General features: G+C 53.9%; 1 protein-coding gene across 1 annotated transcript; it reads left to right on the forward strand.

Annotated features, from left to right (window-relative positions):
- The first annotated feature begins 16,454 nt into the window (after positions 1–16,454).
- RUNX3 (RUNX family transcription factor 3) lies at positions 16,455–54,321 on the forward strand. The gene is made up of 5 exons (XM_086479470.1): positions 16,455–16,715; positions 17,745–17,901; positions 22,799–22,903; positions 41,361–41,525; positions 53,798–54,321. The coding sequence occupies exons 1-5, from the start codon at positions 16,455–16,457 to the stop codon at positions 54,319–54,321; spliced, it is 1,212 nt and encodes a 403-aa protein (XP_086335596.1).
- The last annotated feature ends 15,508 nt before the right edge of the window (positions 54,322–69,829 follow it).

A 69,829-nucleotide genomic window follows, 5' to 3' on the forward strand; every position in this document is an offset into this window, starting at 1 on the left:
TGTTCTATTGCTTGTTTTGCCTCTTTCTCCATCATATTCTTGTCCTCGTGGACACCTGCCCTCGCCCCACCGCCTTCCCCAGGTGGATTCAAGCCCTTGCGTGGGAGGCAAAGGGCACCAAGCCTCAGTCCCGGCATCCAAGGAGTGAATTTTAATGTTTATTTTGCAAATGCATGCAAGTAAAGAGGCTCTCAGCCCTGTTTGGCCACAATGCAGGGCTCAGGGCTGCTCTGAAAGAACTGGGACTGATCCTGGGGTTTAGTCCCTGCTTTGGCACTCCTCCTGGGCTCTTCGGGTCCTCACCTCCAGTTGATCTTGGCAAGTTTCCTCCTGTCTCTGCACCTTCTTCTCCACTTTGTTAAAGGGACCGGGTGGTCCATGCAGGCGTGGTGAGCCTGGGGGTCCCTGCTGACCCTTCACAGCTTCGTCAGCCTAACGAACAGGCAGGGTTCTGCCTAAAGCAGGGAGCGTGGGGGCTTGGACGGTCCCTGTGGAGCTGCTCTGCCCCCAAGAGAAGGCAGTGGGGTTGTGGCCCTGCACAAGGCAGCCTTGCCAGGGGGGATCCGAAATCCCCCTGAGAACATCATCTGCCCCATAGGGGAAGAAATGAGCCATGATCCCATAGAGAACCCATCCCATCCCCCAAATGTGGCAGTTTGGATGGACAAACTGATTTTTGCTGGACCTGGACCTGCCCCAGCAGATGCAGGAGGAGGAGCAGGAGGAAACCATGCAGTGGTGGAGCCAGGGCCGGTCGCCTTTGGCTTCTGAAAGTGGGTGATGCCGACTGCCCTGGTGCGGTGGGCAGCCGTCATTTCTTCTCTGGAAGGTCGCTGCATCCATGCCTTTCCCCTGTCTGCTACAGATTAGTCAGTTTTGCAATCGCTGCGTTGGGGACTGTGACCTTGGGCTGCTCCTGCGCGCCAGGGCTGGCACATCCTGGGGCAGGGGGAAGCTGTCCTGGTGTTCTGGCCATGCCTCGGCACGGTGCCTTTCCTCGCCTGCCAGGGTGGAGGTGATGGCCCCAGCTCACCCCAAGCAGAGGTTTCTTTTTCCACCCTTCCCGTAACTGTCCACCGCAGGATTCCCGCTCGGCAAACTTCCTTTTAATGGATTTCTGTATTTCTTCCTAACCACAGAAAACTGTAGCCCTGACAGTGTTTCGAGTCTTTTTTTCTCCTCCTCCTGCCACGCCGTGATCTGGGCAATGCCTCCGGTGGAGGCTGGGTCAGCGGGCACTGGGTAACACCACGCACGTGTAATGCTGTCCCTGAGCTTTGCCATCGTGTTTCCCTAAGGCAGGTCTTTTGTCTCACCCTCTGCCACCCAAGGTGATTATCTATCTTTTTTTTTTTTTTTTTACCTATGGATGACTAAGCTCCTCACCAGCACGACAGCCGTGCATCGCACCGGGGGTCTGCGGTGATCGGGTGCTGGGGTGGGAGACACGGGCACGGGGACCATCCCTGCCCGCAGCCGGGTACGTTGGCTGTGTTGGCGGGTGGGAGAAGCAAGGCAGAGCCTGCGTGCTGGGGAGAGCAGGGACGCCCCCGGGGGTGTCTGCAGGCCCATGGGCATCGCAGCCTCCGTGAACGTTTGCACGCCTGTGAGCTTTGCACTACCTGTGGCCACTTGCACACCCGTGAGCGCTGCAATACCCACAGCTGTTTGCACGCCTGTGGGCATTGCAATCCCTGCAGGCATTTGCATGCCTGTGAACATTGCAGTCCCCGTGCACACCTGCAGGCCCATGAGCATTGCAATACCCACGGATGTTTGCACGCCCAGGAGAGCTGCACACCCAGGAGCTCTCCTATGGTCAAGGCTCAGCCAGCACTTGCTCTCACCCAGCACCCCAGGTCCATGCACCCCCTTACCCCTGGGCAAGCCCTCCCTCTGCCCCCCCCAGCTCCCCAGGGGTGGAGGGCACAGGGAGCCCCAGTGCTGCCCCAGCCCCGTGCACACGTGCTCGCCCACGTGCTGGGGGCTGGCGTGCAGCACCACGTGGCCACGAAATCTGGTTTGCCTCCATTCATCCTCCCCTCCCAGGGAACGCTTGTGCACTCGGAGCTTGTCGGCTCCTGATTGACTGTCAGTGGCTTTGCCTTTTCCAAGGGAACCCTGCTGACTGGTGGCATGTCTTTTTTTTTTTCTTTTTCTTTTTTTTTCTTTTTAAAAATATGTTTGTGTGTGTATGTGTGTGTGGGAACGAGTATAAATCCATTGTCTCTCATCACCTTGTTATGATCTAATAGGAGTAGAGAGGCAGTGGCGTTCCTCTTTGCTGAGCACTTTAATTCATGATGATTTTTTAGACTTGATCTCCTCCGATATGTCGTCAGTGTTTGTGGTCCACTGTTTTGGCCGCGTACGGTTTGGGAAACAAAGAATGAGTTGTATGTTTGCAGGCTCAGATCCACACATGGTCGGCATTAGGAGCAAGAATGCGACTTCCCATCCGAAGCGACGAGCCCGAGCCACGGGCCACGCCGTAAATACTCCTCGAATGAGGGTGAGCAACGGAGGGGAGAACATTGAAAAACCTGCCAGAGGGTCTCCAGCGGCATTGGGGCGCTGGCGAGGGGGGCTCAGGGCCCAGCCCTGAGGATGCACATCCCCTCACCCTCCCACTGCAGGGTGCATTTGCACCCCATTTTTCTCCTGGGTAGGTCCAGGGTGGGAAGAAAATGTCGCTGTGGGGGTGATGCCCATTAGCTGTGCAATTGATGCAGGATCCGGAGGGCTGAACTCTCCCCTAGGGCTTCCCATCGCACTTTCGTTTTCCTTGGCTCCGGTGCTTCATCCCTGATGTTCCAGGGACGAAGTCTGGGGCTGAATCTGCGCTCCCAACCCTTTCATCCCCGAGATCCTGGCACCGTTTAACTTCAATTCTTGGCCAAAAAACCTTACCCTTGCCCTGTCGCTGGTGTAACCGGTGACCCGTGGTGAGCAGCCGTGGGGTCTCTGCGTCCTCCCCAGTGAGCGTAGGCGAGGTGAGACCCCACACTGGTCGCCGACTTCTGCTGACATCACTCCAAAACTGAGGCCGAGCGTCTTCCTGAACGGGGATTTGTGATGCACGGCTGCAGGGGAAGCTGGAGGGAGTGGGGAGGTGAAGGAAGAGCTTGGGGGGGGAGTGCCCTGTGCTATAAGGGGTGTTGGGGTGCACCAAGCTGGCGGGTGCCGACGGCAGCACCCTGGGACGGCGGCGCTGGGTGGGAAGGAAAAATGAGTAAAGACCTGCTGCAGACCTGGTACGGTCTCCCCGGTTATACGCAGGCTATCGACGTTCACTGCAGCACAGGGAAGCATCGCCGGTGTTGGTGCTGGCTGAAACCACGGATGCTTCAGCCCTTTTGGTTGCAAACACGAATCCTCCTCCACCATCCAGACCTGCTGCTGCTCCGTGCCTTGTCTGGAAAAGCTTCTCTCTGTTTCCACCCGTTTCTGCCTCTTCCCTTCTGCCGTGCTGGTGGTGAATGGGGTTTCCCAGCCCATGGGGATGATAAGGCCCTTTGCAGAAGCATCCGTGGGGGGGAAAGCTCCCTCCTGGGCAGCCCCCAGCAGGGAAGGGCTCATGGGAAAGGGGGACGGACCGCACCCACCTCCCAGGCAGGGCACTGGCATCCCGCCTTGGCCGCTTCCGAAGGGGCAGGATACGGGCCCAGTGCACTGGGTGCTGTATGGACCATCGTGATGCCATGAGGCACTGACAGCCTAAGCAACACCCAAGCTGGGCATGACAGTGGTCTGCAGGGTGCCAGGCACAGCCTTCAACCTCAGCATGATCCTCCTCCTCCTCAGCTCTTGTCTTTCTAAAAATGCTTTAACTATTTTTTTTTTTTTTTCAAGAAAGTGGGACAGCCGACGCGTCTGCAATCTGGGGGTATTTTCCATAACATAAACATATTAAAAAGAAAAAGAAAAGGGAAAATAAAAAGAAACAATGATTTTCCATTCCCACTGGAAGCAGCGAGTGTGTTTGGAACATGAGGAACGTATTACTCAAGCTATTGTAAAATAAAATATAAAACCAACCAAAATAGGAGGAGAAGGGAGAGTCTCAAAAAAAAAAAAAAAAAAGGCCTCAGTTGGGATGGGAGATGCTTTTTTTTCAACAACCTCTGTCATGCAGGAGGGCTCCACAGAGACCTGACCTTTGCCTATGCGATGGCCAGATCCTGGATGGAGGGGTAAGAGGCTCCTGGGTTTGTATTTCTGCTTAGGGAGATGCAGCCCTCCCCGTGGTGGCTGGGAACGGACCTCCTGTCGCCCTGGATGGTCCCGGCACCCCAGCGAGGAGCGTCCCATGAGGGATCCATGTCAAGGTGCCACCAGTTTCACGGCCATGATTCAGGGCAGCAGGTGGCAAGGAATGTGCTAGCAGTGCCCCAAACACCGCCAGCACCGGCCACACATCCCCCAAAGCCCACCCTGCTGGGGTCCGGGGCACCGACCTGAGGTTTCAGCGATGTCTTTGGCATCGTGATGGGGTTCGACCTCATAAGTATGAGGAAGCCGTGTGCCCATGGGGAGTCCGGGTGGTAGGAGGCACCTTCCAAGGGTCTTTTATCCTGGTAATGATGGGATTTAGAGCTCCAGGACTGGGGTTTTTTTATTTTTTTGCCTTTTTTTTTTTATTATTTCTCTCACTCTGTGTGTGTGTGTGTTTGTGGCAGCTATATTGGGATGTGATTTCACAAGGCAGCATGGTTTTTGTTAAAATAGCTTCTAAAAAAATCAAAACAAAATGGTAGGAATGATGTTAGCGGCACAACCCTGGCCCAAAGTCTGCCCCGGCTTCTTGCACCCTCTGTGCCTCCTGGGCCCCGGCCAGGGCTCAGTCTGGCACGGGGACAGACAGACAGACAAAGGGTGTCGCAAACTCTCCGCGTGCTGACGGAGAGCGCGCCGGTGCCGGTGGTTGCGGGACAGGGTGAGCTGGTCGTTAAAAGACCCTCATTGTGTTAACGAACCTTGGTCGGGGCTTTGCAAGAGGTTTCCCGTGTGGCTCCAGGGGCAGCACCGGCATCCCAGGATGGAGCCGACAGCACGGCTGTGTGTCCATTAGATGAGTGTTGGTTAAATAGTGCTCTTGCAGCTGGAGGGGAGTTTTCGTGGAGGAAAAAAATCCCTCAGCCAGCAACTGGAGCTGTTGCTTTCTGATCTCTGGAGCGAGCGCGTGGGTTATTCCCGGGAGCGGCACGTTTCCTAACCAGCAACGCAGCCCACGCACACCTCCCGTCCAGCCGCTGCCGCTAGCGGGGCTGTTGCAGGAATATCCTCAGTTGCAGCTCCATTTTTCTCCCGAGAAGCCAAAAAGCCGCAGAAGAAGCTACACTCAGTTACAAATACTAAAAACTCCCGCGAAAATTGCCTATTTCCATTGCTGTCCCTATGGCTTACGAAATATTTAAAGGAATATTGTTCCTTGCATCCCGTGCTCAGCAATGGTGGGTGCAAGCAGCAAGAAGATGCTCGAGCTGGGAGCGGGGCCGCGCATCGATGGGGCGCACGGAGAAGCTGGGGAGGCTGTGTCCCCACAGCCTGGCAGACATTAAATGCCAGACACGGGCTGCGCCGTTTCCCTTTAAACTGGAAGCATATGCATGGAGATAATTTAAGGACAGAGAGTGGTGCTGTGATTTCAGTGACTTGAAGTCAGGAATAAACTACTTAGTGGGGATTTGTGAAAGGCTGTGCCATTTTCCCTCATTAGGAGAAAGAAAGTGCTGGCCAGAGAAACTAAAGACTAAATCAGATGTGCTGTTCCAAAATTAAGCCCTTGTTCTGCAGCTCCTTTGCACCGCATTGCATTTTACTGGCCACTTTTGTGCCCAATTACCTTGAACCCTGTAATTAAACACCTTTTTTTATTAGCCCTGGGTCAGTTTGGAAAAATCTCGCTGAACGAGCAAGCCTATCTTTTTTTTTTTTTTTTTTCCATAAAACTCAGCAAAACTGCCAAGCTGGGAAGGAGCAGCTCCAGCCCTGACTCCTTGTCCCTGAGCAGGGTGGTGGGACACCCACCTGTGTCTCGGCCCTGTTCCCATGGGGGCTGGATCCCACACACATGCTTTAAACCTTCCCTACCTCTGTAGCTAATAGGGACCTCTAAGTGGCAAAGCCTTTTTATGATCCGAATTTACTCCACATTAGTGTCATGTGTTTGCTTTTGTGCCTGGAGCTGAGCACAGAGCTTCACTTCACTTGTTTTTTCCAAAAATACCACATTCCTGCTCCCTGTTAGCTCTGCTTTCACCAAGCGTAGCAGCCCTGTGATCACAAGCAGGGGCTTGACCCGCTCTTCCAAGCCTGGGGGCCGCTGAAATCCATCACCACTTTCTTTCTCTTGGCGATTTGGGGACTTGTGGCCCGTGGTAGAAAGGGCTGAGTTTCGACCAGGATTATGGAGATGTTTCGTGATGGAGCGAGTGCTGGTGGGACCTCGATGTGCGTCAGGGCGTTGCTGGGAGCTGGAGCTGGGCAGTTCAGTCCTGAGTAGTCCATCCTGCAGCTCTCCCCACCACTTTCCTCCCTCAGAGGGAGGTCAGTGGGATAATAAATGCAAATGAGATAGTTCCTGATCAGCCCCTGCTTTGGTTAACTCTTTCGAGCCTGAACTGTGCTAGCTGGCACCACCAACACACATTTTTCTCCTGTCATTTGGCAGGGCTCATTCCTGCTGTGATGCCAGGGTTCATCTTCATTTACTCTGAGACAACAGTATAGGATATTATTAAAATGCAATAACATTGTTCAGATTTACTTGAAATAAGCCCCTAGCCCCCCTCCAGGGCTTGTTTCGCCCAGGTAGCCCTGGCCAGAGGGGATGTTATCCTTGAGAAACGTGGCTCTACATTCTATGGTAGGATCTGGCTGGGAGGAAGGCAAACGGGGTTGGTTAACGGTGATGAAGGTAGCCCACAAAAAAAGTTGAATCTGTGATGGTGGGAGGGATTCAGACCCACAAAGTCAAAGCTTTGGGTCCATGGTGGGACAAGCAGGTCGCCTACGGTGCTGGCTTAGAGCAAAGCTGACCCTCGCTGCTGGGAGAGAGCGAGACCCTGGTCCTGCCAAAATCCAGCCTGCTTGAATCCCACCGACAGCAATGGAAGTGGGGAGAGCTCGCTGGCGTCAGGATGGGCTCGTCCCTGGTGCGTCTTGAAATGCCAAGAACGCGAGCGCGAGCCTGCTGGGGCTCGTGGGGCTTTCCTCAGGCTAACGTCGCGTCGAGGGGGGCGCTGGTTGAAATCAGGGGCTCCTCGCTGCTGGAGCTGGGATGTGTACATGGTGCCAGGACCACGTTGTGTGACAGGGTCTGGGTTTGCTGTGGCCGAAGGAGACAGGGAACCGAAGCACTTGCTAGGGAGCCCCCAAGCAGCGCGTCTGGGGTCCTTGGGGAAGGCTGTGGTGGAGCTGTGGATTGAACCCAGACACTTTGCTTCCCCCACAAATGCCTTCTCCCAGACCCCACGCTTCCTGCCAGTGAGGGCCCGCTGCTCGGTTGGAGGAGAAAACGTAAAAACATTCTCAAAACCCACCAGTTTTGGAAGGGCGGGCAGGCACGGATTGGCTCAGACCCCAGGACACGGCTGAGGTTGCGTTTTGCAGATAAATCCCCTCTCTCCCCACAGAGCTGGCTGCTCGTGGGAGACCGAAAGCCACTACCATTTTGTCTGGGCAAGTTCTCCATTTCTCTTGTCTCCAGCCCCAACCTGCTGCTGAACCGCTCCAACTTCCCAGGCTGCTGTCTGGGCCGGGGCGAGGAGCCTGCTCGTGGTGTCAGCCAGCTGACCCGGGCAGACAGGCACCTCCTGCTCGCATATGAACTTTTATAAGAAACTTCTGCAAAAAAACAAATGAGCTCATGCTGATGAGCCTGGGGCCAGGGGTTTGGTGGAGGCGAGCAAGCACGGTTCCCTTTCCAAGTTGCTGGAGATGGATGAGGAGCAACCAGTGACTTAACAGTGGTCCCTAAATAACGTCACGTTTGATTTGTCTGAGTTCATAGCCAGAAACCAGAAAAGTACCTTCTGCATTGTTTTTAGCCTGTGACTAATTCCTCCAAGTAGGGGATTTGTTCTGTGCCTAAAGGGACGCGTAAGTCTGGGTGAATTCGCAGGCTGAACCCCCTCGAGGTCTTGTTTTCTGGAGCTACTCTACAACAACCAGGCTTATTGGTGGGGGATGCTGGGCAAACTCACATCCATGAGAGTCTTTGTGGAAGGGCAAATACGAAAGCATATGTTTGCACCGGAAAAAATAATCCAAGGAAGGAGCAGAAGCAACGCAACCCAGAGCCCATCTAGTCAAAGTGACCCGACCGCAGCCCTGCTGCGAAATAGCATTGCCTGGAGTTACTCATAGAACTGAAAGTAGTGAATAATTGCAAAAAGCAAAAGAACCTGGAAAAAATGGTGCAGGAAAATTTGCAACTGGAACCAGGGTCTGGTTTTCTTAGAATTACTTTGCTGTAGGCGGGTCGTTGATGGCAGAGTTTGAGGTTGCTCCATGTCACTGCTGGGGGATCTTTGCTGTTTCTCCTGTGGGTTACCCTAAAGTCTGGCGGAGATGGCAGAAATCAGGGATTGATCACAGAGGGATGATAAACACCTCACACGGGAAGAGCTGGTCCTTGCCCAGGACCTTATTTTTTGTGGAAAATGGCTGATGCATTGCATTGACAGACATGTTTGGGGTGCTATCCCGGCACTGGCATTGCAAAAGGGCTGCCAGCCCACCCGAGCCTCATCTGTATCTTCTGCCTTGAGCCATAAGGCAGAGTTAATGAGCCTGGTGGGCCGGTGATTTCGTGGGCAAGCTGCTTGAGGAGCAACCCGAGGGAGGTGGACCTGGGGTGACAACTGAATGGGGAGAGGCAGGATCTGCCCACGGGGCTGAACAGGCAGCTGCCCGCAGGTGACCTGCGCACTGCCTGCTCCTTGCTCGTGCTCCACACCAAGCAGCATTGCGATGGGCTGGAGAAATGCGCTGCCAGCCTCCCGTTTGCATTTCTCCAGCTGCATGCAATGCTGCTTGGTGCAGGCTTTGCAGCTGCATTGGGCTCCATTGCTGCGAACTGTCCCGGTCTTCTGTCCCTCACCTCTGCCTTTAGATAACAGTTTTGGGGGCTTTTCCAAGCCATTCTCTTGCTGGAGAACCACTATCAGTCCCCTCTGCGCTGGCACTGCTCTGCAAAGCTCATCTGCCTGCAGACCGGTGGGGAAAACCCTTGCATGGATGAAAGCTGGTGGATTAGGCACATTTATAAACCACGCATTTCTAAAGCGTCTCCTGTGATCTGCCTCCCTCCCAACCCGCCGGCTCTGCCTCGGAAAGGGCTCAGCCCAGGCAAGAGAAATGGGGTAACCACCTCGGATGGGGAAAGCATTGGGGCTGAGGCAGAAGGGGAGGAGATGCCCGTGCTGGTGTCACCGCCAGCCACCACGGTGTGCTGGTGGCTGTCCCAGCGAGTCATCACCGGCTGAGGTTTGGAGGGAGAAACTCTCCACCTCCAGCAAGAGAATATTCCAGGAAAGGCTTTGGAAATTTAGCAAAGCTGCCACAAAGCGTCTCTGCTGCCCTGCGGTCAGCCGGTGCGAGATGGCACGACCCCATCATCCTCTCCAGAACAAAATGCCAACGGCGCATGAGGCCACCGTGGAAAGCACATCCGTGGGCCGCCTGGTTAAAGGGACGTCTGGGGCTCTTGAATCAGCAGGGTGCCCTCAGGGTGACCAGGCTGGGTTCCCTTTGCAATGCTGGTGTCCCACAGGGAAGTTAAACAGATACAGTGCGTTTGCACTTGCCTGCAAAGCTGCTTTTGCTGAGACGTGACCCTAAGATGCTCTATCAGACCTGAACCAAAAGGGAAATTGGAGTTCCCTGTCTGTCACCAGTGCCTGTCGCAGGCAGCTTCCAGCCCCCTCTTGCCCTCCTGGGTGGGACGAACACCCATTTCTGCCCCCACATCCGAGAAGTATTTGCAGATGTTGAAGCCCTGAAGCAGCTTAACATTCGGCCGAGGTTTCCCAACAACCGTGTGCCCCTCACAGGGAGACAGTGAGCGTGCAGGAACGTGAGGGGTTCCCAGGGTTCACTTTCTCCCTCTTCACATTTGACTTCCCCAAAGGGATGGCTGGGCAGCCGGAGCCCAGCTCAGCCTCGCTCAGGACAGCCCCACCAGGGCTCAAGCATATATCCCTGCTGTTGTTTCGGTGGATGTGAGACCCTTCCCCGAGGGGCCCTGCAGGCTCCCTGCTGCCCTGCAAACCTCAGCGTAGCACAGGAGCACTGACCACTCGTTTGATACCCAGCATCACCCCACCATTTTGGGCCAGGCTGTAGGGAACAGCAGTGAAAAACGCTCTTTAGGAAACCCTGTTGAGCATTCAGCTGCTGTACTGGGACAGAAGGTTGGTTTTCCCACCCCACCAGGGCTGGGGGCGAGTGATGGGGCAGTTTTGCCAGTGCACGGCTATTTTTGAAGACAAGAAACCACCTTCTGCAGTCTCTTGGTGTTGCAAGAGTGCTTTGCTGGGCACGTGCAGGAGGATTTCCCTGCGCCCCAGCCCTTGGTGCTCTGCCCGGGAGCCGTTCCGTGACAGGAACTCCTCTGACCGCCTCTCCTCGAAATTAGAAACCCTATCGTGTCTTTCTGCATCCACCCCGTCGTACTTTTCTCGTCATCATGTGCCTTTCGGTTCCTCTTTCTACCATCCAGACGTTTCCCCTTTTTCTTTCCTTTGGAATTTTTTTTTATTTCTCCCCCTGTCGCGTTTTGGGTTTTGAAGGGCTCAGCACCACCCTGGGCTCTGGCGGCACAGCCGTGGGACAGGCACTGCTCGAGGCCCCAGCACTCTGTCCCTTCCCTCAGGGGTTTGGCTGTGCTGGGCTCCAGGTGCTCTGGGGAAGGTGTGTCCAGGGGTCCCAGGAGCCCTACGAAACGCTCACCACAACTTCAACCATCTGCCTTCCAACGCAGGGAACGCACATTGGAGATGTCTTCATGCAAGAAGAGCTCTTATTCCCCATAGGTCTGGCAGGAGGCATCGCACCCCTCTAAAACTCCTCCAAAACCCCCGAAGAGAGAGAAACTCCCATGAACATGAATAGCTCTGAACAAAGCCCAATGTTTTGAGTTGTGCTATCCACCTTTGGGCATTTTTGGAGGAGATGGGATGTCCTTAGGTGCTCCATAACCTTTGCATGAGTAGTTCCTTTTCTCTGCATAAGCACATTCTTAAAGAAGCGTTGGGCTTTCATTCTCCACTTACTTCAACCGTCGTACTTCTCTGTTCACTTGTTTAAATCAAGCATAAAGCTCTAACTGTTCTTTGAATATTTATGACTAGTTTTTATCTCATGCCATGCATACAAAACATACTTGATTTCTTTCCTAAAAGTTTTTTCAAGTGCAAAGTTTTAAAAACATGTGGCTTTTATTGCAGGCAGGAATGAATAACAGCATTCCACCAGTAACCACATTAAATGGAACAGTAATATTCATATGCGTAAGGGCAAAAGCTGCCTTGTTTCCTATTTGCAGTTGAACTCTGAAATTAATTAAGAACTAAAAGGATCTGACAGTCATTAGGATCTTTTAAAAAGGAGTGGAAGTGGCAGATGGGACCCACGCTCCAAAAAGCTCGGCCATGCTATCAATAGCACAGAGGATGTGAGCCCTGAACATGCTCCTCATTGTCGGGCCGTTGTGGGCAGAGGAGAATCGCGGTCCCGAACAATGAAGAATGGCACTTTCGTGACTTCAGAACCGCGGGATTCACGTCAATCGCACTCGTGCTCCTAAGTCACTTCACAGCTCTTGAAAACCCCATCTCAGCCCGCCGGCGCTGCACACGCTCGAGCATTTGTGCTGCGCCCGGAGCGCAGGGCGCCTGCCAAAGGTTGGTGCCGTGGGAGCAGTGGGTCCTGGCTCCCCTCGTGCACCGTTTCGAGAGACGCTGAACCCCCCGACGGCAGCGGCATCGCTCCTGATTCACCCCGGTGCGTGCGCTTGGGGCTCACCGCTCTGGTCCCCGAGTGGCCAAGGATGTGTGTGGGGGTGCATGGGTGTGGGGAGGGTCTCCCTGGGGATGCTGATTGGCATGAGGACTGGTAATAAAGTGCACCGGTATAAAATGGGGAGAACTGGGAGCATGGGCAAGCCCCGAAGCTGTAAGAAGGATCAACAATCACTTCTCTGGCTGTGCCCTTTCTAGTCATCCAAATGACGGTGAATGAAACCTGGGCCCAGGTGGGAATATCATATTGATTTTCCCTGGGGCCATCATTTCATGCCAGGATCCAAAACTCTTGCTAGAGCCTTCCTCCTCCTGCTGCTGCCCCAAGCAAGGACCCTGGACGCCAGGCGCCAGGTCTGCATAGGCAGAGAGCAAGGTGGATTTGGGCAGCCGTGGCTCCCATGGGGTTAAGGGATGTCCCGGCTCAGGATCTGATGTCAAGCTGCAGCCCTGGCCCTGGAAGCGGGTGCTGAGAAGGGTTTCCCCCACTGCGGGTATCGCCCAACCCCGGGGCGCAGCGGCCGCCGAGCAGAGCCCGGTGCAGCCCTGCTGGAGTCGTCAACAGGCTCTCACAGCCGGTCCCTTGCCCAAGCACAGGCTTCGCCCTGATTTATGTCTGGGGCAGCCACTGCCTTTTCTCCCCCTCCCAGTTTTCCCTTATTTCTTCCCCCGAGCCCCGCAGCTTCCTCCCGCAGGAACCTCTGCCTGCAGCGCCCGTCATTGCCCCGTGGGAGCCCGTTTTAGCGGTGACACGCAGGGGTTAAAAATTGTCACCATTGTGCACCTCATTGGACCCAGCATCTGTTGTTTGATTTATGAATGAATAGCACGCTCCCTCCCTGCATGCTGCTCTCAGATCCCCTTCCCTTAACTACAAAATAGATCCAGACACCCGCATGGCCCTACTGAGCGCCGTGCTCCTGAGAGCTCTGAGGCAGAGTTTGCGATGAATTTTTAATAGAAAGCTTCCTATAAGCCTCTGCGCTCACTTCCTTGCCGTCGAAACGAGTGGCTCTGCTGCTAAATAGCAGCTCAAATGAATTACAAACTACAGAGGAGCCTGTAAGGGAAGTAATCCCAGCGAGTAATGATTTAAAGAGCCGCTGACCTCCCTGCGATGTGAACAGTAGCTTTTAAGTATTTGAAAAGAGGCCCCTGCAAATCCTGGGTCTTATACTCTATTAACCTCCTCTGGAGCGCAGGGAGGGTGGTGGAGGAATAATCCCCACGTGTCGATGTCTCCCGGTTTGCGGAGGATGAGAGCAGTGGGAGGTTTGCCCCCTGTTTGAGACTCTGAATCCTGCTGTGCTGAAAAGGATCATTTAAATGAAAGAGAATGCCCATGAGGGCACGGTGCCGTGGGTCCTCGTGGCTCTGGGACGGCTTTGCTCACTCGCACACCTCTTTGCAGAAATGGCTGCTGGGTTGCTTCACTGGGCGCCGCACCTCGGGGGGTCGCCAGCCAATTTGGAGGTGAGGGGAGCCTGGTTTGCCACTGCCCTGTGTTTTGGGTCTCATTCTATGCTGCTGCAAGTTGGTGACTAGCTCTGCACCCATGCAGTGGAGAAGTGCAGGGCCATGCAACGGGCTATGGGGGTGAGTCTGCAATCCTCTCATCCTGAAGTCAAGAACAAGTCAGGGTGGGCGAGAAGAGGGTGCTGGAAAGAGTGGCTTTTGGGGAGGGAGCAGGGCATGGCACCCTGCACACCTGGGAATACGTCAATGACTGACTCAGGGTACTTTGGGGAGGCATTTGTACGTTGCTTTGCGGACACCGACGTGATGGAACAAGGTGCCCTTTCCAACAGGTTGCTCCCAGTATAAAAAGGGATTAGAGAAATGTGCGGCTGGCAGGGCTGGGAGGGGACACTGGATGGATAAAGCCACCCAAGCAGGAAAGGCAGGAGATGTAAAACGAGCATCGTGCTGCTGGGGGGCACGGAGCCCAAAATCACCCCATGGGGCCTCGTAGGACGGGGCGGGCAGCCACAGCGAGCGGGGACACCCACCCTGCGCGGCTCCAGGGCTGCAGCTCCCGGACGGGGCGGAGGGAGACACGGGACGGTGACCGGGGTGACACTCCCAGGGCTGCGCAGGGGGCGGCTGGGGCAAAGGCGGGGTAGCCCCGGGGGTCGGCTCAGCAGAGGGAAGAGGCAGGACAGACGCCTGCTTGTAGAGGGCCGGGCCGGGCCGGGCCGGGGACGGGGGGGGTCAGCGGGCCGGGCCGCCCCGTCGCGCCCGCCCCGTCGCGGAGCCGCCACGGCGGAGCCTCGGCGCCAACTAGCGGCCGCGCCGCCGCACTGCAGCGCAGGCGCGGTGTGTCGTGTCTTCCCCCCCCCCCATCCCCTCCGTGCCTCCCCTCCAGCCCCGGGGTGAGGGTACCGGTGCGGGGGGGGGTACCGGGACGGGGACGTGCCGACCCCCCGGTAAATCCCGGCGTGGGGCCGCTGCAGCCCGGTTCGGCGGGTCCCCCGTGCTCCGGGTTCTGCGTGGGTCCCCCTGAACGGGGCGGAGGGGTGGGGGGTGGGGGGGGAGAGAGAGAAATAGAGCTAAACCCGGCGGCTGCTTTCACCTAAAAAGGACAGAATTTCAGCGCCGGTAACTGCGGGAGATGGTCTGACACGCAGAACTGGCGGCCGCCCCCCCCGGGACCCGCCGCCCCCGGGGCCGGTTGGGCTCGGAGCTGCCCCCGGCACCGGTTCGACGGACGCGGCTCGCCCGGTGCGGCTGCCCGGGGGGGGCCGGCGCAGCCACCCGGTTGCTAACGGGAGGGAACCTCCGCTCCTCCTAGTCAAAAAAAAAAAAAAAAAAATCGATTTTTTTTTTTTTTTTTTTTTTTTGCTTTTCGCCAAACACGGGGGTTTTCTGAGTCTTGCGAGCGGCGGGATGCGGAGCCCAACCCGGGCTCGCCCCTCCGGGCACTGCGGCTTGCGGAGGAAAATATTTCATTAGTTTGTGAAGGATGCTCAGGAAAAGGAGAATTTTTTTTTTTTTTTTTTTTTTTTTTTTTTTTGGTGCTGAGGTTTATTTTTGTTTGTTTTAAGGAAAATTGCGTTTCACACCGCGCAGCGCGGAGCCGGGAGCGCTGCGGCCCGGCCGGCTCCGCTCCGAGGGACGGTGCCCGTCCCCAAACACCAAGGGCAGCGCTCGGGGGGAGCTCAGCCCCACCGGGAAACAACCGGGCAGCGCCGGCAAAGAAACCCCCGCCTCGCTCCCCGCTTCTGCCCCCCGCCCGCCCCGCGGTTCGCCGTTTCCGCGGCCGGGACACCGCGGGCAGCCGCGGAGCGGAGCGAACCGCCGCCTTCGTTGTGTTCCCGCAGAACCGGTGGCTTCGCCACGAATTTTCTCACCAACGATTCCGGCCGGAGCCGCCGGCCTTGCCCGCACCCGCAGCCCCGGGGGAGCTACCGGGGGCGCCGGGCGCTGCGGGAGCCCCGGCACCGCCGGAGATCGAGGCGGTTTTCATTTTTTGGAAGAGGGGGCGGGGGAAGGCAGAAGGTGGAGGCTGAGGAGCAGCGGTTTTCAGCGCAGGCCGTGGGGCGAGGCCGCCCCCCCGTCTGGGACGCGGGTGCCGGTGGTCCCCAGCCGCTGCCCCGCGGCGGCCGCTCCCCGCCCCCGTCCCGCCACGGCCGAGCCACAGCGGGGGGAGCGCTTCGCGGCGGGGAGGAGCCCGGGGACGTGTCGTATTCCCAGGCGCTCTGCACGGCGGCGGCTCCGGCCCCAAATCGGCCCCATCGCGCCTCAAAACCCTCCGGCGGCGGCGGCGGCGAGAAGCCACCGGGGCCTCGACGTGAGCCCGCCCCGCCGGGGCCAGCCCAGCGGGGGGGGGGGGCGTGGCGTGGCTCCCCTAGACCACGCCTATTTGAGGTGAGACCACGCCTCTTTCTGATGCGGTCACGCCCCTTCGCCCCGCAGGAGCCGGGTGGTGGGCGGGGAGAAGGACACCCCCCCCTCCGCGAGCCCCCCCCATTGGCGCGGCGCCCCGTCCGTCAGGGCGCGGCCCGCCCCCCCCTGGGGCCGGCAGTAAATACGGTACCGAGCGGCGCGGCTGACACTTGGGAGCTGGTTTCGGGGCCGCCCGGCGGAGGGGACCCGCCTGCAGCCGAGGGCGCCCGGCCGCGACGTGGCTCTGCCGGGGCTCCGCGCCGCCTTTTCCCGGGCGGGGCGGACGGGACCGCAGCGAAACCACCAGTGAACGAACCCCGGAGCCGGGCGGGAGCGAACACCCCGCACCCTTCATCCCCCGCGCCGCCCCGCTGAGGACGGCGATCTGCCGGGACGGAGCGAGGCAGCGCGGGGCCCGGCCGCCGCCGCCCTCGCCGCATCCCGCCACCGAGCCCCGCCGCAGCCGAGCGCTGGGCGCCGGGCCCCGCCGGGTCCCTCCTCGTACCCCCGGGCCGCGGCGGCTCCCTGACGCCCGCCGTTGTGATGCGTATTCCCGTAGACCCGAGCACCAGCAGGCGCTTCACACCCCCCTCCACGGCCTTCCCCTGCGGTAAGATGGGAGAGAACAGCGGGGCGCTGGGGGCCCCCGCACCGGGTGCCCGGGCTCGACCCGAGGTCCGCTCCGTCGTGGATGTACTGGCCGACCACGCCGGCGAGCTGGTGCGCACCGACAGCCCCAACTTCTTGTGCTCGGTGCTACCGTCCCACTGGAGGTGCAACAAGACGCTGCCCGTCGCCTTCAAGGTAAGCCGGGAGCTGCGGGGAAGGGCTGCGGCCGGGCAGGTAGCCCCGGTGGTACGGAGGGACCGGCTCGGCTCCGGGCTCGCCCTCCGCCCCGACCCGCTCGCTTCCTTCCCTCCGCCCCTTTCCCTCTAACTCGCTCCTGACATCACCTTTCAAGGGAGCCCGGTTTATTATTTTTAATCAAGTCTCCGCATTGCCCCGCGGTCACAGCATCTTAGATATTCCGTACAGTTAGGAGCTCTCAGGCAACTTTGAAGTTTAATGAGAGCGGAGGTTAATTACGTTCCTGGGAGAGAGCGAGAGAAGCAGAGAAGGGAGATCTAATCTGCAAAAAGAAAGCGAAGAGCTCAAGCACCGGCACCGGGCTGCGCTGCCCGGGCTCCGCTCCCGCGGAACGGGGCTACCCGACGGGGCACCCCCGGGCCGGGCATCCCCGCTGCTCCCCCGGGGCTTGGGGAACCGGGGCTGAGGCGAGGAAAAGCCAAAAAAAAAAAAAAAAAAAAAAAAAAAAAATCAACGGGTGGCAGCCGAGCGGGGCTGGGGGGAGGTTTGCAAACCGGGTTGTCCCGGCACTGGGAGATCGGGGCGCTGCTCACCGGGAAGGGGGGGCTTTCTCCGCCAGCCGCCACCCTCCGCGGCCGCGCAGCGCCACCGGCCCCCCGCGCTTCCCCCGGGCCGGTCGCGGAGCTCCGGGGCCCCCATCGCGACCGACCCGCGCTCGGCAGCGCTTTTTTTTTTTTTTTTTTCCTTTCCCTTCCCCGAATCAAACAAAATAAAAGCACAAATCCCCCCCAGATAGGGCCGAGGGCAGGCTGCGCTCCCCGCGGAAGCCCTTCTCTCCTTTTAACCCTTTTTTAGCTCATTTTCCCCTTTCCCATCCAATTTTCAAGCCTTCCACGGGGGCTCGGGTTGCTTTTGGTTTTGCTTCAGTTTGTGTGGGTTTTTTTTGGGGGGGTGCGGGGGTATCGTAGGGCAGGTTAGCTCTGACCGCGGTTAATTTTAGCCTAAAATCCTCTCGTCCTGCCCTAGGTCGTAGCCCTGGGAGATGTGCCCGATGGGACGGTGGTCACGGTGATGGCAGGGAACGACGAAAACTACTCGGCCGAGCTCCGCAACGCCTCTGCCGTGATGAAAAACCAAGTAGCGAGATTTAACGACCTCAGATTTGTTGGGAGAAGCGGCAGGGGTAGGTACCGGCCGGGAAATGGTTGTCCTTTTTATTTGGCTTTTTAGGAAGAGGGGAAAAAAAAAAAAAGAAAAAAAAGAAAAAAAGAAGTTTAGTTTTATTTTATTTTAACGGCGTATTTCTCGCGGGCCGGTGGTTTCGTTGCTGCGGGCTGAGCTTGTCGCGCAGGGGAGAACCCTCCCAGCCCCGGAGCGGTTCCCGAGCGGACGATGGGGAGGGATGCGGGAAGGACGCAGGAGCAGCCCCGACCGCCCCCCGCAGCGAAGCGGCTCAGCCCCGCTCGTCCCGGGGCTTTTCCCTTTGCCGAGGTGTCGGGAAAGAACGGTGCAGGGAAAAAATACCTCCGGGGGGGGGGGGGAAGGCAGCCCCGCTCAGGTGCAGGGGCTGGCAGGCAGCCCCAGCCCGAATCCTCCTGAATTTCTCCCATTAGGGAGATAAAAGGAGGCAGCGGTATTTGCGCGGTGCGTCCCCTCCGCAGGTGAATGCGCTCGGGGGCAACAACCCACCTGGCAGCTCGTTTTTTAAAGGGTGGAAAAGCAAGTAGTTAAAGCAAAATAATACTCCGGGGCTTGGGATGGGGGGAATGCGGCGGGCAGGGGTACAGAAGGTCTCGTTTCAAACGGGAGCTGTGGGTGGGTTTTTTTTAGGAGGGTAAGGTTCGCTCATTTTCTCCGCTGTTTTTGCACGGAAGAGCGGGAACGAAATGGTACTTTCTGGCCGTAGAGGTTGGCTTTATCATTTAGCCTTAAACGCGGCGCGCCGCTGGCTTTTCCAAAACCAAAAGGCAAAAACCAGGCTGCGCCATCCCAGGGGAGTGAAATAAATCCCCCGAAAATACTGAAAGCCAGCGGGTGGCAGGGGCAGAGCCCTGCCTGCCCTTTCCTCCCCCCGCATCCCTCGCAGCCGTATTGCACCTGAATTGCAAAGAGTATAAATAGAATTTCGGCATTTCATCACCAATAAACGCTGCAGACCGAAGCACTTAAAAAATAAGAATACTATATTTTAATGGTCATGTGGCAGCGTTCTCTCAAAGGCTCCGAATGTATATACACAATGTCAGATATATTTTGCCTTCTCTGCATTAATTAAAAGCAGCGATGTTACGATTTATTTGCATGTAATAACTGTTTACTTGTTCCTCTTTATGAAACTTGAATAGTTTACATTCTTTCATACATTTCCTTTTTCCTGTTGGCTCCTTCTCCTTGTTGCAGTTTCTTTAAAACTCTCCACTTAACTGGTTGCAGGTTGATGGATGGAAAATGTTTTTCTTTTATGAATTAAGCTTTCATTTCTGTAATCAATTATTCTCTTAGGCTCTTTTCTCTCTGGATTTTTTTTTCATCCTCCTTACACAAATTTCCAAGCTGAATGCAACCCAATCTCAGCTTGACTCTTGAATTCATTATTAACTTTCTTCCTCTACAGTCCTAAGCTCTGAATTAACAGTAGTTTACAGTCTCAGAAAGCACTTGAGTGAACAGTCTCCTTCCTCGGGCAGAGTCCTGGCAAGTACTCATTATAGCAGTGAAAACACCTTCGCTGCCTCTAACAGGCTTTGGGGCGAGCAGTGTAACTTAAGTGCTAATTTATATATATATATTTTGTTGTGGGATGAGGCTTTGTAATATTTTCAGAGAAGTAACCCCGTCGGGGCTCCCTGGGGCTGGTGTGAAGGCAGCACAGTGGGGTTTTCTCGCAGCGTGAAGCGTGTGCTTAGCTCCCCATGCACGGCCGTGCTTTCCCGGCCAGGGGCTCTTTCAGAGCTATTTAGTGTGAAAAATCGTTTCTATTGCCTTTTTATTCTGGGTGTCACACTTGCTTTCCCTTGTTTAGCTTAATGTCTGAAAGCCCAGTGCTGGTTTCGTTTATTCTGGCAGAAATTTGGATTCGCTGTAAAATATGTTACTGGAGCAGAGCTCTGTGTGTGCGTATAAATGGGTTTGTAAATCCGATGTGTGGATGTGTGCATCTGTAAACACGCACAGTGTGTCCCCGTGAACGTGTGCCGGAGCTGCAGGAGCCTTGTAAAGTCGGAAGCAGCCTGGCTCTCGCTTCGAGAACACGACTTGAAATGGTTCAGAATTGGGCATTTTTAGTATTAACGCTGCTGGGATCGTTCCCAGCACTGTGAGCTGGGAAGAGAAGGTCCTTATCCGCACACCCACCCCTACCCCTCCAAAAATTACCATCTCCATGTGAAAGACAAAGGGAGGGGGGAAGGACCAGTTTCCCTCTATGCTTCGCTTTTAAAAATTAAAAAACAAAACAAAACCCCCACAAACCAAAACAAACCCAAAAAAACCCACCCCAAAAAACAATCCAACCCAACCCTTTTTTGCTCACTGAATAAAATGAAAGCCAAGGCCGGGGGGTGCTGCGATGCCCTTTGCACCCCACCGCCTGCTCTCCCAGCCGGGATATCCCCCGCGGAGCATCCCGTGGAGCCGCGGGTGCTCCCAAACCCACCCAGGAGCTGGGATCCAGCCCCACAGAGCCAGTGAAGTGGAGCTGGGGTGCGATGGGAATGAGTAACCTTAGCTCGGCTTCCTCAGAAGGCGGGAAGTGAGTAAAAATGATGCTGAGTAATAATTGTCATTTTCGATTCATGGGAGGATTTTTGAGAGCTGTTAAGAGACGCAAAAATGGCCTGGCCGGCTCCGTGCCGCGGCCGTCCTCCCTGGAGAGGTGTCGATGTCTGCGGCGAGCAGGGGAGGGGGGGGGGGGGGGGAACAGAAATGCAGGGAAGTTATTTCACATGGAGAATAAAAAATTAAATTATTTCTTTTTTAAAATTAAAAATCAGATGCAGTAGTAAGCAGGGGAGCTGGGCACGGAGCTGCTGGGCTCCGCTCCTGGGGCGTGCGGGAGGGTTGTGTGTCTCACAAGCCGGACTTGCCTGCGCGCTCTGTGCGAACCAAGGGGCTGCCTCTCCTCCCGCGGAATTTCCTAAATAATCGCTCCTAATAATCCTCATCCCTGCGCTCTGGTTCTGCAGACGGTTTGCCGACAAATACTCGGTGTTGGTTGGTTTTTACGTGGCCGGGCAGGCACCCCGGAGCCTTCATGCTCCGCAGGCTGCGGCGGCACGGCTCTTCCGTGCAGGTTCTCAGCGCCACCGTTTCACCGAGGATTAAAATAGTATTTGGGAGGGTAAAAAAAAAAAAAAAAAAAAAAAATTTCCTTTTTGTGTAGAAAATGAGCTGAAGGTTTGTGCAGTGTTTAGTCCTGTTTTGGAAGCTGAGGTAGGGCACGGATTGATGCTTGCTGTCTGCTTTAAAGCCAGAATCCCCCCCCCCCCCCCTCCCGCCCCCCGCCTCCCAATGCTCCCGTAGAGAAACTCTCCCACCTGGGATAATTGCAGGATGTTCTCCGGAGGAGATAATTTAATTTTTCCTTTTATTCTTTTTTTTTTTTTTTTCCTTCTAGCTGTATAAATACTGTTTTGTTTTGCTATGGATTTTCTCGAGTCCAACTCTGTAGATAGATGATAGTCGGGAACTGAAAACCCCTAATCCCTTTAGGGGAAAAGGGAAAGGAGGTGGTTTCTTACTGCATTTATTTGTGAAATAGAGGCTGGAGGAGCTATGTATTGTATGGGCAATTCCAGCCTGATTCCTGTTAGGGTTTATACCTCTGAAATACTTGATATCTTTGAAATCCCATGGTGATTGCTCTTGGGGGGTTGGTTAGAGCGGTTTGCTCCCTCGCGTGTGCAACCTCTCTCCTCTACCTGAGGGAATCCGGCTGTGCACCAGCCTCTGCTGGAAGGGCCTCCGCTCTCCGCAGCCTCCCCATCGGCTGGGCATCGAGTGGGTGATGGCAGCCGAGATCGGGCAAGGAGAGGGCAGAGGGTCTGGGATGGGGATGCCAAGGCTGCAGGAGGTGAATGGGTTTGGGGTTGGGGTGGGTGCTGGGAGGGGAGAGCGGGGTGGCATATGGGTGCAGGGGTGATAACACCCTCTGTGATGCCAAAAGTGTTTTCAGGCTGTGGGTGGAAACCTGTTCTACCGAGGCATGGGGTCACTCTTGTTTTCTTGCAAAACTGGGTTCCCAAGAGCTTCTCACTGCTTTATTCCCTTTATTCCCTTTTTTTTTTTTTTTTTTTTTTTAAATGGTGACAAGCTTCGTGCTTCAAAAGAATCTCTGAAAGCCCCCATGATGGTTCCTAGCAGCAGGTTCCTGCTCTCTGGTCAGGGCTGGGAGAGGGGGACAGTCCCCACAGCTGTCTGTCTGGTGGCCAAAGCTGGCCGGATTCAGTTCCCAGTTTGTAGTTTCCAATTTCTGGCGCTGGCCCCCGTACGTGGGCTGTGGTGCCCACACGGCTGAGGGCCCGGCGCAGCTCCCCTCCAAACGGTCCCATGTGGGTGCATCTGCGGGGCCAAAGCCACCGGGATTCCCCTGCAAATGCCTGCAGATTGATGCCATCTCACCCGCTCGCTCCTGCAGGAACATCCAGTGGGTGCCAGGACCCAAATTTGTCGCTTGCAGAGGGGGTCCTGCACCTGATGCCGTGTTTCAGGGCTGGATTCAGGAAAAAGGGAAGCATCTGAGCGGGAAGGCACCAGGAAGCTGCTGTGGGTGGAGGGGTCGATATGGGGACAGAGCAGAGGAGGAGTGGGGGGACAAGTGACTTTTCCATCCAGGAAGGTCCTGACTCCTGCTCTGAACTGGATCCAAGCCTCACTTTGCTGCAGTCAGCTGAACCCCAGCGGGAGCCGGCCGAGCTTTGTGTCTCGGCAATAATGTCTCATAAAATTAAATGATGTGTGTGTTGGAGTACGGTGGATGGGGATATTTGCGTCTGAGCTTGCTCCAGCAGGAGCCTTTTGCTCCCACAAGAGCTGAACCCACGTGGATATCTTCATTTCTCTTGTTTTGTTCCCCTCCTTAGGAAAAAGCTTTACCCTGACGATCACCGTGTTCACCAACCCCACCCAAGTCGCTACCTATCACCGAGCCATTAAAGTGACTGTGGACGGACCCCGGGAGCCACGAAGTGAGTGATGTGTTTTATTTGGCAGCCGCTGAGAAGCGAGCGGGGGGGATGGTGGCCAAAGGACGCAGGGTGCCTCTGCGGCCGGGCAAAGCCAGCCGGGGCAGGCACCGTTTGCAGCGTGCGGCGCTAGCGAGAGGGTTGTCACGGCCGAGCGAGCCCCGAGAGCCCACGCTGCGGTGGGCACGTCTTGGCTGCTTTTATTTTCTCTTGCACAACGGGGCACGGTGTCTGTCCGTGCGGTGTCTGTCCGTGCCCGCTGCTTGCTCTCGCCGCGCTCTGTATCCCATCGTGGAGAGATGGTTTTATCGCTCCAGTCCTCGTGGTGGCTGGGACGTGGAGAAAATGCTTTGGGCTTTGACAGCAAAAATATGAAGGACTCAAACGTGGCGATACACAGGGCATTTCGTGGGGGGGTTACGAAGCCAGCGTTGCTGTGCCCAGCTTCGGAGGTTGACTTGCTGGTTATTAAACTAAAAAGGTTTGCAGGTTTCCTCCACACCGTGCTTGTATTTGCCTGTCTGTCCGCATGGGCCCAGGAGAGCTTGGCGAGCACCTTCCCCTTTTGGTTAGCGGTGGTTTCGCTTTCGGGTTGTCAAAGGCTCCGGCTGGCAGAGCCCGCGGCCGGGGGCTGCGTTGCTTGAGAAAACCAAAGAGACGATTCAACCGCAGAAACGTCGCTCTGTTTTGATCGAGTAGGCTCTCCTGGGTGCAGGATGGTGCCTCTTGGTTGAGGGTGGCTCTTTGCAAAGGCGGCTGCGAATCGCCCTGGCTGGGTTGGTTTTAGGCGTCGGGCTGGTTTGAGCTCACCTTGGCACCTCCCGTGATCTGAGGAGCGCAGGGAAAAGCTCCAGCGCCGTTGGCTGGAGGATTTTCCCTTTTCCATGGGTATTATTTGCTCTGTGGGACTCCCTGCGCGGTGGGACCTTGTCCCTGGAGCCTCTGTCTCCGGCTTTTTGCTCTGGCTTCACCTTCCTGCTCACTCAGCACCACCCCAGGGACTATAAAGCAGAGTTTGTTCCCTTCGCGTGTAAAGCTGTTGGTGCCCAAATTGAAGGGAAACGGTTTGATCCTTTTAAATATGCTTTAGAAAATATTTTCTGTTGATGCTGTCGTTGGGCCATTGGTGCCCCTTGATGTCAGGCCAGGTGGAGGCTGTTACCTCAGCAAGGGGGTTTTATTTGCGTTGGGATTGTTTGGCTTTTCTTCCCCCTTGATTTTTATTTTGGAGCACTAGAGGCTTTACAGGAGCCTGTTGAGCTGCCGGGCTGGATTGGCAAAGCCAGCATCCAGGCGATGAAACGCTGTTGGTTTTTCGTTTAAGCCAGAAACACAAGGCAGGTCCCAGTTGTGGGGCTGCGGTGGTGAGCAAACGTGGGTCGCGGTGGGTGCTGCAGCCACCGGGACCGGGCTGAGCCCAGGGCTGGGAGGGGAAGGCAGGCAGGGGTTGGGCAGGGAATTTCACAACTCTTCCAGGTCAGGAATAGAAACCAGGTCTCCTGACTCCTGGCTCAGCCCCTTATCCGCTGCATCAGATCGCCTTTCTAATAATAATAATAATCAGGAATACATAAATAATAATACAAGGTGAGATAGTTACTACTCTTAGCGTTTGGTTTGCTCTGACTTCACCGATAGCCAGCGCTCACCAAACCCCCGCTGAATCATACCCGCTCCTCCTGAATTGCAACATCTCTCGCCCATCGCTCCCGATCTTTAATTTAAATTTTCTGATACGGAGGCGAAGGCTCCTCCGTAGCCAGGCGGGGAGCTTCGGGGCTGAGCCGTGGGCACGCTCGCCCTGCGCTGTTTGGGCTGGGGCTGTGCCTTTGTTTGGCATAAGCAGGGAAAAGCGGAGGACGGAGGCGGCTTGCCCTGGCTCTGGCTTGGTGTGCCCGAGGGATGCCCTCCCTGGGACGCTGTCCCAGGCTGCAAGGTCAGCAGTTTTCTGCCCTTTTTTTTTTTTCTTTTTTTTTTTTTTCCTGATTTGTGAACATGAAAATGTTTGTGCTGGAGGTGTAGGCTGCGTGGTGTTTATTTGCTGGTTGTTCCCTTGCCTTGTGTGGACACCAAAGGTCAATCTCTCCCCCATCCCTGCACCCCCACAGCCCATAAATTGCTAATCAAAGGAGTTTAGACCCAAGTTGTGATGATGGGTTTTTTTTTTTTTTTTTTAAATTTTTCAGATGATCGTAAATTTGTTGGCAGTAAAGGTCACATTTTGGTTCCCGGTTTGACCCCGGGGCTTAATTCACGATTGACGAAAATCCAGTGTCTTGCACTGGAAGAAAAAGAATTTAAAAACCTCTTTTTTTTGCCACACTTTGGTTTGTTTCTAATGAACATGAAATTTTTTTTAAAAAATAATTAAATAATGACCTTTGCCCTTCCCTTCCTGCCGTCCTCTGCAGAAACCCTTGGTGTGGAAATACCAGCTGCAAAATAATCCGGGCTCGCTCGTGGAAAGCCAACGTGGTTTTCCTGGTTAACCTGCCACTGGGTGGCTCTCCGGCATAGCACCCCTCGGTGCGCCGGCACCCGCAGGGCTCTCTGGCCGGAGATTGGAGCCAGTAGAGCCCCAGTAATAACCACCTTTGGCCAAACATGATGGCTCACGCTGCCTTCACCTGCTTGGCTTTGGGAGGTGAGAGCTGCCAGCAGGAACTGCAATTTTTGTGTGTGTGTATGTATATTATATATACTTTTTAGCATATATAGATGTAAATACATATGTGTGTGTATGTGTACATATATACGTGTGTGTGCATAAAAATATATGGATTTTCCTCCCCTTCTTGGCTGCAGTGTTGCAAATGAGTGGGACACGGTGTGTGTTGGCCCCTGTTGTGCAGGATTGGTGCTGGCCGGGGCTGGAGGCTGGATGTGGGGCTGGTATAAGCGGGCAGAAAAGCACCCTTAATGTGGGAAGAATTGGCCATTTGTCTTGGTATCCTGGGAAAGCCCTGGGCATCGTCTTCTCAGATGCAGCGAAATTCCTCCAGCAAATGTTCTTGTGGGGTTTTTGGGCCAGTAAGGCGGCTGGGCTCCACACCCCACCTCTGAGCATCCCATTCATCTTCCACCCCTGTCCCATCGCTTCATCTCAGCCCTTGAGCAAGTCTTTTAACTAAAGCTGTGCCCAGAAAAAACTTCTGAGGAGTTTGAAAGAGAGTCGAGATGGGTGAGAAATTGTAGGGAAGCGGGTGACAGCCAGAGCCCCTCGCGTGGCCGGGGGATGAAGGGCTGGGGCAACCCAGAGAGCTGGACCGCAGTGTTGAAGACACCCAAGCGTCCTTCTTTGAAGGACCCACAGCCGCACGAGGAGCAGCGCCAGGGTGTGTATGGGGCTGATAACGGTGGTGGCTTTGGCCAAGCCACTGTCTCAGCTGCTCTGCGGCGGTCCCCGAGCATCTCCTGCAAGCCATCCCGCAGGCTCCCTCCAAGTGACTCGCTCGCTCAGAGATTTTTTTTTTTTTTTTTTCCTTGTGCTCAAGCTCTTTCTGGGTTAGATCTGGAGTGAAAAAGGACATTTTTTCAAGTTGACACCTTAGCTCTAAACAAATGGCGCAGCGGGTGCCAAGTGTTGACATACTTTGTACAAACAGGAAGTAATAAAATATTTGAACTTCCTGTGGAATTTCCTTCTTTTTTTCCCCCCCTTCTCTGCAGCTCTTTATTTAGCAAGAGCCCGACTCGGCTGAGCTGCAACCCTGGTGCAGAGCCCTCTCGCATCCACAGCTGCTTGCAAAATAATCCACAAGAGGCAGAACATGGTGAAATGAATAGCTGGAAGCTATACAGGGATGTTTAGTCTGTTCCTGGGTAAATGGGAGCATCTCCAGGGCCTCCCCCATCACACCCACCTGCTGGCTGCCTTCCCTTTCCCTTCCCTTTCCCTTTCCTTTCCCTTCCCACTGCTCTCACCTCCTTGCTGCTGTCGCTTTTGATCTCCTCCCAGCTCCCCCTTGCAGCACCAGCCCCTTTCTGCACATCTCCTGGGAACTCTTGTGCAAAGTCTTTTTATTTTCCTTTAAATGCCTTTTCCCCCCTCTCTCTGACTCTTTTTTCCTTGCTGCCGTTCAGTCTTCCTTAACTTCTCTCCTCCCTTTCATTTCCTTGGCCCTTAACCCCTTGTTTCTGATTTCCACCCCACCCCAGCTGTCCTGGCCACCGTGTGGAGGAGGAAAGGGAGACCAAGAGGACTTGATCACTCACCATAAACCTTGTGGGGAAGCACATCTATACCCAGAAGTGCTCACCTGGGGTAAAAACCATCCTTCCAGCTGTGAGCGTGCACAGAGCCTCGTGTGCCAGTGCTGGGGAGGTGGGAAGGGGTGCAAGGCAGCCACACCAAGATGTGTGGAGCTCTCTCCACTTGCATGGCGAGGGCTTGGACCGCTTTGAGTGTAAAATTGCTTTCTGAGGTTTAATGCTGCATAAATTTGGGTGAACAGAGCTGTTTTTCTCCCCCTCCCCAAAAAAGAAGGCAAGTAGAGGAGGGAGCACTAGGGGCTGCAGCAGCATGGACCTCCCTGCTCTTTCATTGCAGTTTAATTTTCTCCTGGGCTGAATGATTAAATGGGTGGTGAGGTTGAGGAAAGGTGGTAGCTTGGTTTTCCACACCTGAAGAGTGAGAGGCAGTGGGGTCCCTGCCCCCCCTTTTTGGCCACAGCAGCGGTGCGGATGCTCGCAGAGGTGCTGGTGCTGGTGGTTGGTGTCTCCCGCCCTGCTCGTTTTGGGTGTGTGCAGCAGAGATTTGGTGCTTTCAGTTGTGTCCCTGCTTGGTGTGACCACTGTAAGTGCCAGGAGCGTGTCCCCATCCTGCAGCGTCTGCTGGGCTCAGACTGGGAGGAGGAGGAGGAGAAGGGGTCTTGTGGCTGCACTGCCCCTGGCCAGGCAAGAGCATTTCATATCCCCTCTCCATCTTGTCCCTGCAGGGTATTTCTGGCTGGGCCCCATCCTGCATAGGCACAAATCCCCTCTGTGGCCACTTTCTCCTCCCCAAAAGGCTTCTTCCCCACGGTGTCCCTGGGGAGAGAGCAAATGGGGCCATGCCAGGAGCGGTGCCACCCCACAGGGGACGGCCCAGCGGCCACCGCTCTGGCTCGCCCTGAGAACCCGCTCCTGCCTTGTGCTGCACGTAGCCGGTGGGTGGAAAGGCTTCTCACCTCCCACGGCTCTGAGTCGTTTCCAAGAACTGCCACATTTTGCTTTCGTATTTTCGAGAGCCTCAGCTGATTGAGGGTTTCCCTCCCCGCCTGCCCCCCGCGTGCGACGTCAACCCCGGCCACAGTCCGGTCCTGCACTCTTGGCTGGGAAATGAAGAGTTTTGGATCTGCAGAGAGTAGAAACCTCCTTGTCTGTGCCTGTGCAAGGTGTTAGTGGCATCTGTGGCCCCAGGGGTGCTGGCGGTCGGTGGGCGCAAGGCTGCGGCTTGGGTGCTGGCTGCCCTTGAGCACCCCGTGCATTGGGGGCCCCTTGGCTTCAAGTATGGAGCAAAAAAGCAAAAAACTGGGAGAAAGATTGACTGTAAAGGGGAAAATCCTGTCTGTAAACCCAGCTCAAGAAGGCTTTGCCGCTGTTAATATTGGGGAGCTGGGGTGGCTGCGGGAGGACGGTGCCTGGGTGCCCCCAGCCCCGCTGGGAGGGCATTTCTTCCAGCAGCGCTTGCCCTGCCCAGGTAGCAGCCGGGGAGGAGAAAGGGTTGTATCAGCACTTACCGGGGATGACACATACCTCACTGTGGCTTCTCTATCCATCTTGAAGCCGTGCTGATAAAAGCAGCACCCTGAACCACCCCGTCCTGCCTCGGACCCGCCAGCCTGGACACACCTCAGCACTGCTGCCCACACCCCCGTATCTCACCACCTCCATCTCAGTTCTCATCCCACGCCCAGCGCCTCGCTGGCCCCGGCTTCCCGAACCCCGGCGCGTCTGCAAACCACCCTGAAAAAGCCTTTCTCACTTTTTTTTTTTTTAATTTGAGGTGTGTCTGAATCCATTTTTCTTGAGTTCAGAGGAGTCTGTGCTGTGTTGGGATTTTTTTTCTTTTTATTCCTAGTGGATGCTCCAGTTTGAGGGCAGGGAGAAAAAGGATGCGCAGGACCATGCTAGCAAAGCAAGTGATCCCACCTGCTGCTTTCCCCGTCCCTCATGGCTGCGTATGAGTCTGAGATTTATGACCAGAAATAGCAAAACTGAAACCTGTTTTACTCAGGGAAAGGAAAAGAGGTGCAATATTCCACCCTGTTAATCAGAATAAGCCCTGGAGAGACCCCAATATGATGGTAACAACCCGAAAACACCAGGCATCTCCTATAAGACGGTGCTGCTCTAATTCAAGCCTCCCATCCTTCCCAATTTGACCCACAGATTTTGGGCAGGGAATGCGAGGCTGAGCACTCTGGTTTTGCATTTGCTGTGGGCCGCGTGGGGAAGCTTCAATGCTTTAAATGGGACGGTTGCATGCGCGGAGTTGGACCGTGGAGTTGGTCCGTGGGTGTCCCCGCAGTGTGCAGTCCCTCCCCACCACCGTCTCTGCTCAGCACCAGGCTGGATCCCCAAACCAGCTCCGCTCCCCCGCAGCCCCCGAGTGCGGCAGGGACGTGTTTATTTGAAGGCAAAGGCAGCTTGCCCAGAGCCGAGGCCATGCCGTGGCTGGGTGAGGCCGAAGAGCTGAGTCAGCCCTTCCGTGGTCGCTGGTGGCAGCGCTCAGATTTGGGGGGGTTCGGTGGTGGGGGCTTCCCCATGGGGCAACCTTGTTTTTCCTGGGGTACGGCAGCCCTGTGCAACCTTGATTCCTTTAGCAGTACCGTATTTTCGTGCCTTAATGGCTTAAATGCCACCAGAAGTACCAAATGATGTGTTTAATGCATTGCAGGTTGGTTATTTCCTTGCTAACTTTTGGGTTGTAATGTCTTTAAAAGCATTGATGGTTTCTGGCGAGGTTTCTGACTCCTTGGTAATTGCTTGTAATAAAGAGCATCTCTTTAGGGCTTCCCTTGTTTGCGCCATTTTGGGGGGGGGGGAAGAGAGAAATATGAAGCAGAAATGTTCTAGTTACCTTTGAGAAAAGTGACTGATCCATGAATTCACCCTGCCAGACATTGTGCTTCGTGGAAGGGAAATTGCTGGCATTTCTGGGAAAGGCAGAGCCGCTCTTGTGGAGCCGGGCTGATGCTGGGAACCCCACAGCAAATCTCCCCCAGCCTGGTGGGGATTTTGGCCAGCGCGGCTCAGGATGCTTTGTCACGCAGACCTGGGCTGCAGGGGCACTTGTGTAAATCTCCACCGTGCTGCTTCCACATGGGGGAAAAAAACAGGTTGTCTCATGGTTTTGGTATGATTTGAAGCAACTTTGAGAGAAGGCAGGGACCTGGAAGAGCGCCGCAGGGCTTGGATGTGCTGCGAGGAGGCTCGGGGTGATGCATCGTGGCTCTCCGGGATGCCAGCTCTGTGAATCTGGATGGTGAAATAAAATCTGTAGCTCTCCCATTCCTGGGACATAGGGGAACTGGGATCTACTGAGTGTCAGACACGGGTGCGGATCAGCAAGGGGCAGCCTAAAACAGCTGAGGATGAAGAAGAGAGAGTGGGGCTGTCAGATGGGGTTATGGGATGGGAGCCAAAGAGGAGCAAGGGCAAAATGATCCCCTACTGCCCTATTCCTATGGGCAATTTTGGGACACTGTGGTCTGCAGCGTGCCCGGGGTGGTGACACCCTGTGTTTGCTGTGCCTTTTACCCTCAGAGATTTGATAGGGCTTTGGCAAGTGCTTGGAGGAGAGGTAATAAATTATTAGAGGGTCTTGTGCTTCTCAGAAGCTCGAATGGAAACCCAGGACGGGGGCTGCATCATGCCAGTATTGTACGATTTCAGATCTTTATCTTGGCAAAAAGGCTTCCTTGTGGGGGTGCATAAAGCTTGAACTTGAGATGTTTCTGTAATTAAAAGCAGGCTCAGTGCTGAAGTGCTCCCGTGGGGTGATAGTTTTGGGTATTATTAGGGTCTTTTGTTTTATTCCCCTGCTTGTCCTTAGCTAGATATAAATACACAGACATTTCCCAGTTTGTCCGGGAATTACAAACACACCAAAAAAAAAAAAAAAAAAAAAAAAAAAGAAAGGAAATGGCAAAGAAAAAGGAAAAATAAGGAGGAAAAAAAAGACTACTAAATCAATCAAACCAACAAGATCATTTAAATAAATAAATGACCTTGCTGCTTCCTGGATAGTTATTTTTTGATGTAAAACAGATATAATTTGTTCTAGTTTCAAATGCAGAGCTTAAAATACGCTGATTTCCCACTTCTTGAGATCTGTCCCCTTCCCTGGGGAGGAAAAGGAGGAAATCCTGAGTGACACTTTCTCACTGCCCTATTAAATCTCTGCTCTGGACACGCTGCAGCCATTTGAGATGGATTGCTAAAGAAATTTTGTGGGCTCTGTATGACTGCCCGGGGGCTTCAGCATCGCTCTTGCTGGTGGGGGACCCACCACGGTGCTCCCTGCAGTGGCCCTTGGGCACGGGGGGAATGATGCTGCGTGGGGACATCAAGCTAATCCCAGTTGTGCTCCAGTCTCTGGGTTTGCCGGTCGGGGCCCGTGCAGAGCTGGTGGGTCTCTGCTTCTCCTTACACTGATCCAGCCCCGTGGAGGGCCCTACCTGGAGGAGCAAAAGGGCTTTGGACGGGGGGTAGGCTTTTTGGGGTGTCCTGAAACAAGGCAGGCATGGGAAATCCTCAGCAGGAACACAAGGTATTTTGATATTATTGTTTTATCGGTGTTTTCTCTGCCGTCCCTCCAGCTGCTGTTGGGGTGGTTGGTGCCTGGGACGGGGCACTCACATGGACGGTGCCCAAGAGCCCCAGCCACCCCGTGTCTCCTGCATGGAGACCATTCAGCTCCATCCCACCCTTCCCTGTCCCATTTGCTCTTTGGATGGAGACAAAAGAAAAGCAGATGCTGGCTGGGGCAAGGGGCTGGGAGGACGGCACAGCATCGGTGCCATCGCTGCACGCCCCACCGGGCAGCTCGAGTGGGGCACGACGCACTGCCTGCTCACCCTCCACCTGCCAGATCCCTTAAATTCCCCCCAACACCCCATTAACCAGGGCCTTCGCAGCGAGCGGCCGGGCAGGAGGCAAAGGACGAGGTTGAACCCACATCTCTCGGAGCATGGAGGAGGCCCCACGGGTGGTGGGGCAGCAGCTGGCCCTGGGGTGGGGAGGGATGAGGAGACGTCGGCGCGAGGCTCGGGGCTCCCGAGTTCATGCAGGAGCCCTTGCAAATCGGTACTTGCTGCAGAGGAGGGTTTTTTCTCTCTGTTTGTATTCTCATCGCTAATGTGTTTTGATCCCAGCGGGGAAATTTGCACCCTTTGGTATCTGCCGAGACCGTCCAGGGCATTGTTTTCTTGCAGAGGCAGTTCAGACCGCTGTTGATACATGCATCGCAAGCAATTATGTTAAACTACCTCCTCCTCTAATTTCTTATAGGCACTGCTATCCAGTTAACCCCTTCGGGGTCCAATCCTGCAAAGTCCAGGCAAGGGGGAGGCAGGGCTCAGCTCTGGGCACGGTGGGTGGATAAAAATCGCTCGGGGAGAAAAGCAGCCCAGCACTGGGTTTCTGTGGGTTGGGCCGTGCAAGACCCCCAGCCCCACGTGGGACCTTCTCGCCCCTCAGCAGGGACATCTGGGTGCCGGGGGCTTGCAGAGCGTTCCCTGGGGAGAGCTGAGGGGGGACAGAGGTTGCCTGACTGTGCTCAAAGCAATGGGTTTGTATCGTCTGGGTCCTTGGTGCTACAGCTCGAGGGTGTAATCCCAGCCTCAAAAGAAGTATTAATAGAGCAACGAAAATTATATGGGCTCCAGTAAATTCATTCCTCTAATTATTTTATTTGCTGCATATAGTAAATTCCACCTCTCCTTTTATAATCACCTGGCACATAACAACTTCAAAATTATTTCACTGAAAAATGACCAGTAGTTTCTAAGCAAAGCAGTATTGGGCATCAGAACAGGGAAATTTATTTTTTGCTTGCATAGTACAGAGAAATCTTTGATCAAATTGGTTGTAATGCCTCCTGCTTTGAAAACTTCGGGAAAACCCCAGGGCACAATTCTCAGCTGAGGTGGAAGAGGCATTCCTGCTCTGGCTTTGAAAATAAATCAGAATGGGAGAAGTATATTGATAGTGTATTTGGAAGAGATTAGACAGGGGGCAAAAGGATCCTGTAGTGGATGGGGGATGTTTGGAGAATGAAGTTTCATTGAAGGCTTCTTCCAGAAGGATGTTGGTGATGTTTCGGTGCCAGGCACAGGGGTGACTTGTGCCAGTCGTACGAACAAACAGCAAAAGAATTTGCTGCTGGGTCCAGTGGCACGGCCCAAAAGGAGCTGTGTGAAGGGATGAGCGGGCCGGGCTGGATGGCAGGTGACGGGACACATCATCACTAAAAAGGAGTATTTGTGAGCGTTGCAGCAAGGATGTTGGTAAGCTTCACTCCTTTGCAAAGGGGCAGTGTTTTGCCCTGTGCCTCAGTTTACCCGTTTGTAAAACAGATCTAATAACCCGGTGGTCAGCAGATGATGTGGGAGCGTTTGCACATACATGGAGGCTGTCATTCGTGAGGATTTATCGTGCTGTAGGTGGGACTGCATGTTGCAGGATTATTAACACAACGTGGCCCCACTGCCCTCGGGCAGGATTTGTAAGCTCAGGAGGATGGTGCGAAGGGTCACAGATTGGAAAAGTGGAAAAAAAAAAAAAAAGAAAAGAAATAGTCAGTGCTAAAAGGCAAGTTTCATTTCAGGGAAGACAACAGCTAAAGGACCAGAACTATCAAATAAAACCACAAGATCACATCAGATGTCAGAGCAGGACATGTCTCGTTTCTCCCTCTCGAAAGGGCTTATCAGTGCAACCAATCACTTTAATGATGTGGCGGAGGGAGGAAGAGGATTTGACTCAGAGTGAGATGAAATTTAGTTCCTAAGACCCTTCTCTTCCGCTGCCGGAGACCAGTCACCTGTTCTGCAATCAGCCAGAGATAAATCATATCCTGCAGCGGAAGGTGCTTAGACATGATTTTGCATTATTTTATCTTGCCCTTTCCAGTGAATTTATGCACTGTAGTGGGAGAGGGGAGGAAGAAGAGGGACCCAGCAAGCAGAAAGCATCGCTGGTGCCCATCTCAGCCTCCAAGCGCTTGCCCTGAGGACGACAGCAGTGGGAAGGCGCTGAGCAGCCGAGCCCTGTGCTGCTGTGCCTCCCTGCACAGAGGTTCCCAGCCAAGCACATCCCGAAACCACGTGCGGCAGCGGCTCGGCGTCCCTGTGCTGCCCGCAGCCACGGAGCCCAGCACAGTCCCCCTGCCCACGGTTAGCCCGTGCACAGCTCTGCTTTTTTGGCTTCGGAGGAGCAGCGTTGCAGAGAGGATTAAGGGTGCTGTGCAGGTAGCGTTGCTCTGGGGCTCCTGCTCGTAGCGTTGCGTTGTGTCTGCTGGCAAAGCTCGGCAGGAGCGGTAATTATCCGACATACCAGCCAATCTCTGGAGATGGAGCTTGGAGCTCAATCCTGGGATCAGGGGATATTAGCATTTAAATGTCAGGGCTCGGCTCCAGCTCTGTCCTAGGGCAAAGGGGAAACCCAGAGCTCAGCATCCTCAAACCTTGGGAAAATTTGGGTCTGATCTGGGTTGCGCTGTGTTACCGAGAGCACAGGACCAGCTGGCAAGACGCTGCCATATCCAGTTGGCTGCTGCGCGGCCCCGCAGCATCAGATACATCTCGCATCCATTAGCTGTACCGCGGCACATTCCTTGCGCAGGTCTGAACCCAGCAGATGGTCCTCCCCATCCTGGGCAGAGTATCCTTAACCAGTGTCACCCAAAGGAATTTGATGTGCTTGCCCTAATGGAACAGGTTATTAACTGGGAAAAACCAGCTATACTGGTACCACGCAGGTCCCATTTCAAGTTGTTAGATAGCAGGCATTAACTCACTGTAAATTGGCATCACTCCACTGATCTACGTAGTGACAGCTAATATATGCAGCTGAAAATCTGATCTCAGACATGACTGAGGCAATACCAGCTGGATGTACTTGAGATCTGTCTGCTTTCTCCCAAGCACCCAGCTTTGAAATCTTTGAATCAGGGGTTTTGCCTAATTCCATGAGAACTGGATCACAGCCCATAAATGAATTTTGCCTTCCTGGAAATGGGAGCAACTGCAGAGAACTCAGTGAGGCTGGTGGTTTTTGCACCCTGTTATGAAAGTTGCTGTATTTCCCACAGATGTGTGCTGATCTTCTAGTTTGTGAGACGTGGGATGAAATTTTCAGATCTGCGAATCGAAACTTTTAAAAGCCACCTAATTCACTCCGCAGTCTCAGAATCAGATTTTCAGAGGTCTTTAAGGATGGAAAGATGCAGGAAAGCACTTGCTGGGATTTTCAGCAAGGCACGAGTGGGCTACATGCTTAAACCTGATGAATTTTACCCAGTCTGTTGCTGAGAATGCCCCTAGCTTTCCCTGTGCTGTGGAATGCTTTAAATATCTTTGCAAATCCAGAAAGACTCAATCTCCCTGCTGAAACCCTGGGAATGGGGAGCCTGCGTCCTTCAGGGATTTGTGCTGAAGTCGTATGGCGATTTGGGTGTGATGTTCCTTTTGATTTGAACACGGGCCACAGCACTCGCATCCCAGGAACTTTTGGCAATGCCACCCTAGATTTCTGTTTAAATACACAAATTAAAGCGCTGTTTTGTTTTCCTTCCAGAGAGCTTAGTTTTAGGGTCTCCCAGCGCAATAAAAGGCCACAACGGGATTTATCAGAAGCTGCCCCGCTTGCAAGGCCTCCCATCGCAGGGTGGGCAGGGAGAGAGGCAGAGGCAAAGTCAAGGGACTAACCCGTAAGTGAGAGGAGATTAGGGCCTTGCAAAGCCAGCTAATCAATACCAGGCTGCCTAGAATGAACATCTCTCCCGCTGCTGGAGCTTCAGACAGTAAAAAACCTACTGTAAATGCAACATATCTCTGTGCTTCCTGCCAGCTGGCTGGGAGCCAGCCTATTTCCTTCAAAAAGAGGGATATTTATTTTCATCCTTTTAGAGGCAGCCAATTCATCTCAGACCACCACCAGCTAAAAAAGCTTTATAAATTAGCAGCCTTTATTTTTTTTTTTTTAATTCTCTCCCCCACCCCCTTAAATATTATTTTCCTTTCGTTGTTCAAGTCGGTGTAAATCCTCTGCCAGGACGTGCGAGCCGAGGCGCATTGCGACACACTCCCCTTTCTCTCCGAGCTGGAGAAAGACAGTAGCGGTAGTGTCTCACGAAAGCCAGAGGAAACCAAAGCAAAGCCTCGCCGTGACTGATTCTCTTTCCAAATGGCGTAAGCAGGCCAACTTCAAACATGTGAATAATGAGTTATCTGTGCTTGACTTTGTTCGGCAGCAGAAGAGACGGTTCCTTCTAACATTTTCCTCCTGCGAACTTCTGGGCTTCAACTTTTAGAAGTGGGCTGAAGTAGTGTTGGCACTTGTCGGCTGTTGCTGCTCGGTGGAGATCTCCATTATCCTCCATGGAGATGTCATGTTCAGGTCCCTTCCAGCTGCAGGCGCTGTGGGCCGCCTGGTTCCCAACTCCACGCTGTCCTCCCCTCCCTCTTTCGCCGGCCGTGGGGTTCCACCAAATTCTTCTTGGCTGGGAATTGCCCATGGTGAGTCTTGAGCTGGAGGTGGGTTTCCAGGGAAAACCTGAGGGATGTTCACGTCTTGTGTTAGAGGTGTGCAAAGATGAAACCACCCCAACATCTGCTGTAAGGGACAGGCCTGCTGTTCCCATAACACAGGAGTTTCACATGTGGCCTGTTTCTGGAGCACATGCTGGGACTTGATAGTCTAGCCGAGACTCAGACTGGGAAAAAATTCAACCCTCTGTAGAGGATTGGCGTGTCTCTCTGAAGTACCTATTTTGAGGGCTACAAGAGGGATTTGAAATGTGTTTTGTGCATCGAGACAGAGTTCTATCCACTGCTGATTGCTTTCTTGTGGTCCATTCTCGTGGACATGTAGAGACTAAGCCATTGGGTTGTGTGCATCATGGCTGCACGGGCTGCTCCTGGTGAGCTCCTTCTTGCCGAAGCCGTGGAGTTTGGCTGTTAATATTTGAGCAGAGCCTTGGGTGGAGGATGGTGGGATGCTTGGAGCCTTGCTTTGAAGGTGGACAAGTGGGGGCCTCTGCAGCCACTAATGGCTCAGCTCGAGCTGCTGCCCCAGCCCATGCTACTGTCTCCTGGTTCTTGTCTCGTCAGTGGAGCTAAGGAAATGATCTGCAAATGTGTGCGTTAATGAACATCTTCTCCGAGCCGAAACGCTCCGCGTTTCCTTCGCTCCAGCTTGCCGCCAGCATTTCGCAGCAAGACGCCTGGGGAAGGCCAAGCCACTTCCCACCATCTGCTCTCCCGTCCTCTGGTAGCACGGGGCTATGGTGGGGTACAGGGACAAACGTGACACCCAAATCCAAACCCACTGAGGTTGGAGAGCAGGCTGTGCAGCTCCTTGTCTCTCCCGACTGCAACCCCATCTATATCTAAACACACGTAAATCAGGGGACTGGGACCCCCAGGCACCCCAGAGAGTGTTTTTTCAAATAAAATTGACCAGCTCTGAGATTTTGGTATCACTCAAGCCATGAAGTTCCTGGAGTCCCTTTCTACCTTTGATCAGCTTTATACTCTTCACTTCAGTAATTTGGGGAAATAAGCTGCTTTTGGTGAACACCAAGGATACCCCCCCCCCACTGCCTGGAAACCCCATCCAGGTCCCAACTTTGGAAGCCACATCAGGTTGCACACTTCTAGAAGGAAGAGTGGGGCCTGTTTGGTCTTTGAAATGTTTTAATGGAGAAAGCATGTCTTTAAATCATAGCTTTGAGGGCCTGAGCTCAGGCACACTGTTTCGCTGTCTGCATTCCAAGGAAACACCCAAAACTTCCAGTATGCTTCTTATTACTGGCCCAAAGTGTCAAATTCACATCGGCTCTTGCAGCTGGGAAGTGTTCAATGGGAACGTTTGTTTGATATGCTGATACAGATCTTGTTATTACATCAGGATCGTAGGTGATCTGTCAATGTTTACATCATGTCGTGTTCAATATCAGAGTTAACCGATTCGGAAACCCGAGCCAGCGTTAAAACCCTTGCAGTGTTGACAAGCAGTGCCTAAGGTCAGTAGCTGCCATCATTTTATAGTACTAAGGGCTGTCGTTTCCATAAATATTGACCTGCAAGCCAGTGCTAGCACAGCTGGAAATGCAGTGCAAAATCTCCAACCCCACAGCAGGTTTCGTCCCCCAAAATTCGCAGGTTGGGGTGATTAAGACTTCTCAGACAGATTTCTGGGGATGAGGTCTGGAGCTGTTTGAAGTCGATTGAAAACTCCGCCCACTGGCTTCGGGAGGCTTTGAGTCAGTCCTTGGGTTAAGCTAGAAACCACCTTCCTCTTCTCTAAGGTATGAGCTATTGTTCACTTGACGGCATTGGTTTCCTCTCTGTGACAGCTGTGGGTAGACGGGGAAGGGCTTTTAATGAAGCCAACCGCTGCAGAAATTAAAAAGCTCAGGTTGTTCTGATGAAAGAAACCCATTAATAGCGATTCTCTCTTGCGTGACAAAGTCTGACGTCCCTAGCTCTAAGTGACAAGAGGCAGGAAGTCCTGGGGAGACAGCCTGTACCAAAGAGGGTTGGCAGTCCAAGCTGGTGGTTTTTAACTCGTTCGCTGCCTTGTTTCATGTGATTTAGCGCTGCCAGGTCCCATCGATGGAGATGGGGTGGGATGAAAACCATAGAGAGTCTAGGAGAGCTGGGAAGGATCCTGATCCTGCCACAGCTCTCCTCTGAGCTTTCACTCCTAAATGAGCTCCTGTGTTTGCCTTGACTTATATTTGCATCAAGTTTTCTACTTTCTTTTTTATCAGGATAGTTTTAGGTTTTTGGGGTTTTTGCTGGTAATTGCTGGGTCTCCCCGCAAACCAGCCCTTTTTGAGGATGTAAGTAAATAGCACTGCTATTTACTTGAGGCTTAAAAACCCTGCGGGGCTGTGCCCGCGTTCAGACAGCATGGGGACCGGAGCAACCACAGCGCAGCATGATGCAGCCACATGAAGCCCTCGGTTAAGTCGTATGGCTGAATAATCTTTAAAAACATTATCAGCATAGAGATCACTTGATTTATTTTTCAGGATTTTCTCCATCACATGCCAGATACTACCGCAGGATAGGGTTTCAGCTGAGATAGAGGCAGAGAATTTAATTTCCATTAAATTTCTGTGGAACTTGGTCTTTGAAGTCCTTTTGGCTTCTCTGCTAAGCTCTGCCTGAGAAAACTGGTTAAAGGAAAAACGTCAAGCTATTTTTCTTCTTCTGTGCTCAAATGTATACTGAAATAATAAAATGTGGCCAAAAACAAGACACCTCACTGCACACACTTTGCCCCTTGGGGAAAGCACAAATACCATGTGACTGATGCCACTTACATCTCCGAAGGCCCTCAGATAACACAGCTGGACCCGAGGTCTAGGGACCCACAGAGATCGTTTATGGAGTTGATTTGAGGTTTCCCTCGTTTACTTCACCCAGCAGGGAAAATACATTCTCAAAATACTGCTGGGTTTTCCTTTCTGCTGGGAGTTGGTCCTTACCAAGTTTTGCTCTCTGGCATCAGCACATTTTCATTGGGTTTGGACTTTTACATATCCGGGAGCCTGGGGATTATAGAGTCTGGGGGAGATGGTGGGGCTCACCTGGATATACAGCTCCCAGTGGAGGGTTGAGGTCCCTCAAAAACTGTGGCTGGGGGTGGTTTTCTGTTGGGATACCCATGGAGCACCACAGTGGCAGGGAGCTCAGCTGGGAGCATGAAATCCCCTCCGGAGTCGATGGTCTCTCCTCTTGTCCGAGCCATCCAGCATCTCCGCAGACAGCCCGGCAAGTGCAGCCTGAGCACAACAAGCCAAGCAAATGTGAGATCAGAAGATATCAGACATCAGATTTAAAGAGGGGGAAGTCTGGGGACTTCCTGTGACTTTGCTATAAATTGACACCGAGCTCTCACTACACAGATGTGAAGGGGGAAGGGAAGGGTGGTGCAAGCAAGAGGTGGCTGCGTTTTTCACCTTTTAAATGCGCTGCTTTTCTTCTTAAAAGCCACCGAGAACTGAGCTTGACTTGGTGGATGTTGGGCTGTAGGGCCGGGTCTGATCAGGCCCTGCTCTCAGAAAAGCTGCAGAAGGGTTTCTTCCCAGCTCCTCTGCTATCTCCCTGGCGTGCCTGCACACCTCCAGTGCCCCCGAGCTCTGCTCTAAATTACGCTGGGATAAGGCGTTCGCCACCTTAGGAAGGTCCTTTCATGGCAGGTGCAAAGAGCTGGAGGTGTTGCACAGCCGTCTGGCTGCGGCAGGTAAAGAGCAAGGAGAAATCAAGGTCCAAACCTGGCGCTGATGTAAAACTGAAGCAGCTCCGGCTTCTCTGGAGTCCCTCCAGCTTTGTGCGGGTGTAACTGAGACTGGAATCCGGCCCAGAGAGAGTGAAGCCGTTCGGTGATGATTAATATAGTAAAATGCGAAAGTTATGTATCAAGTGTATTTCATGTGCCTCTTGCCTCGGGACAATTAGCATAAATTTAATAATTATTGCCCTGTGCCAGCAGCTGCTACCTAAGGATCTGGGAGTGCTTTACAAATGCTCATTAGTTGCTGCCCTGCCTGGGGGAGGTAGGCGAGTAGTCTCCCCATTTTATGGGTAGGAAAAGAGGAACAGTTTAAAGAAGCAAAGTGAGATGGCCAAGGTGTGGTACCAGGGCAGGCTGCCCCCCATCCCTCCTCCTGCGGCTTCTCCAGCCCTGCTTGGCTCTGACCCCGTTGGGTGGGCAGAGCTGGGGAGGGGGCTGGAGTAAGACAAGAGCTTGTTCTCTGTGCACTGAGCAAACGCTGTAGAAAAACACATAAAATTCAACTTTTCCTTTGCTGGTTCCCCAGCCACCCTGCCAGGAGATGGGGTTTCTCCTGCCTTGCGCGCGTCTCTGCTCCTCGTTTGGAGAGAGTGAGGGCTGGTGTAGGCTGGTTGCTCGGGCACGATACGCGGCACTGTGACCCCAGCACCTGCATCCTGCCCCTTGCTCGGATGCTGACTTACCGGATGACCTGGGGCCTCCTGCGTGGGTCAGTCTGTGTCCCTTCTTCAGCAGGCTTTGTGTGTCTGAACCCTGAGGTCTTCCCGTGTGCGTATGCGATGCAAAGCTCCCCGGCTAACCAACGTCCACCGGGGCTGCCACGAGTTACCCCCGTGCAAATAATAGCAAGCTGCGAAGACGGAGGCTGCGCCGACTCTGTGCGTAAGCAGGGTGCTCTAGCCAAAGGGTAACTGATTAGATACCAGATTCTCTTATCATGTTCCAGGGCACAGACAAAAGCTAGAAGACCAAGCCAAACCCTTCACCGACCGCTACGGGGAGCTGGAACGGCTGCGCCAGTCCATGAGAGTCACCCCGACAACACCCAACCCCCGCGGATCCCTCAGCACCCCGAGCCACTTTGGGTCCCAGGCTCAAACTCCAATACAAGGTAACTGGCTGGGGGCCCCAGCCTGGCGTCGCACCCCAAACCCTCGTACTCCCGACAGTGCCGGGCAGGGAGCGGAGCCGTCCCGGCCGAGCAAGCTTCCCTCCGGATGGTATTTTAGGGCTGGAGTCCAGCTCTCCCCTGGGTAAGGAGCATTGCTGGGGGGATAAGCCAGGGAGGGGTTTGGTTGGGTTTCTTGACCCCGGAAGCCTTTTTGCACCCTTTAAATCAGCAAATGGCTGCTGAATCATAAACCCACGCGATTTCGCTCTGTGCCCCATTAGATATGGGATCTTAGGAAAAACTGAGCAGTTTCAGCAGGAACGCGAGGGAGATCAGAGCAACATCTTTTGAACACAGTAGCTTCTTTGACATGAAGGCACCCGCGTAGATGGTTAAGCATCAGCTGGAAAGGGTGTATTATACTTTACATGCTAATCCAAATGGTTTCTTGTTGCATTGTGTTTATGCCAAGTCTGGTGATCCATCACCCAGCTCCAGCATAATTCCTCACACATATGCACACCTGCATGGGCGCACGCGTGCACGCACACACACACACACACACACAGAGGCTTTGCTCTTCCCATATTTGCCATCAGCATAGCTGAGCCCTCGGGCATTCCCCAGGAATCTGCATCATAGCTTGTTGCCAGGAAGGAGGTAGGAGTTGCCACCAGAGTTAACCGAGAGAGGTCAGTCTGCTAATTCCCGTGCACCTGAATTTCAGCCCCAAACTAAGCGTTGCGTTTGAAAACACCCAGCTGCCTTGCTGCTCCCGGCTTTCTGCGCTTCCCAGCACAGCCAGGGGCCACCAGGATGTATTAAGAGAGATGGTTCTCCTGTCCGCACATGAGACGTGCTCCTGTTCCAGGCATTTTTCATCTCGGTAGTGTTTTCCTTTGAAAATCAGCAGAAACACTAATGGGGATTTAAGGGACAGTATTTAAGCTGTTTGTATTTTGAGTTTTGGGTAAAAGTGGTTCTTCTTGGAGGGTTTCATACGAAGAGTTCCGAAAGCCTTTGTGTTGCATTTTCAGAAGTGACGTAGATGTTTGAAAACCTCAGTGTCATTGGCAAAGAGGGTGTCTCAGGTGCAAAAACATGTTTGAAAATGTTACCTGAACTGCAAAAGCTGCCCTGCTCCTCCCAACCCAAAATTACACTGAAAATTTAATTTATTTCTCATTGAAATGCAAATCTTTATGCTTGGAATTTTCATTGATATTAGCATGGTTTATGAGAAGGACTCATTTTGTGTAGGATTATCATTTGTTTATTGTTTAAAAAAGCGAGAGGGAGAGAGAGAAAGAGTTATATAGGCTCATCCCACTGGCTGTGTAATAAAGAAAGAGGTTCCTGGGGGAAGAAAAAAAGATGCGTATTTTAAATTAGCACAGTCCCCTGTAGTGCCAGAAACCCAAAGAGCGTCGTTTGGAGCAAAGAATCAGGTGATGACACAAATTCAAGAAGAAAAAAATGAAACTGGCCACAAGCTACCGCCCGTGCCAAATTCCCAAATGTCAAGTGACAGCAGGAGTGGAGACACACAAAATTAGCCATCTAAAATCGTTCCCGCGGAGTGAATCCAAAGTACCAGGAATGCTGCAAAAGGCAGTTTGTGCACGCTCTGCTCTTGGCTCCCTTGTTCTCAAGTTGGAGGAACTGTCTTAAAATTACTGTGGGTTCTTACCAGCGTAACTGGGAGCAGAATCAGCTCAGTAATTTTAATCTCAGCCCTGTCCTTTTGACACAACGCTGACTATAACCAATCATAATAATAATAATAAAAAAAACCCCAAAACCTCTTTCTCTCACACACACATGGTTTATTCACAAAGATCATAATTTTTGCCCAAGCAAGTGGAGCCTGGCCCGTGCCAAGAACAACACAGGAGTTAACAGGCCTGTAATTCTCATGACTTGGCACGTTCTTAGGTGACACACACGAGAAGCCGATTAGCAAAAAAGCATAATGAGATATCGGTTAGGCGGGATGAACGGGGCAGGCTGGAGTTCATCCAGCCCCTGCTATCCTTTACCTGGATACTTCCCAACCTTAATGATTTTAGCATCCTCGCATCCCTGCGCAGGGATTGAAAGGGGGCCAGCGAGAGGTGGAGAGGCAGGTTTTCCCTCCGCGATCACCTACGCCCGGCAGCCCTCCGCTCGTGTGCCGGAGGTGGTTGGCCTCCCGGTTCTGCTGACCGAGCAGTTTGCGCGAGCGCTTCCTAATCCACTTCTGGCAAAACCAGGCTGGGGAGCTGAGATGCTCAGAAACAGCCTCGGCCATGGAGGAGGGATTCAGGCGCCTCAGATCCCTGAACGCAGCACGTGGGGTGGGGGCTTTGGGGCAGACAGACGCGTAGGAGACAGCGTTTATCTTTGGGAGGAATTGGGGTCCTTTGGAGACGGCCCAGTCTAATCTTTCCTGCCTGGGAGCGAAGGCTGTGGCCGCAGTGGAGATCACAGCAAGGACACTGGTGTAAATGGGAGAAGAGTCTGGCCCTCAGCCATTTGCAGAAGACTTTCAGTAAAGCAGCCCCTGGAGGTTATAAATAGTCCCCCTGTAAAACGATCATCCTGAGGTTAAATGGTCTCAAACCAAAAACCTCCCGGTAAGAGAAAACCGATCGTTTCTGAAGGGCATGCCAGGAAACATGGGAGGAGAGCGCGCTCAGCGCCGTGGCCGAGCGGGTCAGATCCTGCTCTCGCGCTGGTTTCCCACTGCCCAGTGTCAGTGTATTTCAGCGGCTTCAGTCTTGCCTTACCCCGTGCAGACGGGCAGAGAATCAATCCCTTCCCATGCCTGTCTGCAAACGCGACGGACATTTGCACTCCTCCACACATCAGATTTCGTTCCCACTCATACGGCTTTGGCGGGGAAAATAGGGTAATTCTGGGTTCACCCCGGTGTAGCTGTGATGAGGATCTGGCCCGGTAGCCGGGCAGGTAGGACAGGCAGACCCTCATCTTGCAGCAGCCAGCACTGCTTCCCTGGCTTCGGCATGGAAGCCGTTTGCCTCTGTTGAGGATTTGGCCCCATACTTCTCCAGTGAGGTCTGGAAAATCTGAGGTTTTGAAATCCCGGCTCTCCCGTCTCCGCAGCAAGACACCAAGCTGTCATTAGGATGGCTTGAAATGGTTCCTTATTACGGGGCACGCGAAGCCAGAGCCTTGCGTGCTTGCTTCATTTGAGTTTTGTCTACTAGCTTGAAAAAAATCAAGTAGCTCTCAGAAGTGAAGCAAGATGTTAAAGGAACTTGCTCCTGCCCGCCTTTGGCTGCTTCTCGGGGCCCCCTTGCTCTGGGGAAGTGGGATGGTGACAGACACACGTCCTCGCGGGGAGACCCATGATGGTCCCAGCAACCCCCAATTCTCCACACGATGCTTTGCCCGTGTTTCAGCAGTGGTTCGTGCTGAACCATTTTATTCCCATTGCAACAGAGGAGGACCGCCCACACAGCCGGCTCCTGTGTTCTAGCCTTGTGGTGGAAACATCTTCAACCACTCAAAAGCAATTGTGTGCATTGTCCGGCAACATGTAGAGGCCTTACGTACACGAGGACAATTGCAAAGTGATTTTAAATTTGATCTACTCAGTAACAGAGCAAGCTGTTTTGATTAATGCACTTAACATCCCCTCGCACACTCTTCATATTGCTCCTGTGAAACCAAATTCCCTCGGCTTCACAGGGAGAACAGTAAACGCTGGATCCTTTTGCAAACTCCATCCTGCCTCTCCTAGCCTTAGGGTCTGCTGAACGGTTTGGGAGACATTGTCTTTGCTGGTGAAGAGCTTTCCAATCTCCTGATCTGGAAACGGCTCAGCTTGATTTCCAATCCATTACTTAAAGCCAGCGCAATGTTTTTAACCTAGGCCAGTCATCAGCAGAATGCTTCACCGTGTGCATTTAAAGTAAAATATCTCTCTCTCTCTCTCTTTTACTTTTTAAATATACATTTTTAAAGTATTACGTTACTTTTAAGAAGCCTCTTGGCATAGGCAACGAGTGCCCTATTGTTTCCGAAATGCAACGTGGCTGCTCTGAGGTTAAGTCCTGAATTATGGGCCCAGCAAATACACTGAATTGCTGCTTCCTAATCCCTGTCCAGATCGACTTATGGTTTCTTTAAAATATCCGTTTCTTAATGGATAAAAACATTCTACCATGGGCAGAGACTAAATTGTTTCCAAAGGAAGCTAGGCAAGCATTAGTGGGAAGAAAACATATTGTGGGATTCAGCTTCAGCCTCAAAGGAAGCAACACGCTTAAGATGGGTTTCCTGCCTGCTTTCAGGCTCCGCAGGCTTCTGTGCCTATCTTTAAACTGCTTTTCTGCTCCTCTCAATTACATTTGCCCGCTGCACAGTGGATGTCCCTTAGATGAATTTGGCATGTAACTGTCAAAGACAAACCACAGGCCAGCGCTGGACTGGAGCACCCCCCGAGAGAGTGTCAAAGCACCCGCGACCGCTGCTTTTGCCGCTGACGTGCAGCCGCCTCCATCTCCCAGCCACAGCTGAGGGTGCCGAAGTGCTGCAGCTCCTACGAAATAGCAGGCGAGCAAAATAGCAGGCGAGCTTGCAGCGAGCCCAGCTGAATTTGCCTCAGGCTCCGGGATTGCCGTCCTGCCTTTGACGTGGGATTTTCGAATGTGCCGGAATCCACGCCGCCAGATTCAGAATGCCGGCGGGGGTCCTGCTGCAGGAGGGCACTGCTCGCCTTGCCGGGCTGCTCGGCTGCGGTGCAGCCCAGGAGTGGCAGAGCAGGGCTGGAGCCCTCTCTCCTCTCACCCCATCAGCCTCCCCTATCGGCTTGCCGCTCTGCAGTGGGTTTCCCATGGCAGACTTGGCCTGGTCCAAACCTGCTCGGCAGGCAAGGTGGTCTAGCTGCAGGCTGGGTTGTAAATTCAGCAACTTCCTTTTATGTAGTCAGGGCTTGTTAATTTTTTTTTTTTTAATGCCCTTTGAATACAGGTAAAGAGCAAAGCGCAGGCAGGCCAGAGGGAGCGCCTGCCGTCACGGGAGCATTTCCCGTTCAGCCCACCCACCCGCCGCAATTAGCACCGTTAGCTCGTTCATTAGCTTTGCGGGACGTCGTGGCGGGGAATTGAGGCTGTTGCAGCGCGGGGTGGGCAGGGGGATGCGGGCAGAGGAGAGCTCTGGTGATGGTGAGGGGAAGAGAGAGGCTGTTGCGGGAGAGGAAGCTGGGAGAGCCTGGCTTGTTTAGTCTAGGAAAAAGCAGGCTGGGAGCGGAGCTGATTGCTCTGTATAAATACATCCAGGGGGTAAACATCAGGGAGGGAGAGGAGCCTAATGTAAGCTATGAAGGACAGTGCTGGCACAGGAGATGGGGCTGAGCTGGCCCCAAATAAACCCAGACTGGATGTTAGAAGCAGGGTGGGATGGGTCCAACGAATGGCTGGGAGCATCCCAACAGACCTTGAAGAGTTTGCAGAGGAGGCTGAGATGCAGTGCATGATTCCCTGAGCTGGGAATACCTGGGAATTTCCCTGCCTCACTGCCCTGCCCGCCTGTGTTGACCAGAAGGCTGTTGCCCAGCATATTTGGGGTCTGACTGAAAGTGCTGGGAGAGGACCCAGGAGAGTGGAGTTAAGGTTTGCGATGCTCACTGGGGTAGGTTTGGGGGCGAAGTGTGTGTCTGCACGGCAGCACAGGGTATTTGAAGAGAATTAGAAAACTGAGCAGCAAACGTGCTTGGCAATCTTGAGGTGGTGCCTGGCGATGCTGTGATAAGCGACCTGTGTGGTGGTGTGTTTTGGTTTGGGGGTTGGTTTGGGTTTTTTTTTTTTTTTTTCAAACTCTGCAGAGGAAGTACTTGCACCTAGTTCGTGAGCTGGTTGTATCAGATACAGAACAATTGCTCCATGGGCGTGTAACAACGGATGCTGATCACACCCTCATTTTTTTTCAACACCTCCCCTCCTCCCCCAAAATAAATTTTGCTCTATTTTTCATGCGGTGGGAGGAAGAGGCCGTTTTCTTTTTTAGTTGGCTCTGGCTTGGAAACAAATGAACTTGTTAACATATGTGACAGAGGCGTGAGAGCGTGCCTGTATGCGTGGGTGGGGAGGAGAGCGGCGCCTTCTCTAGAGATGAGCTGGATCTTCAGAGATCAAATGCATCTCGCGCACCTTCCCGTACAGAGCAGATTCTCTCCATCTTTGGCCACCTGCCGCTCCACGCTCCCAGATGGAGCCATTATGATCAGGGGAAGGAAGCAGAGAGGAAGAGAGGTCAGAAAAATGCTGAAAGACGACTTGGAGGTCTAAGCATCACAGAAACTAGTAGAGAAAAAAATAGCCAAAATTATATACAGGGAGAGAATTTCTGTCCCCGCTCCTTCTCACACATGCATGCATATTATATACACAACCATAAAGTATCATTAGTGTTTACATTGTCATCAATCATCATGGCATAAGACAGGAAAGGAGGGTTGTTTTTTTTCCCCCGGGCTATATTTTTCATGACAATTTTGCAAGGCACATATATGCATATGAATAAAACGGTGATATACGGCCAGGCTGAAGATATTTATATATTCTGTACACTTGGAGAGTGCCACACTATCAAGTTCCCTTTAAATTTCCTTTATTCTCTCTGTGTGTACCACACACTATGAGTATTGTGTGTGTTGTGCAATATACACACATGCTTAGGTTTACTGCTGACTTTATTCAATAAGCCACTGCACGTTCCCCACATCTCTAAAATGGGGACCAGAGTGTGACATCTTGGGTGCTGTGGAACTGCTCCGGTTCCATATGTCACTGCAGATGATCTGATGATCTCCTCCTACCGCTGCACATCGAGCCCCAGCACTCTGCTCCGCACACATGCCCTGGGTGACCTTGATGTTTAGTTGTCTCTCAAAGCAGCACTAAAGAGGTCTTGATGTTGCTTTTTGCTTCCCTTTCCCCTCTCCAGGCAGAACAGATATTTTTCTGGGTTAGGAGGCAGTGGAAGCCCCCACTGCTTTGCTGGGGTGGATGCATGCCAGTGTCGTTAGTCTCTAAAACCTCTTGCAGGGTCCATTGCCTCAGCTCCGCAACAGCTTCCAGGGAACTCGGAGCAGATCCACCAGTCCTCACCCAGCAAGGGCACAGGGACCAGTTTCGGTCCATCCAAGGCAGCTCCCAAACCCGACATGGTCTTAAGGGAGGCGGCTGAACACACCCAAAGAAACCTCTGTGGTCGCCAGCCTCACAAACCAGCCTCCCCACCTCTGTGCTCACGACCAGCCCTCGCCGCCCTGCCTGGCTCTGCCACAAACCAGCTGAGGTTTAGCTCCTGTCAGAGGCAGCTCTTTGCATTTATCTCCTTGCTATCCACCCAAGAAAAGACCCATATTGTCTCCGAGGCGAAAAGAAAGCTGCTGTGTCACTTGAGCGCGGTTGTTTTATCTGGAAAGGGGCTGAGCAGCTTTGAAAGCCTGTTTCTATCCTGCTCCACGTGCGGGGGGACTTGGGGGTCCTCAAAAGGTGCAAATTGCAGCTGCACAATTAAATAACGGGGTGTGTCCTGGCCTCCGTGGTCCCCTGGGCAGCACAGCCCTAACGAGGAGACAGTGGCATTACTAATCAGGGCTTTGACCTTTACATGGCTTTTATTTAATACACATTCCACACTTCCCCAAACTCCCATCCAAAACATTGACATTTCCGCTGATAGATTGGGTCAGATTTTGGAGTAGTTGGGGGACTCAATTCACTCTTACAATGGTTAAATTCTTACAGCTAAATGGGCTTATTCAGTTAGTGCAGCAGCTGGTGTGATTTCGAGAAGAAAATAAACATTTCCTTCAAATATTTTGATTGGCAACTGGACAACTGAAATACTCAAGCTCAGATTGCCAGGGTCCAAAAAAGCAAATGGGGGCTGGACGGCGAGTAAGCGAGGCAAACTGTAGTAAATCCTCCGAGGCAGCACTACCGAGCAGATGTGTGTGTGAGATGCTCTGGGCTCTGCCTGCGCCGGAGAAGGGGACAGTGAGATGTGATTTTTAAAGCCCGTTGTTGGTTGTGAGTTCCAAGGGAGAGCAGGGCCCGAGGGTACAACTTCACTCGCTCCAGTTTTCCTGGGATTTGCTTAGCACGTTGCTTGCTCCAGGTTGCTGTTTGATGGCTGGCTGAGCATGACGGACGGTTGCTTTGCTGCTGAGTTAGGTGGTTATGGAGGGTATTAATGGCCATGTTTTATTTGGACCTTGCGGGAGCTGTTTCAGCGGGGATCTCCTCGGATGTAGGGCAGGAGGGCCAGGGCGAGTGGGCATGGGGCTGTGTGGCTCTGACCCTCATGGCTCCATGAGGTGGAAGGGCAGCCCTGAGGCAACGGAGCCGAGATGGAGGGGCAGCCATGAGATGAAGCAGAAGGGATGGAGGGGAAGCCCTAAGGCGAGGGACGAGACAGTGGGGCTGCCCTGAGGTGAAGGAGACAGGGTGAAGGGGCAGCGCTGAGGTCAAGGAGCCGAGATGGAGAGGCAGCGCTGAGGTGAAGTAGTCGGGGTGGATGGGCAGCGCTGAGGTGAAGGAGCCAGGGTGAAGGGGCAGCGCTGAGGTGAAGGAGCCGAGATGGAGGGGCAGCGCTGAGGTGAAGGAGTCGGGGTGGATGGGCAGCCCTGAGGCGAGGAGGCTCAGATGGAGGGGCAGCCGTGACGTGGTGGCGCTGAGGAGGAGGAGGGACCCCGCCGTGAGGGCGCTGGGACGGCGCACGGCTCCCCGCCAGCCCGGGCCCGCTCCCGCCGCGCCGGGTGCCGGTCCCCTCCCGGCGGCTCCCCCCGCCGAGCGCGGGCGGCAGCGAGGCCGGCGCGGCCGCGGCTCCCTCTAGCGGCCGCCTCCCGCCGCGGGCCCGGCGGCCGTTGCCCCCTGCTGGCGGCGGGAAGGGTCCCGGCCGGGGCTTCCCCTCAGCAGGCGGGCGGGGAACCGCGGCGCGGCCGCCTCCCCACGCTGCTCCGCCGCCCTGGGCCCTGCGGGGAGCCGGGGTCGCCGCCGAGCCCCGCGGCGGGCCAGGCCGCGGACAACATGGCGGTGGTTAACGAGGAGGCCCCGCGAGGGGAACCGCTCTCCGCCAGGCGGTTCTTACGCCTTGGCTCTGCCCGCTGCGGGCAGGGCTGCTCTCCTGCCCGGGTATCACGGCGGGGAGCGGGGATGGAGGGGCTTTGCCTCCCCGGGGGCTGCTGGGGGCCGCGGGGAAACAGAGCGCGACATTATACAGCCCAACAGCCTCGTGTCTGTTTGCCACAGCCTGGGAAGGCCGATAACACAGAGAGAAAATAGATAAGTGGTTTTGGGGTTTTGGGGTTGTTTGGGGTTATTTTTTTTAGCCTCAGACTGGTGGGGGAAAGCCAGAGCTTTATTCTGGGCCAGACTTTAAACCCGGCGAAGATGAAAGTGAGTCGCTTGGATGCCCCACTCGCTCTGTGGAGCCGTGGATTTCAGTGGCCGGGGCTTGGGATTTGGTTTCTAAGGGATTTGAACCCCAACACACTCCGATTTATAAAGGCCGAGCGCTGTGGAGTGCTGTCTGTCACAGACTGGGGGGGTTCAAAGCCTGTCACCCAGAGAGCTCGCCTGCTGCCCACCGGTGTTTCGCTGGAGTGTCTCTAGACCCGACAGTATCTCTGTGCTTTGCTCACCACGAGCACAGCCTGTAATTAACACTCTTACACACTTGGGTGTAAATTAGTAGCAAGGACCCATTGCCAAACGTTGCAAGTTTGGGCCAATAAAACGTAGCCTCTAAAAAAAAAACACAACCCTTTGAGTGTGTTATAGAGGAAAAGGGAAATGTGCCCTGAGCGCTGAGGTTTTATTTCGATTTGCATTTTATGGAATATTATTTATGGGCATGTGAAAGCTAATGAAGGCGTGCAGTCTGATTGCTGGCGATGGTCATCTGCTTTCGGGAAGGTAGCGAGCAGCAGTCTGGGTTTTCTGGGGGCTGGGAGGGGGTTTCAAGACTGCTTTCTCTCAGTGTGTGGCAAAACGGTCCAGCTACTTGGGCTGCAGTGGCTGGGCTACCTGTGTGCAAGGAGGAAGCATTCAGAAAATAGCACTTTTTCTCTCCCAACTTCAGCCAGGATTTGTGTCCCATGGTCCTACCTTATGCTACTGGATTGCCAAAGCTACAGGCTCTGGTCAAGCTGCTTCTTGCAGAGCTGGTCTCCAAACCTCAGCTCACAGGGCCTGACAGCACTTTTGGTGCTGCTTTTGCAGTAGCGTGGCTTTGATGATGGGGCAGAGCGTCCCGCTGGCAGGCTGAGATGTGAAATCAGGTTGGCTTGGTCAGTTGAGAGCATTTTTCGCAGCGTTGTGCTTTTCTAGCCAGCCCAAGCACACTACCCCTCCACACAGCATGCGAGAGGGACGGCGGCCCTGCGGCCAGGCAGCCGCTTCCACGCTCGGCTCGGCTGCATCCAGCCCCGGGTGTGTGCAGAGCGGCGCGGTTCGTGACAGCTTTGAGCTGCTCCTCTCTTATCTCGCACCAAAGCCGCAGCCACGTTCACAAACCAGGTGCTCCCCCGCCTTTCTCCTCCGTGGAGCCTGCGTGGGAAGGCAGGCGCTGCCGATCACCCGCAAAACGGCTGGAGGGGAGGGAGGAACATCCCCTCCCCTTCTCCTTCCAGCGGCTGGTGGCTGAAGGACTCACCTGGGATGAGAAAGAGGGTTCGGATCAAATCCCCTCCCTATCTGCTCCTCCAGAGCATGCCTTTGCCACTAGTTAGCTGGAAGGGATTAGCTCAAGTATTTTTTTCCTGGGGAAATGCTGCAGGGCCTGGAACACGAGCCCTGAGAAGTTAAAAATCATTCCTCATAATAAATGTATATAAAACACACATCCCTATGCATGCATAGCGAATGTACAGTCGTATGAATGCGTGTGTCTGTATGTATATGCATATCTAAAACCAGCAGGCATGCTTGTCATACTCATCTCACTCATTGTCTTGCTCTGAATTGATTCAAAGTCCAGCTGATGTGACCAAAAAAAGTCACTGAGGCCCGATGGCATCCCACTACTGAAGCAGAAAGGTGTCCCTGCTTTTCACAAGGGAAAAATAGGGGTCTTGGGAGTAAGCCAAAAGGAAGAAGAGCCACCTCCAGCTGTCCGAGGCTTTGAGCTCGGGGCACCAGCCAAGCGCTTTGGGCTAGGACTGCTCTTTCTAGAGATTTTCACCTCAAGAGAGCTGAGAAAGGTGCAGTTGCAGCATTTCTGGCCGTGCTGTCCTGCATAACCGGTGCCAGAGCTTGGCGTGGGCCGCTGAGGTCTCGAGGGCAGACGTTTCACCTCTCTCCTTGGAGAGCAAAACTCGTTTCCCTCTGTCTCAGATGCGCCAAGGCCAGAGGTGTGCTGGGCTCTGTAAGGAGGTGGCACCAGCCTCGGGACAGCTGAGAGCACCACGGAAAGCCTTGAGGTCCTCAAAGGATCTGCTGGTGTGGATTCCCATCGCCAGCCTGGGCAGGAGGACAGGACCTGGCAGCACCAGGCAGAGATCCCACGCCAGTTACAAGCAACACCCTTCAGGTTTAGACACCCCCCCCCCCCAAGGAAAGACATGGGGGGCTCCAGCATCCGAGGGAGCTGGGTAATGTCCCTACCATGCTAACCCAAACCTCCCTTCCCCCAGCAGAAGAAAGCCTGAATTTCTCACTCTCTTTATCCTCTTGGAAGGAGAAAAATACACAGAGAAATCAAGCAGAGGGATATTGTGGCTCCTAGCTTGGGAGTATTCAGCTGTGTGTTTATCAGCTCCATCCCCTGATGGTATCAGCACGAACAGGCCACCCACAAGAAGGCTTAGCAGGCTGGTCTGGACTCCAGCTTTTCCTCCCTGTCTCCGTGTGTGTGTATATACACCACCGACTATCTCAGGGACTGGCCGTCTGGGGCCTGCATCCATTTATTTACTACACAGCTGATGTAATGGCTAAACATTTTTTTTCTGTGTTTATGGGGTGTGTTTTTTTAATCTGCCGGAGATGAATAGACCCCTAGAGAAGTCAGCGTAGTCGTGTCCCTTCTTGGATAGGAAACAACAAGTTTTAGAACAGGAAATGGGAACAACTTAAACAAATGGGTTTAGGGCTTTTGTATTTAGGTTCCTCAGCTCTCTTCCCCGGCAGATCCAAGAGATACTTTTCCCTCTGACTTTAATTCCTTGGGCAGGGGATGGCCCAGGCTATAGGATAAACTCTACAAGTCTCAAGGGTAGTGCTCTAACCACCCGCTTTCTTCCTCCACCCCAACAGGCACGTCAGATCTGAGCCCCTTCTCTGACCCCCGGCAGTTCGATCGCTCCTTCCCGACGCTGCCGGCTCTCACCGAGACCAGGTTCTCCGACCCGCGGATGCATTACCCCGGCGCCATGTCCGCTGCCTTCCCTTACACCGCGACACCCTCCGCCACGGGCATCGGGGGCATCAGCATGACCAGCATGCCCACCACAACGCGCTTCCACCACACTTACCTGCCACCCCCCTACCCCGGCTCCACGCAAAACCAAAGTGGACCCTTCCAGGCCAACCCCTCTCCCTACCATTTGTACTACGGCACATCTTCGGGCTCCTACCAGTTCTCCATGGTGGCGGGCGGCGAGCGCTCGCCCACCCGGATGCTCTCTTCTTGTACAAGTGCCTCAGCGGGGAACAACTTAATGAATCCCAACCTGGGCAATCAGAATGACGGGGTGGATGCGGACGGGAGCCACAGTAACTCACCAACGACCATGACGACTACTGGGAGGATGGATGAGTCGGTCTGGAGACCCTACTAGGAGGAACTCAGCTGGGCACTGATAGCTTTAACTTAATTAGCCACCGTTATGTTACTCCCTTTGGTAGTGAATGCAGCCAAATGATGCCTAGGGAAAAGGTAAACCCAAGTCTCCCAAACCAAAAGCAAACCAGGATCCTCTACATGCAAGCATGGGCAAACATCAAGCGAAGATGGACCGGGACATACGTTACATTTCAAGATCAACATCCACGAGCCTTGAATTTGTCGCTTGATGTGGTTCCTTTCGTATGTTTTAAGTATGTGGACTGTACATAGGGGGAAAAAAAGAAAAAAAGGACGTGTGGAATCAGATGTTTGTTTCTTGCAGAACACTTCTCAGTCATCTCACTCGCACCTCTGCCCCACACAAAGCATTCAAAAGTTACGAAAAGCTCACCCTTCTTCTGCAAAGTGTTTCAGAGAAGAGAAGAGACCAGGGAGTTGTCCAAGCCATCTCCCTGCCAATGCAGCAGGACTGAACTGAAAAAAAAAAAAAAGGAAAAAAAAAAAAAGAAAAAAAACCCATATTGTCTCCTTTATTCCCTCCCCGCCAGCGTAGGGCCCCTGACCACCAAAGAGCTCCGGGACGACGCCAGAGCCGCGCACGGCATGTGAGAGTCTGGTTTACAGCACAACGGCGGGGACTGGGGCTCGCGCGGGGGCTGCGCGCTCCCCGCGGGTTGGCCGGCATCAGCCACGTGAACACGAGCTGTGATGTGATTGTTATTATTCCTTGTTGACGACAGAGGGTGTATTGTTCATTTTTGTCGTTGTCGTCATCTCTCAAACAGTAACGTGGTTGATCCCGTGCCTGACAGCCCCCCCCCCTTTCCTGTATGTTTACATATGAGATGTACTTTTTACGAGACGTGTTTTGTTTTGTTTGCTCTTTTGTCCTGACCTCACCATTCGATTCTTCGCTCCTCTTAGCAAATCTCAGTGATGGTGGCTGAAGTGAAGGCGGCCTTCAGGACAACCCAAGATGGATGAGATGCACTTCCAAGCACGTTCGCTGCGAAAGGGACTCGGGAGCCTTTGGCACGACCCTGCCACCGGTCTCTGGGTCTTCCTTTCACCCTCTCTGAGTGGCAGCACATGCAGCTGGTGGCAAAGCGTCATATTTCTGTCATGATTCTTTCCCATGGTTTTACCCAGAGCGCATTGACACGCGATGACTTTTTTTTGTTAAGAAACGACTTTTACACTTGTCAGTTCGTGCTGAAAGCTCTAACTGAGATTTGGAGAAAGGAGCCATTTCTACTCAGTCCCTTGGTGGTGGGAATCTCGTGAAGCAACGTTATCTAGCCTTTCCCATCCCCTCACCCTCCGTGCCTTTCCCCCCCAAGCGACCCAGAGCACGGGTGTCTTGCTGTAGATGACTAAGCTGAAGAAGGGCCACTAAAGGCCCGTTGGTAGCTGGCTGCATCAGGCGGCATTCGCAGGAACCAGATCTCCTGGGCACCACGCACCCTCATAGCCGATACCAAGGCGATCGCCACCCGACTGGCGCCGTGAGGGGAGGTCACGGGCAGCCGGAGGGGCGGCAGGGGCTCCCCCAAGGCCCGGCTAAGGGCCTGGCGCTGCCGCACGCCACAGGGCTGCGTCACCTCCTGCAAGCCGGCTGGGCTTTCTGCTGGCGTGGGAGTTCAGGCTGGATTCGGGATTCCTCGTGCTGGCAGGGCTGAGGGTGCGTGGGCAGGTCCTCAGGGAGCATGTAACTGCCCTCCAGAGCCTACCCTGCAGCAAGGGGCTGCAGACAGTCCCCAGCCCCCAGTGTCACCAGTAACCAAGCCTTTTTTCTATTTTTTCATGAGCATAAGGAAGTTGAAACCCCACCAGCTGCCCTCCCGGCCCCCCTGTCTAAGTTACACCATTACAGCCGCGCCGCCTATCACCAAATCTCAGTTGGCAGCTTGTCAGCCCTCGGTTGAGGTACAGAGCGCTGTGATTGCACTACCACGTCAAGACTGGAGCAAGCCGTCCGGGCGTCGTTGGAAAGCTGCGATGACCACTCACGAGTTCAATAAGCAACAAGAAGAACAACCCTTTTACATCATTAAAAAACAACAACCAAAAAAAAAAAAAAAAAAAAAAAAAAAGAGCCCCACCCCAGCAAAACTGCAACCTTCCCTTGCCTGAGCGACAGCGAGCACCTCGCCGGTGCTTGCCAGCTGTACAGACTGGACCACGGCAGCCTGTGTTCTGATGCATTTACGTTTGTCATCCGACCGCGCCACTGATGGAAAGCACAAAGGAAACAAGGCATTCGTAGTACTAGGTTAATTTAAGACTGTTTGTAGTGAATTTAAAAAAAAAAAAATAATAATAAAAAGAATGGCAACGATGTTATTTTTTATGACATATTGTCATGTGAAGGTGTAAATATATGCACCTCTGTTGTATGCAAATGGTCACAAGACAGGCCAACGTTTTTTGCTTTGCACTATAATTTGCTTTTTTAAAAAAATGCACAATCGCTTGTACAGTAAAACCCCTTTGTCTGGCTCACAGAATATTTAACTATAAAATCTAATTTTTGGTCTTATTTGTTATAATAATATAATTCTTAAATGTGTTGAAGGATCCGATTCTTAATAATGCTTCTAATACTTGTATGTGCAGGGTAAAATAACAACAAACGACTAAGGAGATGAGAATGGAGATCTTTGTAGATAAAGAAGGTTAAAGTTGTTGGGTTTTTTAATGGTGTCTTACAATGGACATTAAAAAAAAAAAAGCTAGTGATACCAAATAATGTGGTTATTTGTGTAATATACCAGCCCTACTTGAAGGTAATGCCCTATATTTAATATGTAGCCCATCTTTTTAACCTGTAGCACTTGTCACTGGGGAGGGGGGAGGCGGGGAGGCGGGGAGAGGAAGAGGAAGGTCTGCTCCTGTTGAAGTCATTGGAAGAAGCTCTCGCTGGAGGAGTCTCTGCTGCGCTGGTTTCAGCGAGAACAGAGCCGGGCTCCTTCGTGAGTGGGTGGAAGTCGCGTTGGTACGAAGCCGTAGCAAAGTGGTCAGTTCTGCTTTTCTGTTATCGGTGTCAATGTTCTTATCCAATGTACGTGATTATATCGTCAGGCCTCCGTGTAATCATTTTAATGACTTTCCATGTGGAATAATAAATGTACGGTTACAAGTCTCCCCGGTGCCTTCCGCCTGCTCACTTCTCGCCGGGGGCCGCCGGTCTGGGCCCCGGAACGGAAAACGCTGTCACGCCGCTCTTCCTCCAGGGTCCAATTTCAGCACCTCTCTGAGTGCCCGGATCCCATGTCTGGGGGGGAGCTCACGGCTGCTCTCGGCCGCAGTTTGGCCCAAGCCGGCGTTGCGAGGGAGGAGGGCAGGCAGGTGCCTTCACAGGGATGCCGGGAGGGGCTGGGGGGAGCCCCCAGGCTGTGAGCTTTGAGAAAAACCCCCGTAGGCTTCTCCAAGGTGTGTCTGGCCCGCTCACACTGCGCCGCGCTAGACCTGGCAGGTGATCCCCGCGTCCCCAGCCAAGCATCCCGCGCCTCAACCGCTGCCTGTCATCGCCGCGCTGCTTCCCGAGACACAAAAGCTCCGGCACAAAGCTTAAACAGGACCCAAATTCCCAGGCGGTCCAAGCCCAAACCCCTTAACACTCACCACTCGCCTCCAGAACCCAAATGACAGCTGAAAAGCAAAAATAAATTAAAAAAAAAAAAAGATCCCAGCCTACAATAGCTTCGGATGCCAAGGCGCTGTAGGCTGGGGGCTCCCGAGGAGCCAAGCCTCTCAACGCGAGCGTTATTCATGAGCCCGGCCAAGGCAACGGCAGCGGCGTGCCGGGGCGACGCCAGGACCTTCCCCCGTCAAGCCGGGCTCGGGGTGGACATGCCGGAGTCGATGCTCTGCCTCTCCTTTGCGGCAGCTCCGTGAGCGTAGCCCATAGTGGCGCTTGCACAGAAAAAAGAGGGAAAAAAGAGAAGGGGAAAAAAAAAAAAAAAAAAGGAAAAAACCCAAACAAAACCACAATAAATGCTAATATGGGTGAGAACCCAGCTCCGCAGCCCTGGCCAGTGGAAATATGTTTCAAGTGAAACCCTAGACATACCCGCCTTTTCTTCACAGCTACTGGGAGAGGAAACACCCCGAGGTGTAGCTATTATTTACGGGAACTTTCCATTCCAAATTGATCCGCGCTTTACTCACAGCCTCGTTTATAGCTGCAATGAAAAAAAGAGAAGAAGAAGGAAAAGGAAAAGCAAAAAAGGACAAATAGAAAGGGCTTTGTTGCACTGACAAGGGACATCTATGGAAAAGGGGCTTTCAAGGGGTGCAGCCCCTTTGCAAAGTGGTTTTGGGGCTGGTGCTGATGGGGCGATGCTGTGAGGCTGTGGCTGGATCAGGGGCTGCCGTTTGAGGTGATGCTGGACCAAGCCAGTGCCCAGGGGGGCACAGCAGCATCTCAAAGAGGGCTGCGAGGCCCAGGTAGCTCGGCGAGTCGATGGTGTTAGATGTACCCAACACCTGAGGGCCAGACGGGTGTTAGTTTTATAGGGGCGTTATTTTTATACAGGCCACCTACCAAGCGCAGGATCCAGCATGCTGCAAGTGTTGGGGCTGCATCTTGCTTATACGCAGGTTTTGCAGCAATTTAATGAATTTAAGTGGGAAAGCTGGACCCTGGCATGGCAGCGGGTGATGTGGGGTGCGTCAGCCTCTCACAAAGGCCCTTCAAGAGCCAAGAGTGGCCGCAGATGCCGGTCCTGGGTGCCAGGCAGGGGAGCCGAGCACCTGAGGGCTCCCACTGTTCCAGGGGGATGCTGAAAAACAGAGCTAAAAGCAATAGTGTGGGGCAGTCAGAGCAGAAATGTTCGAGTTCTGTTTTGCAAATGAAAACTGAAAGAGAGAATAAAAAAATGACTGGAGCTTGGATGACTTTTTTTTGAGTATTTGGATATTAAATTGTGTGGAGTTTGGGCTAAAAAAAAATCTAGGAAAAATGAAGAATATTTCCTTTGAGAACAGAGCTAACAAAAGTCTCAGCAAAAAATCTTATTATATTCTCTTTCCAGACAAAACTTGAAACCCCAGCCTCTGTTTTAATGACTGCATTGTGTCCAAACTGCCTGTCTTTCTTCGTAAATAAACTTTTAACTTGCAAAAAGTTTCTAGGCTACGCAGGACGTAGGGGAAGGCGCCTGCCTTGCTGCCACGGGGTCTCGCCTTGCCCACACCGTCCCTTTCCCTCGTCAAGCACTTAACGAACCTTGCACAAATCAGCATCACTAAGGCACAGTCCTGTTCTCCTGAAATAGTGGGGCCAAATGGCCCTGCGAGGTGCCTAGCACCCTTCCCGCACCCCCCGTGGACCCCCATCGCCTGGGCCAGCGTGAAACGGAGCCACTGGCTCCCACTTTGGCATCATCTCCGTGGGCATCCACGGGGGGTTAATCCTGCTGCAGGGCCATCCAGCTGGAAAGGATGGGTGGTTTGTTGAGGTGGGTTTCTTTTTTTGTTTTAATACTGCCTATTTAGAAGCTAAATGGTGGAAAACATGGAAAATTCATTAGGGTGTCTGGGCAAGTGTTAGGTTACACGTCATTCACATCTACTTACTCAGCGGGACCTCGCGCCTTGGGGGAGATACATATTTATATATATATATATTTTTTATATACAGGAGTTGTTGGGATCTTTTTTTCCTCTCCATTCCATCCCCGGGCAGGCACAAAAAGCGAGCCCTTTCGCTTCTCACACGCTCTTCAAAACTCACCCCCAAAGCAGAGCTGCCACCCCTTCTCCCAGCCTCACTGGGCTCTGCCCCTTCCCAGCCCTCCAGGCCAGCCCTGGTGCCCAGCATCTCTGCGAGGTGACCGGTGCCATTCCCACCCGCTTGGAAAAGGCAGGAGCTGTTAAACCAAGGCCCGTAAATGGCAAACACGTGGCCACGCCAGGACCTGATGGCAGCGAGCCCCGGCTGGCTGGTTCTTCGGTGCTGGCTGGCAAGAGGCTTGGCGAGGACGGGAGCTGGGAGAAGAGCAGGGGGGGTGGAGGGCTGGTTCAGTGCCCAAACTATAAAACCCGAAAAAAACAATCCTTCATTCCTGATCGCTCAGAATGTCTCGAGTTTGGTGCAATACAAAAACAACCCAATAAAAACATCGTTCTGGGGTCACAAGAGCTGTTTTGTTCAGCTGCAGCCGGGATGTTTCGTTTCGCAGGTCCTCTACAGCTCTGTCTCCTCAGCTTTGGCCTGTCCCGACGCCACCATCCAGCCCTGAAGCACAGCTTGTTCAGCTAAAATCAACCCCAAATCTTCCTATGTATTGCAGAGGAGACTCTGTGATTCAAAAAAAAAAAAACCCAACAAAAAAAGGCAGGCTGTGTTTTCCCATAACTAAGACTCCAACAACAAATCCTCGCTGATCAGCTCGTGCCAGGACGCCTGTTTTCCCCGGTGTCTGCTTGATCCCGGCCGGGGTAGCCCAGGCCATGTGCAGGCAACAAGGCTGAGGCATGGCTGGATGGAAGAGCTGTCCCCAGGGCATGGCGGGGCTTTGGACACTGGATCACAGGGAGGAGGAGGCAGCCGAGAGCAGGGCTGCGGCGGGAGCTGGGGCTCCAAGGGCTAATTCCCCACCCTGGGGTGCACCATGGCTCTCCTGGGTGGGGAAAGACCCAGTTGGAACAGTTTGGGTTCATTTTTTGTGAGTCTGGGGCACTTCTACTATGCCATCCCAGGCACTCACCTTGGAAATCTCACCCTAATGCCAGCTTGGGGTCGAGGCTGCACTTGGGGCTAGAACAGGCAAAAATCCAATGTGAATTAAGCACCCAAATAATTTTGCACAGCTCAGGAGTCTTTCCCAGTGCCAGGTTTAAACCCAGTTCCCTGGATCCCCATCAGCATCCCCAAATCCCTCCTGCCCGACAGTGATGTCGCCAAGCGGGACCGTGTTGCTGGGGCATGCATCCTGGTGGCACCCGAGCCCACACACCGGTGCTGCCTGCACCATTTGGGTGGCAACGGCACTGAGAACAGCAGCCACGTCTCAAAATCACCCTGAACCCCCTGGTGTGCCATTCTGCACCAGGGCTGTAATTTGATAACATATATTTTTTATTTAAGCCATGCAAACAAAGTTGTGTGTATAAATGTTCACTCCCTGACAGCAGCAGGCTGAGATGCAGGGAAGGTGTTTTCTTGCGCAGAGGTTGGGCTGGGCCAGGAGATCAGAGGAGTTTAAATTAAAATAGGCTCATGCACCGTGAGTCTTTATTCTTGGCTTAACCCACAGAAGCTAAAAATGATGTTAGTGACACGGTGCTGGGATTCCGGCTCGCTCCACCGAGCACCTCCCGCTCAGACATCGGGCAATGAAAGCAGCTCGACTTCAAAGGGCCAGAGCAGGGGAGGACGGAGAGCGAGGACTCATTAACCTTGGAATCACGTTAGATGGGGCGATAGTGGGCTTTAATTAGCCCAGGCTGGCAGGCAGGGGAGACGAAGCTGCATCCCGGCGGGACTGTGTGTGTGTGTGTGCGCGCATGGTGCCGTTTCGGCGCACCCCCCCAGGTGAGCACCCCGGGGCGTGCACCTGCCTGCGTGGGCAGAGCGCACACGCGTGACAGGGCATGTCCGCGTGGCGGGGGGACGCGAGCCTGGCGGCACCCGGCGGCACCCGGCAGCACCCACCACCTCCCGCCAGCCCCGCTCGGGCACCTCCAGTCGGTCGGGTCCCCGTGGGGATGTGCTGCTGCCCGGGGTTGCTCCGCTCCCGCCAGGCAGGATCTGGCCTCGGGAGTGGGTCAGGAGCATCACCCCCCGCTGCTCCAGCCCCTGATCAGTCCTGCTCCCACCATGGGTCAAGCGGGTGCTTAAATGGGTGCTGCTTTTAGTATTTGTGGTGTACCCTGGGCTCCCGGCAGGCAGTGCACTGGCCTGACACTGCGCTCCAGGGAGCTGGAAATCCCCCTGGTCCCTCGGGTGGGCAACCAAGCCGAGCCTGGGACGACAGCAGGGACAGCAGAGCGGTCAGGCGGAGGGCGGTGAAAGCAGCAGGGTGCTGCCCTACGCTCCTGCCCACAGCACAGAACTGACCGCAGCCCCACCACGCCTGGGACAAGAACACCCCAGCGACCTTTTTCGGCTCGGTTACCCAAACCCTGGCTCTGTCCACACCACGATGCCAAGCGGGTGGGTGGCCATGGAACAGGTCAGGCTCTCCATCACCACACAGACCTCTGGTGATCCCCCTCCGGTGTTCCTGTGAACCCCTTCTCCAGCCCCTGCCTGGGCTCTGGCTGAGCTCCAGGAGGGATATTTCACACCGGTGCTACCAGGCACCGTATTTCCTTTCCATTCTAGTGACTTGCAAAGCCCCTCGAGTCCCTGCAAACATATACAGCTAATTTTTTAAGATGGGGAGGAAAATAATCACAGCAGAGCTGGTTTTGGCTGCAGAGAGGGGACCTGGAGGTGCCGTTCCTGGTGCCGTCCCCACGGTGGCTGCAGCCTGGTTCCCCCCTTGGCAGGTTTTGCTGTTTCTCTTTGCAGCCGGCAGGTTTATTATGACCGGGAACACCCAGGTTTTTTCGCTGTCTGCCATGAAATCGATACAGTAATTTCATTTCTCAGTCATAAATGAAATGAGCTGTAAAGTAAAGTTGGGTGTTTAAGCCAGAGTGAAAGAATGAATTGTTCTAATGGGGGACGTTAATGAGGGGATTAAATGTTCCTGCAAAACCTGGGGGACCCCAGGCCACCCCTGCCTGCCGCCGGGTACTTTTAGGGCTCCCCGCACCCCTCCCTCGCCCTCCTTTGGAGCTGTGTGGTCCAGTGCCCCTGGCCAAGCCGCCGCCATCCCTGCCTAGGTGGGCAGCCACGCTTTGCCCGCTTGCCTTCCCCACACCCCGCCAGGGACCCTGCCGGGCACAGAGCAGCTCCGGAGGGTTTTCAGGGTGCTGGTGCCCAAGGGAAGGTGCTTGCTGCAGGATGGGGCCATCACGGCAGCTCTGCCGGCCCCTCTTTGTCAGCATCCTCATCACGACAATGGCTCGCTTCCACATGAGAGAAATAAAAACCAAACCTTAAAGAAAATGTTTCTCAACGATAGTCCTTCAGCTGACCCAAAGCAACTGGTCTTCTACCCAGACACTTTTTTTGGGGGGGGTCATAAACCCCTACTGCTCTCTGGGGAGGCTGCGCAGAGATTTTTAGACCCAGGGCCGAGCAGTTTGCAGCACGTGGGACATTTTCCCCAGGTATGGCCGGCCGGCCCCCGGGCACCAGCCCATCTCGCCAGCTCAACACTGTTCAGTATTAAGCCCAAAATATGGTCTTTGCTTTCCTGCCTGCAGCCTGGCAGCCCGACCTTGGGAGCCCTCCTCTCCCCTCCTGCCCCTGCTCCATCGTTTATTTTCCAGTGAAAAATAGCCCAGTGCTGATCCAGGGCAAGAGAGAGCACTTCAACAGGTCCAAAAATACGAGGGCCATATTATCTTTAAACCATTAAAAAAAAAAAACCACCTCACAGTGAAAGCCCTATTGGGCCAGGAGAAACTCCAGCCAAGTTCCCCAAGTCCGCCCCCCGCTTCAGTTGTATTCCCCTGGAAATCCTCGCAAAGAAAAACACGGGGCATGAAAAAAATTTGGTTTTCATTAAAAACCTCGAATGTGAGGGGTTCTGTAGCTTTCAATGGGGCTTTGATTCCTATAGATGATGGAATGTTTTCAGAACATTTAAAAAATTTTCTCCACCTTTCTATCTTATATCGGCAGAAAACTGCCCTGGCGTTTATTTTCCCCCTGCCTGGGCGATAGAAGTGGTGAGCGTTGAAGGCAGATGCAAACCCTTGCCTTCATTTACCTTGAGGTTTCGTTTTAAAAATACGATGCTATTTTCTTGTGGCTTTGGAACCAGAGGAGATAATCCATGTGAGGGGAAAAGAAATGTGTGGAAAATGCTGCAGGAATTTCCTTAAAGGGGGCTTTTTTTTTAACTGAGAGAAAACAGGGTCACTCAGCACTTGCAGGCACCCATGTACCTCCCCGAGCCCCATCGTTGGGGAGCAGAGAGGCTTTTCCGGCCCTCTAAGTCACCGCTGGCTTCGTGGAGATCATTGTCTTTGCCTAAAGAGGTTATTTTATTGCTGTGTTACATCACTGCTCCTGGATGCACCAGCTGGCGGCTTTTCTAAATGCCCCTTTACATGGCGTCAGCCTTTTATTTTATTTCAGTGACTCTAAGTAGGTTTCTGGCCTTTGCATTTGTGAAGGTGAGGTTTAAAGGCCTGAACTCAGACAGAGAGAGTTGGGGGAAATGCCCCTTCCCATCGCACCCACCTCCGCCTCGGTGCCAGCGATGCCCGAGGAGCCCCGTGATGCCGCACTTCTGCTCCGGTGCTGGGCTGGGACGGTCGCATAGCCCCCCCGGAGCCAGGGCTCATCCCTGCCGAGCGCGGCCCCATTGTGCCAGGCGTCCCCGGGGCCCGGCCACCCGCATTGTTCTCTGCAAAGAGCTTTTTTCCAGCCGTGCAGCCAAGCCAGCTCCTCGGGGGCCGTGCCGTGGCACTGGCTGTGGCCAAGCCGGGCCGTGTCGCAACCCCAGCGTCGCCCTTCAGACCCCACTGGGAGCCGGCGCTCACCTTCCCCATGCAAACCCCAACCGAGCTGGCGCTTCGGGTGGCTTTGTGCTTTCTCTTGCAGGAAAACAAACCAAACCAACCTAACCTTGGCATCTCGGTGCCACGTTAGGGCACGCGGCGGCGGGGAGGAGGTGCGAGCCCAGCCCTGGGTGGCTTGTGCCGAAATGCGGCACCCGGCACGGGCTGGTTTGACCGGTCGGGCTGGCGGAGCAGCACCCGTTGCACCCAGACACGCCACGTTCACCCCTATCTCTGCTTCTTTCCCCCCGCCTTATGTCAGCTCACCTGCTGGTGTATATTAAAGCCTCATCTCAATTACAAGAGTCATTAGCCACCACCCAAGAAAGGGCCACCCAGTCTGCGGTGGCAGGGTGCCACCGCGGGTGCCCAGCCCTGCTGCCCTACGCCGAGGAATCACCTGCAGCGCTCCCAGCCCGTATTTATCAGCGATTCCTTCCAGAGGGATTAGAGCGAGCTGAGGGATTTGAATAAACCCGAGGGAGCCGTGCACACGCCGCCACGGAGGCGATGCGATGGGTGCCAAACCCCGAGGATGCCGTCGCTCCGGCCCTGCCGGGCTGATCCGACGCCTTCGGAAAAGCAGCCGCCGGTTGGTTTTGTAGCTGCTCCCTGAGTCGGCATCTCTGCACGGTGGCGGGGTCTGGCCGAGCAGTGGTGGCCTGGGGAGGGGGCTGGCACCGTGGGCTCCACGCCTGGCCATGGGGGCTTCGCCTGCCTGCTCTTCTGCAGGCAGGGACAAGCCCACTCTGCCTGCAGGCAGCTGCCGGGCTGCAGTGTATCAAACGGGTGGAAAGCATCATGGAGTTACGGCTTTGCCTTCATGCCCCTCTGGGGTGTCCCCAGGCTCCCCCCAGCCCCTGCACAGGGGGCTGATGGCCCTTACCCATCCCAGTGCCCTGCCCCGGGTGCCAGGGCTGCAGGAGGTGGGGAGAGCCGGGCTCAGGCGTGCCTGCCTGCCTGCCTGCCGGAGCTCACGTAGGCAGGAGGTGCCGCCGCCGAACTCAGCTGCCTCGTCTCCCTTCGCACGACGGGCAGCGACCGGCAGCCAAAGGCATTGTCAAAAGCAGATGTGACTGGTGCTCGCTTAAGATGTGAATGCCAACAGCCCCCTCCCTGCCCCCCGAGAGCCCACGAGCAACAAGCAGCCAAATAAAAGCCACCCGGCTCCTACCTACCACAAGAAACACCAACGTAATTAATTTTTTTATATATAACGAACGTTTAATGTGTTAGCCTTGCGCTAGGAGTACAGTTACCGCCTCTGCGGCTGTCACTTCAACACCGCGCAGAAAGAGGTTATAAAACACCTTCACGGAGCCTTTACGGACCCGAGGATCCCCGTTAATTAGCACGCAGGGGTGGGCAGGGTTAATCGCCTGAGACTTTGCGCGTGTGCTGGCCGTGCACCGCCGCAGCATCCCACCGGCCGGCAGAGGTGGATGCTGGTTTGGGCAGCGTTGAGCCCCGCCGGAGCTGGGGAGCCACAGCTGGGGCATCTCTGAGCCCCATCGGGTCCCTCACATGGCTCCAAACAAGCTGAAATTATTCAAGGCAAACGTCAAAGGCCCCTCTATAACCGGGCGCAGGGTTGATCTGTGCCTTGATGAGCTCTAGCACTTGCCTACAGGGAAAAAAAATACTTATTAGATTAAAACCAAGCCCCTCTTCATGAATCCTCTCCCTCTTCCCGAGCCCAATCATTTCAAAAGGCAGAGGTGGAAAAAAATAAATAGGATAGCTTTAAAGAGACTTACCCCTTCGCAGGAGATACTTCAGCCTTCTCTAACTTTACAAATAAACTTTGCTTTAAAACTTTGGCTTGTGGCACAGTTTTGGCAAATTCAGACCCCCTTAAATACACCGTTTCCTGCATTCTTGATTGCTATCTGAAGGCTTGTGAAAATATACAGGTGGATGGAATAAATTTTAACTCTTTGCTCCCCAACCTCACCCTCTGAGTCGGAAAGCTGCTGGTTTAGCGCAGAGCTCAGGGCTGCTCCGGAAGGGACTGACGTTCCCAGCTGGGGATCAAATCTCCACTCCGGTAGCGTGGGGAGATGCTCAGGACAGGCTTACAGAAAACCAGGAGTTGGGCCTAAAGGAAAAGGCTGGAAATCAGGCTCAACCCCAGCTTCCCACTGCCTGCGCTGCAGAAAACATGAGGACAAGCAGGAGAGAGGGGACGGAGATTCCCTGCTTCACTGGGTGACTTGGTTTGCTGGTCCATGAAATGGCCTCTCCGCTGCTGGCACCAAGACTCAGTTCAACGCCCATTTGCAGAAGCCCCGCAAGGCTCTCGTGTCACAATTGCAAAGGAATTTTTATTCTTGGTAATAATAATAATTGATGGGATGCCAGGCTTGAACCTCTCCCAAGCCCAGGGATGAGGAGGCATCCGCCAGTGCCGGTGGTCCTTTGTGGGCAGAGCTCCATCCTGTCCTGTCCCCACCGAGCCCCGTGGCACGGGGTGGTCCACGGGCCCAACCTGCCCACAAAGCTGCACCAAACCGGGTCAAATTTTTGGACCAGGATTAAGTCCCCCAGGAACCATCCGACCCCCCTTTCTCCACGGGGCAGAGCATTTCTCTCAGCGAGATGCCGGTACCAGTTCAAGGGGGTTGTCTCCCACCCTTTGGCTGTGACAAGAGGGCTGGTGGGGTTGTGCCCAGGGAGGTGCCAGCCTGGCTGGGAACCTCCTCCCCTTCGGCCAGTGTCAGCATCCTTCGGGGAGAGTGAGGCTTGGACATATGATACGATACGATACGATGGGATATTATAAATAATCCTGTTATTTCCTAGTTATTTCCTCTCCATCCACCACTCCGATGCTGCCAGGGCTCTTCCAAAACCACCAGGGCTGTTGGCGTTGGCTCCTCTCAACTCTCAGACCGAAGGGGCTGGGTATCCCCCAGCCCACCCAAGGGTGCCTGGGGATGGGGCGGGGGTCAGGGCGAGCGATGCTTTGGGGGAGCGGGCACTGCCGGTGTCGTTGGCCTGGCCCGTTTCCCCAGCACCGTCTCGCTGCTAAAGGAAACAACCCCTGCCCGTACAGCGAGCGGGGAGATTTCAATCATTTAAATAAAAAAAAGAAAGGAATCAAGGAAGCCGTTCCCCGCCCCCGTTCTCCTGGACAAACAGCCTTTCTCAGCCCACATGCAAGAACTAATTTCTTTCTGCCACATCAAGATACTACGGATCTGAATCAGCTATTTTTACAGGATTAATTTTTTCTTTTTTCTTTTTTTCCTTTTTTTTTTTTTTTTTTTGCATTTGCCAAAAAAGTATTAAGAGGTTCAGCTCTGGAGATGAAAAATGAGCAGCTGGGAGGAAACGCAGCCCAAAGCCCCAGGTGAGGCATCGGGGGGGAATCTGTGCTGCCCAGAGCTGGTGCTTTGGAGAGGAAAAGCCAGGCACTGAAAGTCCAGTTTAATTTCCACCGGAACAGCCTACAAACACCAGCCACCTCGCCGGCCAAAGCTTGTCTGGAAAGTAAAATAAACACAAATAAAATAGTAATAATTAAAAAAAAAAAAAATTAAAAATGCCAGCCAAGCCTTTCCCTTAAAGCGGACCCCAGGAGCTGCAAAGACGAGGGGTTTCTGGTTTTCTTCTGCACCACAACCCTGCGATTCAGGCGCGTGGCTGCCCGCTCCCCGCAGCGCAGGCAGGGCAGGGGCAGGCAGGGGATGGACGCGCTCCTTGGCTCCTCCGCCAAGGCAGAAGCCAGCTCTGGCTCTGCAACCGCCTCCCCGCGGGGCTTGGACAAGGTTCTCCCTCCCCGGGTGTGCAAAGGCAGCGCGCAGCCCTCTCCTTCCCATCTGCTTAGGCTGCAGGTTTTTAGGACGAGCTTTTTTGCTGTGCAACAGCCCGGCTTGGGCGCACGTGTGGACGGTCCCTTTTAACCTCGTGGTGGCACAGGGAGCTTCGCAAGAGTCAAAACTCACTCCCATTCCCACCCTCCTGCTGTCAGCTTGAAATCAGAGTCTTTTCACCCAATTGGAGGTCTCTCCTTGAGAGCTGCGTTTGCTTTCCCCGTTACACATCGGGATGTATTCGTCTACAAGCGTGCAGGTGATGGACCAAGACATCAGCTCAGCCCCTGCCCCAAAAAGCCACCATTTGATGCCCATGAGATACCGGCTCGCTCGGCTCTGCCTCTTCCTCCTGGGTCAGCCAGGCCTCAGCAAGCTTGGTACAATAACGCTCGGGTTGCCAAAACCACAAGGAAAATAAACATCTGTTTAAAAAAAGAAAAAGAAAAAGGGGGAGGGAACACGACGACAGAAAAAAACCCATCACAGTGCTGTTCCTTTGGTGGAGGCCAAATGTGAGCCAGCATCATCCCTCTACCAGGAACTGACCTCGGGTCTGGATCAAGCAGGAGGAGGAAACTCCAGCCCATCCGTGCCAGTTGCCACCATAGGAAGATGCCCAGAAAGATGTTAGTAAGAAATGTGCTGCGCAGAGGCCCGGCTGACTAGGAAGGATGCAGCCACACCACGATGGCGGGGCTGGGTCCATCCTTTTTGGTTTATTTTTTTTTCCTGCAAGCCCAGACGTCCTCGGCCTTGCCTGAACACATGGACAGAAACACTGACAGGACCTGGACGACCGCATCTGTCAGCCAGGACATTGCTGAGGGATAGACGTCTGTTGTGGAGGTCCAACCCACCTTCCAAGAGGAGCAGGAGCCTCCAAACCTCCCGTGGGAGTGTGAGCGAAGCCAGCAGGGATGCGGAGTCAGGAGCAGGGACCCTCTCTGGACCATGGTGGCTTTGCTGGTCCCCTTGACTCAAGGGCCACCAGCCTTGCAGAGAAGCCATTTCCCAGTGTGCAGAGACCCAGGACAGCTGGTGAGGGAGGGGTCA

The sequence above is a fragment of the Leptosomus discolor genome, chromosome Z (genome assembly GCF_034619465.1).
Source record: "Leptosomus discolor isolate bLepDis1 chromosome Z, bLepDis1.hap2, whole genome shotgun sequence".
Classification (NCBI taxonomy): Eukaryota; Metazoa; Chordata; class Aves; order Leptosomiformes; family Leptosomidae; genus Leptosomus; species Leptosomus discolor.

Excerpts from the sequence above, each read along its gene's own strand:
- RUNX3 (XM_086479470.1), top strand. The coding sequence starts at position 16,455 with ATGCGTATTCCCGTAGACCCGAGCACCAGCAGGCGCTTCACACCCCCC. Across the intron at positions 16,716-17,744 it reads CGCTGCCCGTCGCCTTCAAG|GTCGTAGCCCTGGGAGATGT; the intron begins GTAAGCCGGGAG and ends GTCCTGCCCTAG. Across the intron at positions 22,904-41,360 it reads CGGACCCCGGGAGCCACGAA|GGCACAGACAAAAGCTAGAA; the intron begins GTGAGTGATGTG and ends ATCATGTTCCAG.